At 44.6% G+C, this 71,933-nt stretch overlaps 1 protein-coding gene across 6 annotated transcripts; it reads left to right on the top strand.

Annotated features, from left to right (window-relative positions):
- Positions 1 to 13,234: 13,234 nt before the first annotated feature.
- POMGNT2 (protein O-linked mannose N-acetylglucosaminyltransferase 2 (beta 1,4-)) lies at positions 13,235 to 62,644 on the top strand. Of its 6 annotated transcripts, XM_054019793.1 has the most exons (4): positions 13,235 to 13,522; positions 26,423 to 26,505; positions 56,484 to 56,593; positions 60,626 to 62,644. In XM_054019793.1, the coding sequence occupies exon 4, from the start codon at positions 60,718 to 60,720 to the stop codon at positions 62,452 to 62,454; it is 1,737 nt and encodes a 578-aa protein (XP_053875768.1). In that variant the 5' UTR covers positions 13,235 to 13,522; positions 26,423 to 26,505; positions 56,484 to 56,593; positions 60,626 to 60,717; the 3' UTR covers positions 62,455 to 62,644. The 6 variants fall into 6 exon arrangements, with proteins under 6 accessions (XP_053875768.1, XP_053875767.1, XP_053875770.1 ...); XM_054019792.1 differs by lacking the exon at positions 56,484 to 56,593; XM_054019794.1 differs by lacking the exons at positions 13,235 to 13,522; positions 56,484 to 56,593 and adding an exon at positions 13,769 to 13,786 and having other exon boundaries at positions 26,427 to 26,505.
- Positions 62,645 to 71,933: the final 9,289 nt, after the last annotated feature.

Genomic DNA, 71,933 nt, shown 5'->3' with positions numbered 1-71,933 from the left:
ATGGGTCACAACTGGTGCAAATGACTGAGGGATGGAGAGGCAGCTCCTGCCAGGGAGAACAGGAGATTGAGAGACCTTGATTCAGGTGTCGGGAGATCAGACAGGGCACAAAAGGACTGAAGAAACCCCCAGTGAGATAGATGGCGGGAGGCAGGAACACCACGGAACAGGAGATGGAGCTGGAACTTGGAAAGAAAGAACACCTGCACCCATGAATATCCCATTCACCCATGTCTCACTAAGGGCTGTTCACAGTGATGGGGGACTTGTTCAACCCTAGCGTGCTTTGGCATGACAAGGCAGGTGGAGAATGCAGCTCATATAATTTCCAACGAGGTGTGCAAAGCAGAGCATGTGCAAGACTACGAAAACTGACCTTGGGAGTTAAGGGTGCTCAGCAAATCATAGGACAGGCCTTGAGAGGCTATATTTCATGGAATCCACTGCATCCTCAGTCAACATATCCCTATTTTTGTGGTACCACAGATTCTACTGGGCTGTGTCCCTCCTCTGTTACTAAATCTATCATTGTGTCATCCTTTTAAATGAACACCAAAAATAGCAAAGAAACAACAGCTAAGTCACCGGATGAGGTGACGTGCTAAGAGTAGACGAGAAAGGATTGATGTGTGTGTTTGCCTGAGAATATTCACGACACTAAAACATAGTTATTGTCATGATCACCAGTGTCTGCTACTTAGAGCAAGTCTATAATTGACATGAATGTCTCAGATAATTTATCAAGTATCAGGGGGTAGCTGAGTTAGTCTGTATCTACAAAAACGGTTTTTACTCACGAAAGCTTATGCCCAAATAAATCTGTTAGTCTTTAAGGTGCCACCAGACTCCTTGTTGTTTTTTCAGATAATTTATGTAGCAACAAGACTTTCACACTTTCCTACTTCTGAATAATTGCTAATATATCATAAGACAGTCACTTCATCACACAGTGAAGCTTCTTCTAATGCTGTCTATCACAGGGTTACTGAACATCTGTTGATGCAGACTGTCACTGAGTCCCTCAGTTTTGCTGTCTTTTTAGCTTATTGTCATTACCATCCACCTACTCATTCTTTTAGGTTGTGGAAAGTTTTACTTAGTCATGGTATTAGATCTATATAAGCCTCTTTCTGTATCCAAAAGGAGCATCTGCTTAGGGTTCAGCATGTAAATCTCTGAACGGTTCTGTGGCAGGGGATTCTTTTTTCTTATGTCTCTTTATTGATTGCATATACAATACAGTTTAATGCACTTACAGCAGAACCTCAGAGTTATGAACACCTCAGGAAGGGAATGTTCCTAACTCTGAACAAAACGTTATGGTTGTTCTTTCAAAAGTTTACAACTGAACATTGACTTAATACAGCTTTGAAACTTTACTATGAAGAAGAAAAATGCTGCTTTTAACCATCTTAATTTAAATGAAACAAGCACAGAAACAAAAAGAACAGGAGTACTTGTGGCACCTTAGAGACTAACAAATTTATTTGAGCATAAGCTTTTGTGGGCTACAGCCCACTTCATCGGATGCATGCAGTGGAAAATACAGTAGGAAGATATATATATTTACACAGAGAACATGAAACAATGGGGGGGGGTTACCATACACACTATAAGGAGAATGATCAGTTAAAGTGAGCTATTATCAGCAGGAGAGAAAAAGAACTGTTTGTGGTGGTAATGAAAATGGCCCATTTCCAGCAATTGACAAGAAGATGTGAGGAACTGTAGGGGGCGGTGGGGAAGTATGGGGAAATAGTTTTACTTTGTGTAATGGCCCATCCACTCCCAGTCTTTATTCAAGCCTAATTTAATGGTGTCCAATTTGCAAATGAATTCCAATTCAGCAGTCTCTCGTTGGAGTCTGTTTTTGAAGTTTTTTTGTTGTAATATTGCGACTTTTAGGTCTGTAATCGAGTGGCCAGGGAGACTGAAGTGTTCTCCAACTGGTTTTTGAATGTTATAATTCTTGACGTCCGATTTGTTCTCAGAAACAGTTTCCTTACCTTGTCAAATCTTTATTTTATAATGACAAGTTTCAGAGTAACAGCCGTGTTAGTCTGTATCCGCAAAAAGAAGAACAGGAGTACTTGTGGCACCTTAGAGACTAACAAATTTATTTAACAAATTTAACAAATTTAGCTTATGCTCTAATAAATTTGTTAGTCTCTAAGGTGCCACAAGTACTCCTGTTCTTCTTTATTTTATAAACATTCCCTTTATTTTTTTAGTAGTTTACTTTTAACACAGTACTGTGCTGTACAGTATTTGCTTTTTTTTGTCTCTGCAGCCTGATTGTATATTTCCGGTTCCAAATGAGGTGTGTGGTTGACCAGTCAGTTCGTAACTCTGAGGTTCTACTGTATTTTGTTTTGTGCTTTGGGGGGGGGGGGGGGAGATGCCATTTTTAAGCACCATATGGAGATGACTGTTCTGCATTATAGGAATCTGAACCATAGGTTATCACTTACTCTTGATGGCAGTTGAAGAGGTATCTTTGATGTATCTCTTACATTTATTTCCATGTGAAATTGACTTCTATAGCCTGTTGAACCAGAACAGGTTGTCATACATAGGCAACACAGTTTAGTGGATTGAATATGGGGCTAAGAGGATTTCTTCTGTCACCTTCACCTTTATATCTTGCATGTGACCTTTTAATTCACTTACGCTCTCTATCTCAGTATTTCCATCTATAAAATGGGGATACAAATATTTATATACCCCTTCTCATAGAGGTGTTTGAAGGGTTGGCTTTCGAATACCATAGCAATGAGAGGGGTATAAACACCTTAGCCCATAGTTAACATAAGTGCTTTGGGCTCTGTATCAAGCCTTTAGAAGACCCAGCCTTGCAATGCAGGTGCAGAGGCAAAATCGACTACTGGCAGTCTCAGGAAGTATTCTACCTATAGATCACGTGGGAGGCAGAGTGCTGATGGTGGAGCTCAGAGGCAGCTCTTGCATTTCATTTTGGAAGTGTAGTGTGAACTCCCTCTCTATCAATTGGTTTTCACCAGCCAGCAGGGAGATGGACAGGGCTGTACTCATACTCCTTGACAGCACTAACACTTCCTCAGTCCTTGTGCTCAGGGAGTGGAAATACTGGGATCATGGTTGCCCCCTGCATTGGTGCATATAGCACCTTGTGTACACTCCCCTTCCTGGCACGTGTACACAAGGCCAGCTGCAATCTGACCCTTAGGGTAAGTCTACACTTGGAGCTGGGGGTGTGATTCCCAGCTTGAGGAGACATATTTGCATGAGCGCTCATCAGGCTAACATGCTAAAAATAGTAGTGTAGCCCTGGTGGCATGGGCAGCAGTGAGAAGTGGGAGGGGCTAGCTTCCATGAGTACAAACCTGCCTGGGCCTCATTGGTACTGTTACTTGAAATTGGGCCAGCTAGTAAGCTTAGGGAGAACTAATGACCCACCAGAGTTTGGCAGAAAGCAGCACATTTATTATACTGATAGCTAAGCTCAAAAGAAGTGTGGGGGGGTGTCACATTCACATTCGCATACTCACGCTCCCAGGACAGGAACGGCACTGGAGATGTTAGGATCCTTGAAGGTAAGTGTCCCACAGCGCAGTGATGGACAGGATGATGAAGGTAAGTCTTCCCGAGGCACGATGAAATGCAACGCAGCGAACCACTGGCCAGGCGGTCTGGGCAGGGCCGGCTCCAGGGTTTTTGCCGCCTCAATCAGCAAAAAGCAAAAAAAAAAAAAGCCGTGCTCACAATCTGCGGCACTTCGGCGGCAGTTCTACCGCCACCGCTTCAGTCTTTGATGGCAATTTGGCGGCTGGTCCTTCACTCTGAGAGGGAGTGCGGGACCCGCCGCCGAATTGCCGCTGAAGAGCTGGAAGTGCCGCCCCCCTCCGTTGGCCGCCCCAAGCACCTGCTTGCTGGGCTGATGCCTGGAGCCGGCCCTGGGTCTGGGTGAAGGGCCTTCACGGGAGGTACAAGCTTCTGAGTGCACTCCTGAGCACATGGTCCCTTCCCCTTTTAAGGACCTGCTCCTCATGGCCTGCGACTACAGATGATTTGGCCGCGCCTGGTTGGTCACACTCCACCTCGGACAGTGTCCATGCATTGGGTATGTGAGCGCTGCCTAATTAGAGTCCCAGACACCTTGTCTACCTGGAAGCTCTTCTGATCTTCCAGCTGTTTAAGCAGCCCATTCATCCCACAAGCATTCCAGGAGGGAGGGGGAGGGGGAAAGCCACTTCACAGGTATTCAAAGAGGAAGAGGAGACATGACGCGGGTGGGGGGGGCGGGGCGGGAGGAAGTGTAACAGATCTTTTGAGTATACAGGTTATACATAGCATACAGATCACTGGTGCTCCTACAACAGGTACATAGTTAGGCAATTAGCCCAAGCTGCTGCCCACGCTACACTATTTTTAGCACACTGGCTCAATGAGTGTTAGCACGGTTTGTCTCAAGTTGGGAATCCCTTAAAGTCTGTCTACACAGCTAGCCGGATTCAAGCTAGCTCAGATTGGCTAACTCATGCACAGCTCTTGCTGTGTTGACATACCCTGAGTGGTGGTGTTGCTGAGCAGCAAATGTAGATTTAATCTCACATGCATCTGGCCTCACCTTTTGCAGAAACTAGAACAGGTCAGTATTCTATAATCCATAAACTCTGGTGCAGGTTTTCTGGATGACACAACTATGATTGGATGTCGCATAATCCAGCAGTGGGTATGGTTGATGCTGGCCTTCTATTGCAGGGAACTGTACCCGTTACGTTGGCAACCAAAAGTTTGGAGAATTCTGCTGTTTCTAAGAATGCATGTATCCAATGTATGCTCATTGGGACCAATTCATCCACATCTGGCAGAGTGAATCTGAATCTATGCACAGCACATTTATAAAGACCTTCATTCTAAGGCTTTGCCTTTATTTACAAATGAGTACATTACGTATTTGTCTGAATTAGTGTGGGACTTTTGTTTATTGCCTTTCACAAGACTTGACTTACTCTGGTGCTTGTCCAGAATGTTTACAGTTTATACACATTGATTGGTTGGCTTCAAACCTCTAATAGTATGGGTGTGGTGTAGTACAGTTTATCACATACCTTGATTTTTTTCCCATCCAACAAAATGTAGAAGACTGATACTTTAAATAGCCATTGGTTCAATCTCTGAGACATATTTGTAGCTATTACCTGCTTCAAATGATAGATTTTCTCCTTGTATACAGAGGTTAACAGAATACTTAACATAAATGCCCATAGAACTGTTAGTCATGCAATAGACACAAAAATTATGAAAACCGAGAGCACTATGGGTCGCTCACTGCATAGCTAAACCTAACTGCGATGGTATAAAATCTCATACAAGACTACAGTATAGGAAACCAATTGGAATGGCTGGATAGGTATGTACAGTGAGAGAGACTTGTGAATGGATACTGATTTTTTTTCTGACTAGAGCACTAACATCAAACTGGAATGTTTCCTGTACTTGCTGCTGTAGGTTACTGCAGTACTTGGTAGTGTAACCTTTCTGCCAGGTGGTCAATGGTAGCAAAAAGAGCCAGGTTCAATATAGCTAGGATCCTTCTTGACAAATAACTAAACTGGCTCAAGCCACTTTCCAGAAACCTGGGGAAACTAAATGCCCCCCTCCCTGGGTGCCCTTAGGAGGCAGATCTTTCACACTTACAAGCATCCTGAGACTGTGTACAAACAAGAAAATCTTTATTAAGGGGCAAGTTTTTTGTTGAGGTTGATGGATTTCCACTCCATGCGGCTAAATTTAGTGCCTTGCACGGTGTCAAGTATCAGGGGGTAGCCGTGTTAGTCTGTATCTACAAAAACAACAAGGAGTCTGGTGGCACCTTAAAGACTAACAGATTTATTTGGGCATAAGCTTTCGTGGGTAAAAACCTCACTTCTTCAGATGCATCATGAACTTGAGGAAACGCGGCAACTGTACATGCAAATAAAGAGTAGAATACCCTCCCTCCCAGTAACTTTGGTCATTAGTCGTTCATCTAACTCCCTTGTCACCCACTGGAGGTAATAAATAGTCCCTTGGCTGCATCACCTCACTCCTCCAACAAAACCCACTGACTGCTGGGTCAGTAGGTAGCAGTAGTCTCTTTGCGGATCTGTGTCCAGCCCCAGGGGACCTGTTTGCCTGGAAGCACTACCCCGTAACCCAACTTAGTGCTTCGGTTTTACTAAGGTGCTGCAGAAGCAGGGCCCCATCAGAGTCCACTCAGCTCTGCTGTTGCCCTCTGCATTTCTCTTGACACGGAATCCCCACGAAAAGGGATCCAAGGCCTGGTCTACGGTGGGGGGGATCAATCTAAGTTATGCAACTTCAGCTACGTGAATAATGTAGCTGAAGTCGACGTACTTAGATCTACTTACCGCTGTGTCTTCACTGCGGTGGGTCGACTGCTCACGCTCCCCCATCGACTCCACCCGTGCCTCTTGCTCCGGTGGAGTACAGGAGTTGACGGGAGAGCACTCGGGGATCAATTTATCGCGTCTAGACTAGACATGATAAATTGACTCCCTGCTGGATTGGTCGCTGCCCGCCAATCCGGCAGGTAGTATAAACATACCCCAAGAACACTTAGGACCCTTGATTAGACTCCTGGCTGTCTGGAACCCAGTCCTTTGCCACAAAATAGAGCCTCTTCCCCCTCTTTGAGCCTTTCTGGGAGCCCACTATTCCCCCACATCCAAGTTCTTGTATAGGTATGGCGGCTCCCCAAGTGTCACTGCAGGAATTGTGGGTAGGTAGTCTAAGCAAATGAAGCTTTCTATGGCAGCATTTTTCCCTTTTCACCAACAGAGGGAGTAGAGAGCTGTTTTGCCTCTCGAGCTTCTACTCATACATAGTTCCTTTGCTGGTACAGATCTTCAAAATATTGTTCAGTGATATCCTTTTGGAAGAGATCCATATCTAAATAATGCCTGGGTTTTTTTTTCCAGAATGGTTTGACTTTAAGTATGGTGTTTTGATATATGGTTCTGCTTTTCTTCTGATGCCACACTTCCAAATTGACTAACTCACAGCTGGAGACAAATGAAAATTGTTTCCCAGTCACAAAAAGCTACGGAATTCAGGGATACCTCCCAGGATTTTTGACTCAGGCCAAAGAGACAGCTTTAAGGCATCTTTAAGGTGGGCAGCAATGTGGAATCAAAACTGCGCTTTGTGCCTCACAAACATGGTTTGCAGAGTCAACAAGAACCACTTCTGAATGATGGGCTCAATTCTGTAAGGTGCTGAGCACTCTAGCCCCTATCCAGCAGAGCAATTAAGCACATTTTAACTATAAGCACATGAATAACCCCATTGATTTACTGGATTGGGGGCCACCTTGCAGGACCAAGCTCTATTTTCCTGCTCTCTTCAGGACAGGATGCATGCAACTAGCAAGGGTGCAATAATGCACATGTAAGGGATAGGGACATGTGAACTAGAAACTATTTTTGTATTCATTTAAGATTGGAAACAAATCCCATGGCTTGCCAGTTCTCTTTCTGCATCGGTGCTGTGGACCCATCCAGCCAGTGTCTTAAGAAGCTGGAGCTCATACTCTGAAGCTTAGGGAAGGGGGTGGGCTTCAGACCCTGAGCTTCAGCCTGAACCTAAATATCGACACAGCTATTTTTAGCACCAGAGTCCAAGCCCTTGGAGCCTGAGTCTGTAGAATCAGTCTCTGAGATCTGTTGCTGTAAGAACCTACTGGTTATGTAGACATACCCACAGTGGTCACCTACCGGCAAACTCCTACCATCTCATCTAGGTAACCACAATGTTATCAAGTATTAAGGAAAACGCTTCCCTGCCCCATAATGGAAATATACCTTTACTGTCAATGCCCTAAAACTTTGTTACAATCATGAAATTCCTTTTTTGGGTGGTGACTGGAGATGGATGTGAACAATTTTTGCAGTGAAAAATTTGATGTCCTTTTATTTTCTATTTGCAAGTTACCCTCACAGACATTGACTGTTAATCATAATGGATCTATGAACACTTCACACAAACACATTTCAACCTTCAAAAGCTATTATTTCTATGTCTTTGGCTATTCACTATTTGTGGTGTGCAATTGGCCACCGAATTCACATATATATTTTCTGCTTCTTGGTTGGATCACTGAAACTTTTTTGAAAAGGAGGAATGGCTTTGAGAACATTGCTGTTGTGAATATTCAAACAAGTATTCATAAAACTTCAGTTTTCAGCAAACATTCTTGGAGACAAAAATTCCACTTGTGAATATTTGTGGAAAATTAACAAAGTGCTGACAGGATCAGCAAAATAAATGTGTGTTTTATTCATTAGAATGCTGATTAATATTTTATTTTATTGTATTGTTCCAGTTATAGGGATGACAGACCTAGCACTTTTTAAAGATCTTTTTAAGACGGAACTATAGCTCACAATGCTGATTAGAAATTTGGTAGCTGAGACCTCTTTCAGTTGGTCAATTCACAAGCTAATATTTTATTAAGTTTATAGTTATTTTAGTCATTCTTATAGCTTTTGTGCTAATCTAGGGTGAGATTTTTCAAAAGTGCTCAGCATTGGCCTAACTGTTCCCAGGGAAGTCAATGGTAAAATTCACGTGGATTCAAGAGAAGTAGATTTAGACTCACCACAGTGAGTACTCTTGAAAAATCCCACCCTTAGTGTATATTTCTTTTTACAGAAGATAGCTCTTTGGATCATTAGTTACATAATCTGCAACAAAACATAGATTGGGGGAGGGAGTGTTAACCTATTAAATTGATAGTCATTTGGGGAAAATCAAGTTTAGCAGGGGCAAATGTTTCAACAGTTAAAGCCTTACATTAATTTATGGAAAGCATGTTTAACAATTTTGTCGCTCTGGGAGTATTTAATTATACATACAAACATGAGCAAACATGAGAATTACTACCATATTATTAACTGCTGAGTCCTACATGGGTGTGGAAATAGGAAGTTCCCATGACAGAGGGCCTGAATGAAGTCAATGGCAAACCATCTATTAACTGCAGTAGAAGCAGGATCAGGCACAGACTTTGTAATATTGCATGCTCACTGAGGGCTGGTTCAATCCTAAAACATACAGAGGTGCCATCTCTCTCTGTTATCCTCATGATTTTAGTGTGTTGTTTTAAAAGCTGATGATAATCTCAGGATAAGCTTGGGCTATCTTGTGAGTTCTGTCTGTTTAAAATCACCACATGTCCCCATGGGTACCCTCACCCCCAATGGCCATCACTTCCTTAGATCCTTTGGTGCTGGAAATGAGCCTGCCTCTAGAAAAAAAGGTGGCTACTATCTTCCATTGTCTCCAGTGGGTCTGAAGCCAGGCTTTCTTTAATGGATGTTCCTGCCCACATTTACCGTGTATAGTCCAGGCAGGAGAAAAGTGAGGGGACAGTGGAATGTGGACTACAGATAGGGACTGTGGGGGCAGACAGACTGAGGAGCAAGGGAATGTCAGGATGGAGAGACTGGGGAGGGGGGGACAAGAAACTGAAGAGGAAAGGGAGGGAGAATGGGGGAAAGAAATGGAGACCATCGGAAGTTGAAGAATGTAGGTGAGCAGAAAACTGGAAGGAACAGAGAGGATGTTAGGGGCATATGAATGCCTGGGAGGGGGATGAGAATGAGATGGCAGGGAGACGGAGTTATGGGGAAAAAGCTATGAAGGGAAGTGACTATAAGGTTGGGGAAAAGATGGGGCGGGGCAGGGCAGGGAGGTGGTGGTAGAAAGGATAGAATGGAAAATCCACCCACCTAGTGTTGCAGAAAAAGTAATTGGAGTGCCCCTGAAAACACTTGGGGTGAGGCTTTCATTTTTCAACCTTAAATGATCTCACACCCACCTACAATAGAGTATTGGAGATTCCCCTTAAAGGTTCAAAAATAAGGAGAGTAGCCAAAAACTCTATAAAAAAAAAAAAACCAAAACAGGAAAACAAACAAACAAACCTCATGAGAAATGACCATAGTTCAAAAATTCAAATGTTCAAAAATCAGGAGACTGGCCAAAAACTCTATTTAAAAAAAAAAAAAAGAAAGAAAAGAAACAGGAAAACAGACAAACAAACCTCATGAGAAATGACCAAAGTTCAAAAATTTAGCCAGACTCCAAAAATCAGAATTTTTTTTAAAAAATTGTTAACTCCCCCTGCCCATCCCCAGTGTGTGAGAGACAATTAGTGCTGCCTGTAATTGATCGATTTAATTATGTGTCCTCCCGCCCACACAATTAATTATGTAACCCCCACATAGGCCTGTCCCTCCATCTTCACCTATGCTCCTGTGGTTCTTCACAAACATACAACCCAGCCATGGGGGGAGACTATTGCAGCTGGGTGGCAGACAAGGTTCTTCACCCTTTCCCTAGGCTGGTGTTGCTGGGATTGACAGGAGAAGCCGAGAGTTGACTGACCCACTAATCACATGAGAGGATGGGGAAGTAGCAGGACTCTTTCTGCTCCCCTCCTGTGAGAAAGCTGTTGGCTATTCCCTCTCCCGCTACCCCAACGTCCTGAGGGGAGGGGGAATCTGCCTGCTTCCTGTAGTAGCCCTGATTGGTGGCTTTTCTGAGGAGGTGGGAAGATGGGGAATACAGCAAAGCAAAGGGAATTTCCCCAGGCAGGGATGAAATTCAGGAGAGGTCAGGAGCTTCTGGCTTCACAGGGAGACTAGCTTTAGCCTCCAGTACCAACCAAACTCATGTAACTCCCCAAGAAATCCTGAGAGTTGGCAACATTGGCATGAGAAGCATCCTCAGCTTCCAGTGACTTCTTTTTAAAATAGCAAGGAGTACTGGTGCCTAGGGAAAGTGAAAGATGTGATGGGGCTTTTGTTTGTTTATGTTTAAAATGCAGCCTCTGATCTTCTTTATGTTATACTGTGGGTTCTTGAAATTGGTGAATCTCCTGAGCCTTGTGTTTGGCTTCAGGAAATCTACAGAAGCCAGGGCCCATCTGCACAGCTCTCAGCTGAGTGGCTTTTGCAGGGTTAGTGGAAAATGAAAGCTGGCACTTCCCACTTTTATGCCCTTTCACTCCAGATCCTCTCTTTTTACTTCCATCTACTTTAAAAATGTAATTGGCCCTTAAGCAGTGCCAGTTACAACTAGTAGTGGTTTCATATTTAAGGAAACAGAACTGAATGCTAATTTTTGTTTGGTAGGAAGGCAGTGAACCCAAAGAACATTCATCCCTGCTGCATGTTGCTTCCATCTAATCTATCTGTGTAAGATTTTATAAGGTCACCCCTCACCCTGGCATCTGAGTGCTTCTATCCTTGTTTTCAATGTCCTGAAGGGTAGCCCTGCATTTTGAAGCACTTGGAGGAGAGGAAGGTGATCAGAACAGTGAATATGGATTCACCAAGGGCAAGTCATGCCTGACCAACCTGATTGCCTTTTATGATGAAATAACTGGCTTTGTGGATATGAGGAAAGTGGTGGATGTGATATACCTAGACTTTAGCAAAGCTTTTGATACAGTCTCCCACACTATTCTTGCCAGCAGGTTAAAGAAGTATGGATTGGATGAATGGACTATAAGGTGGATGGAAACCTGGCTAGATCGCCGGGCTCAATGGGTAGTGATCAATGGCTCGATGTCTAGTTGGCAGCCAGTATCAAGCGGAGTGCCCCAGGGGTCAGTCCTAGAGCCTGTTTTGTTCAACATCTTCATTAATAATCTGGATGATGGGATGCATCTCACCCTCAGCAAGTTCACAGATTACACTAATCTGGGGGGAGAGGTAGATATGCTGGAGGGTAGTGAGAGGGTCCAGAGTGACCTAGACAAATTGGAGGATTGGGCCAAAAGAAATCTGATGAGATTCAACAAGGACAAGTTCAGAGTCCTGCACTAAGGATGGAAGAATCCCATGCACTGCTACAGACTGGGGACCAACTGTCTAAGCAGAAGTTCTGCAGAAAAGGACCTGGGGATTACAGTGGACAAGAAGCTGGACAGTGTGCCCTTGTTGCCAAGAGGGCTAACGGCACATTGGGCTGCATTACTAGAAGCATTGCCAGCAGATTGATGGAAGTGATTATTCACCTCTATTTGGCACTGGTGAGGCCACATCTGGAGTACTGTGTCCAGTTTTGGGCTCCCCACTACAGAAAGGATGTGGACAAATTGGAGAGAGTCCAGCAGAGGGCAACGAAAATGATTAGAGGGCTGGGGCACATGACTTATGAGGAAAGGCTGAGGGAACTGGGCTTATTTAGTCTGCAGAAGAGTGAGGCGGGATTTGATAGCAGCCTCAACTACCTGAAGGGGGGTTCCAAAGAGGATGGAGCTAGGCTGTTCTCAGTGGTGGTAGATGACAGAACAAGGTCTCAAATTGCAGTGGGGGATGTCTAGGTTGGATATTAGGAAAAACTATTTCACTAGGAGGGTGGTGAAGCCCTGGAATGGGTTACCTAGGGAGGGGTCTGGCTTGACAAAGTCCTAGCTGGGATGATTTAGTTGGTGTTGGTCCTACTTTGAGCAGGGGGTTGGACTAGATGACCTACTGAGGTCTCTTCCAACCCTAATCTTCTATGATTCTATGATTTTACATCCAGACAATAAGCAGGTAAGTCCAAAGTAAGTTTACAGGACCAATCTCACTTCTGTTGTTTGCGTATGCACACACTTATATCTGTTGTGTGAGTCATAAGAAATTATGGTTCACCCACTTAAAAAGAAGACTATTCCCTAGTGGAATGACTATGTGGAAGCCCATATGACATGACTAACAAAATAATTATTAGAAAGACAAGGTGAGTTAAGGTAATATCTTTTACTGGACTAACTTCTGTGGGTGAAAGAGACAAGCTTTTGAGCTCATAGAGAACTCTTCCTCAGGGTCTGGAGAAGATCTGGCCCAGACCCTGAGGAAGAGTTCTGCGTAAGTGCCAAAGCTTCTCTCTGTCACCCACAGAAGTTGGTCCAATAAAAGATATTACCTCACCCACCGTGTCTCCCTAACAACCTGGGCCCAACACTGAATAAAATAACCACACCGCATGTAATGTTCAAAATAACAAGAAACAGAAGATGATTCCTCCTCCTCTTTTCCCTACTCCCTTACACACAGAGACACTTCCAGGAAAACCTAAAGTAAAGTAGGACTATATTACAAAACTACAATCCCCACAATGCATTTTGGCAGTTCAGGGGCTGGTAGAAAGAAAGTGACCATGCAGGCACTGAGCATGAGCAAGTGCCTGTCTGAGAGCAGCGCTGGGCGCTCAGGGACTGGACATAAACAAGAGTACAAGTGCAGGGGTGGACGCGCTTGCCGCTGCCCTTTTGAAAACACTTTGCGAGAGCCGCTGGCCGGGCCCGAGGAGCTGGTGCTCGCTGCTGCGCGCGCCAGGGGGGGTGAAGTTGTGAGGTTCCGCGGGTGGGCGGAGACAGAACGCGGAGCCTCTGCTGAAGCGACGGCACGAGGAGGAGGAGCCCGGGCAGGGAGCTGCGGCTGCTGCAGTGTCCTAGGACCAGCAGCAGCGTCGGCGGCGGCAGGTGAGGAGTTTGGCGTGAGACCCGGCCAGCGCGGTGTGCGGCGGAGCGGTGCAGGGCATAGATCAACGGGCGGCGCTTGTTTCAGACCTGAGCTTGTTTTCGCGGGAGTGCAGAGGCCCCGCCGTTCTCTCGTGTGTGGACACTGAGGCATGCTCTGGGTGCTGAGCAGGGACTGTGAAACCGGGATCTCAAATATCGGCCAGGTTTGGGGGGTCGGGCTCTGGATGCTGGTTCTTGCAACTGCAAGGAGCTTCCGAAGTGTAGGTTGCGTATATAATTTGAGAGGAAAAATGGAAAGAAATTCGAAAGGGGGGAGGGATTGGAAACTTCGTGGGATATGGAGATTAGGCATGGGTGATTTGGCCCCATCTGAAAATTGGGAATAATGATCCTAGTCATCTTTTAGATCTCAAAGTGCTTTACAAAGAAGCTAAGTGCTATCGAAGAGCTAGGTATTGTTATTCCTTTCTTATCACTGTCACATATGTCTGTCACTGTCACAACTTAGCACTTTCCCTCTTGAAAGCACTTTAAGACGGGCAATTGTCAGAATTGGAGCACTGCTCCTGAACTGGTCACGAGGCAGGAGAAGTTGATTACATTATGATACTATACCATTGCTTAGCTCCCTATTGCAATTTTTATGTCCTAAAAATTTAAGTCCCTTGCCCCTCTAGGGTGCCACGCCTGTAAGCTGATCCACATGGACAGCCCTCTGTGTCTGTTCACAGACCTATTAACTTTGAGACTTTTTTTGAAATTTGGGGGGCAGGGGAAGAAAGTCAGCACTAAACAGAGCAAGCCCCAGACCTTGAACCACTAGTGCCTCCATAAACCTTTCTCCTTTAATACCAACCTTTCATCCGGGGAGTCAAATAAAAATGACATTGAGGGTTGTTTGTAAAGCTGGTTGGGAATATTTCAGTGAAACATCCCCCATTGAAATGGGTCACTTTCAATGAAGTGTTTATTGGGAAAGTTTTCAGATCTTGGATGGAATTCCTAGGGTGTGGGTAAGAAACCTGATTAGCCAACAGCATTAGGGTTACAGCACTCACAGGGGATGTGGAAGGCTCCAAGTTCAAGTCCCTGTTCTGCCTGATTCCCACATCCCCAGCAAGCGCCCTAACCACTAGGCTGGGGAGTCACTCTTTCTTTATATAAGTAACTATATAGGCACTGAGGCAGAAAGAGACTGACTCTGTAGACTGTTGATTAGGGACGTTGCCTGGGATTTCAGAGACCTAGGTTGAAGTCCCTGCTCTATCTGAATTGGAGTTAAGCACCTACGTGCTTTTGAAAATCCCATTAGGTGCCTATCTGTGTCTTTAGGTGTCTAAATATCTTTGTAAATCAGGCCCTTCGTGGATATGGAGGCTGAATTATCCCATCACTTTAGTGGAGTGGCTTTCCGTATCACAGGTGATGTATAAGGACTAAACATTATGGTGAAGTTCGTATTGCTGCTGCCACTTCTGTACCTGTTTGATTGATAATCCTGGAGAATGAAATCCAGGATTTATCTGTCTGGTACCTTACATGAACACTAAATTCACTACCTTCTCCCCCGCACTTCAGTTAACGCATGCTACTCCACTCGTATTTACATTGTTCTATTAATATATAATGGCTGCCATTTAAAAGGCAGCATTTGCCAAAAGACAACATTTGTTATCTAGTTTTATACACTGGTGCCCATAACTGCAGTATCTGAGCATCTGATAATTGCCAGGGATAATGGTGGTATATTAAATACCACAGTGGGAATACTATTGACAATATAATGTACAGTAGTCGGCATTTATCTATTAGTAAAGTGCTGGGAGAGAACATTTAGATATGTGCTCTAACTTTAAGATTTCAGGATGCTATTTTACATTTCTACCCGATTTTGGTATGTTTGAAAATTAGGGTTTCAACCTGTGCCCATTGAAGTCACTGGTAAAGCTCCCATTGAATTCCTTGGTGCAAGTGCAATACCCCACAACCAACAAATTGGCAATTAACTTCGGGGACTGGAGAGCTAAAAGCATGAGCTGCTACAGTTGCACTGTAGAGTCAAGGCTCTCTTGTGGGGGCTGAAATAGCTCCATTTCTCTGTGGATCAAGCACTGTGGGGGACCTATAACATGCACTCACCAGTGGGTTACACAAAGTGTAAATACTTAAGTACATGCTTAGGCTGGCGTGAGTAGTGCCATTGACTTCAATGGGGCTACTCTTATGCTTCAAGTTAAACACATTGTTTGTAGGATTTTGCAGTATCCTCCCCATCATTTTCATTGTGGCATACAAAAAATATTGCTACTGGATCTCGGAAACCAACCTTATCATTTATTGCTGCAAAAGCAAATCTGATGGCTTTACGTCTTCAGGTTGGCAGTTCTACTTGGATCCCCCAGTGCTTACTTTAATTAGCCATCATTGGGGCCAGAGTTCAACCTTCAACACTTGTAAAGTATGCCATGGATGTACAATCTAGTTTCCTGTTTAATGTTTCGGGACTAATTATCTACAGTTAAATAACAGTACTAAATGAGTTGGGTAACTAAAGTGAAGTGTTTTTTTCCAATTAAATTGAGCTGTCAGCTCACTTTGACCTTGAGTTTCTTGTGATTGTATTGGCCCAGCTCTTCCGCCCCCCCTCCCCTCTGCAACTCCCACCAATATGAAACTATTGTTGTTTTTAAGCTTTCTGAAATACAGTTATGCCAGTTGGTGTAGCCAGGACATACATTTGTTCTCAGTGGCAGCAAACTAGACTCGGAGTTTTCACAAATATTAATAACAAAGTTATGCCCTAGCCACACCAGCCAACCTAAGTGTTTACAGAAACTGCTTTTAAAACCTATGGGGCAGATCCTCAGCTGCTGTAAAATGTTGTAGCTCCATTGACTTCAATGGCCATATCTAAAATGGTTTCTTAACATGAGGCATGTGAGTGTTTTTTAGAGCCTAAATCTATTTCAAAATCAGATGCTACAGGTGAGCTGAACTTTCCTAGAAAACGTAAAAATGGCTCATCGGAAAGAGTGGATACCACTGAGAGTGGATAAACACCAGAATCTTGAAATCAGTGTGGGTGAGCTTACGCCTGGAGTTTCAAAGTCAGTTACTGGACAGTGCACCAATCCTGTGTCAGACTGGCTTCACTTCTGTAATTACTCTCTGAGTAGAACTCAATAGCACAGTTCACTGCCTCAGACATCAGGGTCTGTTCTGTGATGTTTTTGGAGAATTTCTTTAATAGTTTCTCTATCAACCCTGTTTAAATGAAGCATTCTACTGTCATAGTGATACCTGCTGGTGCTTCTCTAGCTCAGGATCTTTTTGACTATACTACAGATACATTGGGCAGAAATTATGTGTAACAATAACCATCAGAATCTTGTCTAAGCCCTGATCCCACAAAGACATGTGCACATGCTTAACTTTTAGCATGAGTAATTCTGTTGAGTTCAGTGGCACTACTCACATGCATTAAGCACGTGGGTGTTTTACAGGATCAGGGCCTTAATGGGAATATTGTGAAATGAAAAGTGGAAGGTATAACTCCGTTCTTGCATCTTTGTATTGTAGGAATCTCATTCTATGCATCCAAAGAAGTGGGCTGTAGCCCACGAAAGCTTATGCTCAAATAAATTTGTTAGTCTCTAAGGTGCCACAAGTACTCCTGTTCTTTTTGTGGATACAGACTAACACGGCTGCTACTCTGAAATTTGCAGCTTCTGTTACATAACAAAAAGTGCGATATCCCTTACAGACAACAGATACGCTAATAATACATTTTTTGTCCTAATTATTAGTTCAATAGATTTTAACAGTTTAGGTTGAACTCTTAATTATTTGAAGAATTTCTTGTATTTATATGCTCTTCCTACAGGGAAAAAGAGCAGTGCAAAGTTTCCCATTCTGCCTCATTAATGAGACTTAGTTTTAAATTTGACCCAGGATTTAATTTTTGGGCCAAACCAAGACTTTCTAACCTGAAAGCGCTAGATGAATATTGCCACATTTTTTATTTTTAAAATTCCAGTGAAAACAGTTGCTCTTAAACATGTTAACATTTATCTGCATTGTTTGAAACCCTATAAATGCAACACAAAGCATCCCAAAGTAAAATGGACTCCATTGATTTGTTTTGTAAAAGAAATTGAGGCAATGAAGAGAGAAAAAACTAATAAGCAAATTGGATTTGAAAATTCTTTCACTTTTAATCATCAAAGGTACGGAATTCTATTTGTTTACAATACATCGTTTTTAAGTTGACAGTATCCCTTTAATATGCATCTTCCATGATCTGGAGGGACCGCTGGGTATTTTAGCCTCTGGCCAAATTCTCCCTGATCTACACTAGATGCAGGAAGAGAGTTTGGGGGCAAAAGCATCTTCAAGCCACCTTTGATCTTTTTACATTCTCATTTCCCTGGTGTAAATTAGAGCAATCTCGGAGCTGCTCTAATCTATGCTCTGCTGCAGCATCCCCAGACAGTCCATTCCACATCTGAGAATAGCCAGAGATCGTTCTAGCCACACCCCACTATCTACACCAGAGAGAGTAAGGTGGGAGAGCAGAGGGAGGGCACAGTGCTATCCGAGGACGCTCTTTAAAATTAAGGCTAGTTCCCATAAACCATTTCTGCTGGGTTTACAACCCCTTTGTTGCCAGAGTGGCATAAATGGGCCACATGGAAGACAGAACTTAGTCCCATTCAGTTCTCTCGGCCTCTGAGCCTGCCGCTAAGGGTGCTAATTGTGATAGGGCACTCTGGGGATTGGACCTTGACAATCAGCTCATTTTACATACTAAAAGGCTCTTTCCATTACTAATCTCAGGAGTCATCCCATCCATTCTCTCTCTCCTCTTAAAGAAGCCTGTTCTCTCACATGAATGCAATGCAGTACTTCACATGAGAGACCTTTTTATCTCCCTCTTTACTTGTGAAATGGGTGCACTTTACTTAACAGCAGTAGCAGCCTTTACAATGGAAGGAACACTTTAGAAAAAGAAAAAAATTGCTATCTATTTATAATGCATAGAAGTGCTCAAGCCAGATGGTGAGAATTCCATGGTAGATTTGCTGTTGACTTGCATGGTTCAGCTTCTAAGTTTTGGAGTGAAACTTGTACATTTGGATGTAGGTGATAAACCTCCCCCCATCTCAGAACAATGCATTTATTTCATAGTCAGTATTGCTTTCAAAAGCCTTCTTAGAACTGAAAAGTGATTGCTAAAATGGCACCACCTTATTCATCAGTTCTGCTCACTGTGTGTAGCCAGTGGTATCTGTTTGCAATACTTTTTACTCCTGTTAGCCTTGCAGAGCCAACACAACTGAGAGTGGTAGCTGGATTCTGTTCCTTCCTTCACACCATCAACAAAATTGTTTGCGAAGGTCAGTTTCACCTGTGTGCAGCCATGGAAGGCAATAGGGTTACATTAATCTTACTGTTGATGCGAGATTTTGGCACAGCATTTAAAAAAAATTTTTTTTAGTAAATTTCACAGCAGAGGTGCAGGGGGAAAAAACAATAAGTCACGGACAGTTTTTGGGTGGAGAGGTTCACAGTGAAATCACGACGCAGCAGCAGCTCCGGTTTGTGCAGGGCTGGGCCTAGCTCCCCACTCTGGGCATTACACCTGGTGTCACTGAGGTTTGGTGAGTCTGCCCCCCAGCTCCATCTATAGGCCTTGGCTACACTGGCGCTGTACAGCGCTGCAACTTGCTGCGCTCAGGGGTGTGAAAATGCGCCTCCCCCCCCCCCCCGAGCGCAGCAAGTGCAGCGCTTTAAAGTGCCAGTGTAATCCGAGCCTGCAGCGCTGCACGCTCGCTCGCTGCACTGCAAGCTATTCCCCTCGGAGAGGTGGAGTACATACCGCGCTGCGAAGTCCCAAGTGTAGCCAAGGCCTTATGAGCCAAACCTAAGTGGCACTGCAACCATATATGCCAGGTCGCAATGCCTGGAGCAGGGTGCCAGGACCAACCTCACGGGAGAAGAGCTGCTACTGTGAGTTGAGTGCATGGCGGATTCATCATGGACTTTTTTCAGATACGAGTACATGATTACCACGAACACCATGACGTTGGTGCCAAAATTGTAGCCTTAGGCCTTGGCTACACTTGCAGATGTACAGCGCTGTGCAGCTGAGTAGGGAAAGCGTTGCAGTCCGTCCACACTGACAGCTGCCCAGCGCACTGTCGTGGCCACGTTTGCGGCAATTGCAGTGCTATTGGGAGGGGTGCATTATGGGCAGCTATCCCACAGAGCACCTCTTCCCATTCTGGCGCCGTAGGTTGTGGGAAGGGGGCGTGGGTGCGGGGGATTCTGGGTCCTGTCCCAACGCCCCGTGATGCATCGCTTCGCATCCCAGAAATCCCTTTGTTTCCGTCCACCTTTGGCGCCATATTTCAACGGTTTCTGTGCAGCGCGATCTGTCTGCGGGAAATGGAGCTCGAACTGCTGAGGCATATGCTGACTTATCTCGCCAGCACGTCACGTTTGGCTGTTGAACTATTCCTTAATATCCAAAGTGACAGTGAGAGTGAGGAGTCCGACGATGCTATCGAGCCGCGTCCCACGTATGACACGAAATTGCTTGTGGCATTCACGGACATGCTCAGCACCGTGGAACGCCGCTTTTGGGCTCGGGAAACAAGCACCGAGTGGTGGGATCACATTGTCATGGAAGTCTGGGATGACGAGCAGTGGCTGCAGAACTTTCGGATGAGAAAAGCCACTTCCATGGGACTGTGTGAGGAGCTCGCCCCCACCCTGCGGCGCAAGGACACGAGATTGAGAGCTGCCCTGCCAGTGGAGAAGCGGGTGGCTATTGCAATCTGGAAGCTGGCAACTCCAGACAGCTACCGGTCGGTCCCAAACCAGTTTGGAGTGGGAAAGTTGACCGTTGGAATCGTGTTGATGCAAGTTTGCAAGGCCATTAATCGCATCCTACTCAGAAGAACCGTGACTCTGGGTAACGTGCAGGAAATAGTGGATGGCTTTGCACAAATGGGGTTCCCTAACAGTGGAGCGGAGATAGATGGGATGCACATTCCTATTCTGGCACCACCCCATCTAGGATCCGAGTACTTTAATTGGAAGGGGTGTTTCTCTATGGTTCTCCAGGCGCTTGTGGATCACCGTGGGCATTTCATTGACATTAACACAAGCTGGCCCGGAAAGGTGCATGACGCATGCATCTTTTGGAACACTTGGCTGTTCAGGAAGATGCAGGCCGGGACTTTTTTCCCAGAGCGAAAGATCACGGTAGGGGAAGTTGAAATGCTCATTGTGATCCTTGGAGATCCTGCTTACCCGTTAATGCGGTGGCTCATGAAACCCTACACAGGGAGCCTTGACAGCAGCAAGGAACGGGTTCAACTACAGGCTGAGCCGGTGCCGAGTGACTGTGGAGTGTGCCTTAGGGCCGTTTAAAGGGCCGCTGGCGATCTCTGTATGGGAAGCTGGACTTGGCCGAAAACAGCATCCCTGTGGTGTTATCCGCGTGCTGTGCGCTCCATAATATTTGTGAAGGGAAGGGTGAAGGCTTCACTCAGGCATGGACCTCCGAGGTTCAACACCTGGAGGCTGAATTTGCACAGCCAGAGAGCAGGGCTATTACAGGGGCCCAGTGTGGGGCTGCAAGGATTAGGGATGCCTTGAGGGAGCAATTTGAGGCTGAAAACCAGCAGTGATATCTGGTGCCCTGCACGGGAGTGAAGTGCAGTAGTTCCAATCTTTAGGAATCAGTATTTGCTAAGCAGACAAGCAGACTTGCAGTGCCTGTTTATTTCCTGGGCTAAGGAGTCTTTTACTTTATGCAATAATAAAGAATGTTTTCAAAGCCAAAAAATCCATTTATTGAAAAGAAAAAAAAATTATTTATTCAAAAGAAATGAGGGGGTGGAGTGGGGAATGGTACAATCAGTGTCGTGTATGTCCTGTCTGGTGTGCTGTGCAGTGAGTGCTGCACTTCAGGACAGCTATACTGCATGGTGGTGGGGGTTGAGTGCAGAGGGTAAGGGTCATGGTTTTCAGGGCTGGGTGGTGAAGATACTGGTGTTGGAGGCAGCGGGTGGCGTGAAGAACACGGAAGTTGGGGAAAGTGGGTTGGAGGTGACAGTGGGGCACAATGGAAAGAGTTTTGGGACAAGGGCTATGGGGGGGATGGCGTTTGCGGTACTGCTCCTCTTTCTGCATGGCTACGAGCTCCCGGATAGCGTCTGCTTGATGCTCCAGGATGCTTATGAGCCGATCTGTGCTTTGCTGCCGGTGGTCCATGCTTTGCCGCCAGTGCGCTGCGTTTTCCTGGTGGATCCTGCTTTCTCTCTCCCTCCAGTTCTGTGCTTTCTCATTCTCTTTAATAGATTGCCACATCACTTCTTGCAGCTTGTCTTCTTTGCTTTTTCGCAGTCTCTTCCTGAGTCTTTGCAGTCTCTGAGCAGGCGATAAGAGGGACAGCTGAGGTCTCAAGGTTGATGCTGCTGTATAGGCAAAATGCAACGTTTAACAGAGGCAGCACAGTTTATACCAGACAGAATAATGATTTCCCCTGCACTTAAGGAGTAGAAAACACACAGGGTCTACACAATTGCATAATTTTCCCGTCCGAAACAGAGCACACACATCCCACGGGAGCCTCAAAATGGTGAGTAAGGGGGACTGATTGTTTCAGGGCTGCACTGTCCTCTGGGTTTCTGTGCCTTGGGGAGAGCCAACAGCTTCAGGGGGCAGCTGCACTGAACACTGTCCCAACATTTTCCACAGGAGTTCGTCCTGGACGATATCTCGCTGCTGCGGGTGACCTGGGAAGCAAGGGAGGGTCTTCTACTGTAGTGTGGCTTCCGCCCTGGCCCATGTGCAGCTTGCCTGTGTGCAGCAATGGTCCCCCCGCCCCTTGCGGCACAGTGGCGCGGACACGTTAGCCTGGTTGGGACAAGGACCACGGTGGCTCTCCTGATAAACCTGCGCAAGTGCATTGCACACGTTCTGGATGAGACATTCGAGGAGATTACCGAGGCCGATTACCGCGATGTGATAAACCACATCAATGCACTATTCCGCATATAGGCATGCATGCCTAACCCTCCTCTCCCAAAGAGCCCGCACCGAAAAAATTACTTCCCGAAAAAAACCCCGCTTACCGGGAACCTGCTCTTCTGTTTGTCCTCCATCAAGTACTGGCCGCTGCGACTGGCTACCTTCCTCCTGGCTCGAGAAGAGCTCCTGGTTGCATGACTCCAGGGATTCCAGGGTGTCTCCATTTGGCCCACCACCATCACTCCTCCTCCTCTTCCTCCTCCCCCTCATCCCCCACCGGCTCTGAAGTGTCCATGGTGGTGCTCGGAGTGGAGGTGGGGTTAACCCCAAGTATCGCATCCAGCTGTTTGTAAAATCGGCAGGTCGCGGGGGGAGCACCCGAGTGGCCATTTGCGTCGCGGGCTGTGCGGTAGGCACTCCACAGCTCCTTCACTCTAATCCTGCACTGCAGGGTGTCCCGGTCGTGGCCCCTTTCCATCATGTCCTTTGATACCTTGCTGAAGGTATCGTAATTCCTACGGCTGGAGCACAGCTGGGACTGTACAGCTTCCTTCCCCCAAACACTGATGAGGTCCAGCAACTCGCCATTGCTCCATGCTGGGGCTTGCTTGGTGTGTGGAGGCATGGTCACCTGAAAGGATTCAGTGATAGCACTCCACGCCACGCCGGGCTGAGCAAACAGGAAGGGGATTTTTAAAATTCCCGGGGAATGTAAAGGGTGGGTCACATGGTTGGTTACCTGAGGCCAGGGCAGTAGAGTTTGAACTGATGACCCGAGAGGCTAGAACAGGCATTGTGGGATACTGCCGAATAATTCTGGAGGCCATTCACAGCGCATTGGGCGGCCACACTGGCGCCGCAGCGCTGCAGCGGCAGCGCAATACTCGCTATTCCTCTCGGGGACGTGGAGTACAAGCAGTGCTGCAACCATGGAGATACAGCGCTGCAAATGCCTTGCCAGTGTGGACGGGAGTGAGTTACAGCGCTGGGGGCGGCTTTACAGCGCTGTAACTTGCAAGTGTAGCCAAGGCCTTAGTCATAGCCAGTGTAGCTTTGACATGTTATAGAAGCCTGCGTTGCTGTTGACACAGCAGTGTGTTACAGTCCTGCTGTGGGAGCCTGCTGGTGACATTCATATGGAAAATAGTGGCAGCTTTAATACATGCATGTATATGAACATATCCAGAACTGCAGACCTACCTCTGTTGAACCTGACATCACAGGCCTGAACACTGCAACGAGTTCTGTGTGGGTGGCCCCAGCGCATGCATGGATCCCTATTGATAGGCCCTGATGGGGCTCCATGTGGGTGCAGGAGTCTGACTTCAGAGAGCTTGCTGTAGAGCTGTGGTCAGGAGTAGTAAGAAACCTGTGGCTGGGTTGGATAAAGCTAACATTCCACTGTGGCTAGCATCTGTTAAATAGTGTGAAGATTTTCTTTATGTAATTTCCTTTTCTTGGGATAGCAGGAGGAAATACACATAGTCACTAATAAGTACCGAATGTGTTGGTGGGGAGGAGCAGGGGTTAGCATGAGTCTCTTAGTCTATCATGGATCAGGTAAAGAGGAAAACAAAGTGATTCTGATTTATTTTTTTTTCCTCTGCAAAAAATTTTGAAAATGGATGGACACCACCCAGTACCCTCTGGCAGAATTTGCGGATGTCACTTTCACTTTTTGATTTATTGTCTGTCAGGCTACATTGTATGTTCAAATAATTTTTTTCATTTGTAACAGCTTCTGACAGCTCTGAACTGATCCTGATCTGACATTGGGCAGTCAGCCTTAAAAACATACTTTTATTTACTGGATTTTATTGGTGGTGCCTGAAATTGGGTGCTCAAAGTAGCGTTTTTCTTGTTTAAGTTGGTGAGCAGGTATGTTGTTTTTGTATGCAGCAGGTAGAATTGCTAAAATTTAAGAATAAGGATGCTCTTGTGGTTAAGGAACTGGAGTGGTGCTTAGAAGATCTGGGTTCAATTCCTGGCTCTGTCACAAACTTACTTTTTGATCTTGGGCAAGTCACTTAATATTTCTGTGCCTTAGTTCTCCATTTCAAAAATGGTTATGATAATATTCTCTTTGTCTATTTAGATTGTAAAGCTGGCAAAAACAGAGAGAGAGAAAAGACCTCACAGAAAGGGGGCCTCAAGGTGCTACTGTAATACAGATTCTAAAGAATAGTAGTAATACTAATTCATAAAACAGGAGTATATGTACCACCTTAGATATTCTTCTTGCTAGCTTAATAACCAAATAATTAAAGCAAGTTTTGTAGCTATGCAGAAATGTATAGTACAATTCTTAATGCATTCACAAAGCTAAGGCTCTGCTTTGTAAACCTGAAGAAGCCAAACACGCTGCAGACAAGTTAATTTTTTTAGTTGGACATTTACTGTGCCATAAATTGAAGTTTTATGTAGCAATTATGCCACAATAACTAGATAAATTCCAAAACCTATTACTGTTCTTTGTCTTTTATTGATGAGGTCAACAAGGATGTAATTGTGTTTAAACTTTAATGCTTTTTGCTTTATATAATTCTTGGTAGAGAGTATAATAAGCTTATGTGTTGAGGTGGCGGGTGGGGGGGCATAAATAGAGATGGGTCTGAGTTGCAAATTCAGATCCAGGCTCAAGTCCAGATTTTAAACTCTTTCATGCCTGAACCTCTAACCTTTGGTTGTGCAGATCAAGATTGGGCCTATCGCTTGTTAGATCTTAAACCGTTTTTATGATGTTGGAGGCAGGAGGGCCAAAATCTGACTTGTAATGATTTACAAGCTGGTAACAGCCTTAATTCTACTATCACTCTAGAATGTATCATGCAAAAGAAAAAAATCGAGTTATAGGTGCTCTTTATTCGTATTAAAGAAGCTATTGTTTATATTCTGGTGATTTCAGATAATACAAATTTACTTTGTGAATGACTGTGAGCTGCCTGCATATTTTGGAAGCAAACTGTTCCTTTCTTAGGTGAATGAGGAGACCTTCTCTGTGGTTCCTTGGGTATTGGATATTGTCAGAGTCAAGATATTAGACTTGATGGATCATTGTTCTAAGGAAAATACACAGTCACATACTTCCCTCTGCCCCCAAACTCATGTCAGCAGTGATGGCAGAGATGCAATGACTTCACAGCAAGCTCCTTGCTGGTCCCAAATACTGGGGAAACTGTTCTGTATGGGACATGTGCTGTTGAGGCTCTGTGGATGCAAAAGGGGGTATCCAGAGGCAGCCACTGTTTTGGGGACTGCCCCTATAGAAATCTGTAGGGATTATGGGTGTAAAATAATGGTGCGGGAGAGCTGGGGTCCATTCAGGTATAGGAATGGGCTCCAGGACCATACTACTGTGGGGCTGGGGAAGACAAGAACCATCATAAAGGCACAAGGTCTCTTGGTGGATGGTGTTGGCTTGTGCTGGACTGAGAACATGACCCCTTTTCCTGTTTTGGTTGGGTGCAAAAACTAGCACCTTCAACAAATGATTTGAAGGCAGTTCTATGAATGCGACCTTGCCATGTTTCCTGTGTGTTTTCCCTGGAGGGAGGTCAAGTTAGCTTTCAGTTCATAAATAGATCAATAAATTAAACCTTGCCAGAATTAGCAACCTGGGGCAAGATCACATATTGCCTGTCCAGGAACTGGAGGAGATGCTATTTGGGAGCCAGCATAGGAATGAGGATAAAGATGCAGTCCACTGTAATGCCATCTGGGAAGGGCAGGTTCTGGCATGAGCTCTCCACATGCTGCTGCCTGTTAGGTGGAGTCTGCATCTGTTGCAGCTGAGATTATTTTAAACCTCTAATGGTAGAGGGTGATCACTACCATGACACGTTCCTTTCTTTATTATAGGTAGTGGCATGTGCTGGAGGGATCTGCAGTGTGATTGACATTCCGTGGTGCTTCCTCTTTATTTTCTTCACACAGGAGAGGAGGTGAGTGGGTGGAGGTTACCTGAGATGTCTGGTTGGAGGCAGAACATGATTTATTAATGTTCATTTGGCTGAATGGATACACAGCATATATATTATTTAGAAATTTGCAAAATAGGGTTCTGTTGTATTTTAAAGGCCACTAGCAATCAACTCTGTTGGCATAAAATCTTGGCACATTGATACCTACATTAAGTTTATAATGTGTGTCCTATTTATAGTGCATTTACTATATAGCCAACTTGTCTTGTCTAGTACAGATTTAGTAAGACAATGTGTATAAATAGCATTGACATCTAACGGACAGGTATAAAGTTAATGCAGGATTTAACTCTGGCTACCACGTGTTCTGTAGATCTACTGGACCAAATTTATGGAATCACACGGATTTAATCTGGTCTTTTCTTTCTATGTCACACTTAATAATGACCACTCATTTCACAGAGTATTTATAACTTGAATGTTTCTTTTGCATTAGTACAGTATTTCTAAGTTGCGCGGTGTGTTTGTTTTATTACGTGCATCTTCCATTTCTGTTCCCCAGAATTGATAATGGTATTCTGCAACTAGACAGTCCAAAAAAAAAAAAAAAAAAAAGTGGATGCTGATTCCTTCAGTCTTGATGCTGTGAAATCTGCTTCTTGATTTCTCCACAGCAAAGGGGGCTAGCATGGCAGTGCTATACTTCATCACATTAAGGATGAAAAATGATATGTCCTAGACAGTTTACAGACATAAAAACACAAGTTCATGTCCTGAAGAATTTACAGTCTAAAGCACTGATCCAGCCAAGCATTTAAACTTGTACTTAATTTTAAACACAAGTGTAGCCCCATTGACATTGAATGGGACAACTCACATCTGTAAAATTAAGCACATGTGTAAGTGCTTTGCTGGATCAGGGCCTGAGTGGTCAAAGGGAGGAGGAGAGGCATACAAACTGCAACAGGCTAGAATAGCATCTGCAGAGTGAGGGGGAGCAAGGACCAGCAGCTAGTCTGCTTACCTGCTAGCTTAACCCGCAGGCAGTCTAACAAGCGCAGCTGGGCCCCAGTTGAGCTACCTGATTGGCTGAGGGGATTAGCAGATCTGCTCTTAAGATCAGCAGCAGGGTACTGGCTGCTCAAAGCATTTGCCCACATCTACGATAGTTCCTGCACCTGCTTGTTCCCACCTGTGCTCGTCTTGGTCCTGGTCCCAGTCCCACTCCTGCCGTGCCTCACTCCAGGTGACCCTGTTCCGAACCTCTACTCTGATTCCTGACTTTGGATCCAGGATCTGGTGTCTGACTCTGGTTCTGCCCTTGGCTCTGACTCCAGCTGTGACTCTTGGTTTTGGCACCTGGCTACTGACTCCTGCTCTGCCCGGTAGGCCTGACCATCCTCGTCCCAGTCCCTAACAGTTTAAGCAGCCTACCAAAAGGAACCCATCAGGAGAGAAGGGGCCCCATTCTCTGCGGGCATGGGTCTCACCAAAGCAAACATCTCCCTGTCGGAAATGGTGTGCACTGTACAAAACTTGCAGGGTCACGTTGCTGCCCGACAGCTCCAACCCCGAACCAAAGATTCCACTGCCACATAAATTCATCAGTGACTGTGGCAAATTTTGTGGAGTCCTACATCAGGGTTGACTTCCGTTTCTTTTGTAACCACAAGCATTCCCCACCAGCCAAGCCCAACTAGGACTGACCATCATCTTGCTGACTGGGAAGGCCCTGGTCAGGGCTCCCTGCTGGAGAAATCTAGCCCGCTCCTGGTCCTGGAAACTTTGTGCAACTCTGGCGGTAATCTTTGATGACCTGAACTGCACATGCACAGCAAAGGCTGTGCTTGAAGCATCATGGCAGGGGCACGCTTATCTGTTGCCAAATTCGCTGCAGAATTTCGACACCTGGTAGTGGACACTGAGTGGAAGGAGGCTGCGCAGCATTACGACTTCTGGTTTGGCCTCCATGAAGCAATCAAAGACTAGCTGGTGCAGGTGTTGTCCCCATCTGGCCTAGATGATCTAATTGAGCTGTGTATTAAGATTGATAACTGTCTGACAGAGTGCTGCTGAGAGCGAAACTTAGCCTCCTGTGCGTTGCTGGTTTCCCAGACCCCAGCTCACCAACTGGCTTTGCCCCCCAGACTGAGCCCAGGTAAATCAGCCCTGGCTTTCTGATGCTGAGAAAAATTGATGCCTGTTCTGTGGAGAACCTGGACACTTTTTATCGGGCCGTCTCGCAAAGGCTTGACCTGCGTCCCGGCTGGGAAAACATCAAGTCCCAGGCCCATTAGAGGGGACTGGGCTGGGTTGGTATTCTTCTCCTTCTCCTAACTGCAGTATCCAATTTTGAGATTTGGCTGCTGCTACTCTAGCATTGGTTAACCAGAACCCAACACATCTCTGACTTTCCCTCCAACTTCTATACCCAACCATGTCTCAGGTCCACCTGGAAGCACTGGTGGTTTTGGGTGCCTCCAGTAATTTAATGGACTTGGAGTTTGTGCAAGCGCACATGATTGCCATCCAGCAAAAAAGCTCTCCTGATTTGGTGGACTCTGTTGATGGGTCACTCCTCTTGTTGGGCCCCACCAGACTGCCCCCTTGGAGGTGACCATCCTCCAGGGTCAACAAAAAACCCTTCAGTTTGGGCTCATCCAAGCCCCACTCTCTCTGGTTATTCTCTGTGTGGCCTAGCTGGCTTGTTATTCACAATTTGCATGTCTGTTAGCAGGCACGCACAGTACATTTCTACTCCCTGTGTCACAAGCCCAAGGATTCCCTCCATTAGGGGGTCCCATGGGGAGGCAGATCAGCATTGTATGTAGCTAATGCGGTTGCAAGCATTGCAAGGCATTTCGGGGAAGGGTCAAAGGTGTAAATGAGGGTGGAATAAAAAATTGCTTTGCAGGTTGCGAGATGCCAGAGGGGGGAAGAAGGAAGAAAGCAAAAAACAGGTTAACTCCACGCTCCTGCTAGGCCCAAAAATAAGATGCTGACTCCAGCCCGCTCAAGGCCACAACACACATCTGATTCTCGGCTGTCTGCCAAGAAAGAGAGGGGCCAGAATTCACCACCTGGCCGTAAGAAAGGGAGATGAAATTCAGCTGAACAGACCTAAAGAGGCAGCCCATAACGAGCAAAACAAGTAAAGGCAAGCACAGAGGAAAACAAAGAGGACAACAAAGTCTAGCCGGTGTGTTTTGGAAAAGTTAAGGAGACCACAGAGAGCCGGTTTTGACAGGTACAAAGAACACCAGAAACAGAGGTCGCGGAATGAAACACCCCCAAAGAAACCCTGGACTTAATAACTCTTCTGAGAGCTGGAGCAATTCGGAGATTACAGCGAACCCCGGACAACCTGGGCCCAGGACAGAACTCCCGTCCACCCTTCGCCCTCTTCTTCTTACGTTACACCCAGGCTTGGCCAGCCTCAGGTAGAGCGTGTGTGAGTATAAAAGTGGGTTAGGGCTTGGGGCACTAATGCTTTCTTCCTTCCTCTGAGTGACATGGGAAGCATCCATCACTCTCTGCTGTTGTTTTATCATTTTATTAATAAAGCTTTAAAATTTAGACCTTGGTGTGCTCCTCCATCTCCTCCCCAAAAAATCCTGTGGCCTCAGCCTGGTCACCTGATGCCCTGGGCAAATTGATAACAGAAATCTGTCACACCTGCATTGTCGGCAATCTTGTCTCCCAAAGCCCAGCTATGGGCCAAAAGCCCACTGTGGTTTAGTCTGCTTCCTCAGAGAATGTAAGTCTGAGGCTGTTAGGTCACAGGGAATCTCAGAACCCCCTGTGTCACCACCTACTACTTCTGTGATACCTGCTAAATACCAAGAATTTGTGGATACACTCAGTAAGAAGAATGTAGACACTTTGCCCCATTAACCTTTAGCTGGGAGCCGAGATCCATTTTGGTGGCATCTACTCCCTCTCTGAGCCTGAGCTATAGGCGCTCTGGAACTACACCTCTACCCCGATATAACACGAATTCGGATATAATGCGGTAAAGCAGTGCTCGGGGGGGCGGGGCTGCGCACTCCGGCAGATCAAAGCAAGTTCGATATAACGTGGTTTCACCTATAATGAGGTAAAGATTTTTTGGCTCCCAAGGACAGCGTTTTATCGGGTAGAGGTGTACCTTCAAGAGAACCTTCAGAAGCATTTCATCCATCCATTTATATCTCTGGCTGGGGCACTGATCTTCTTTGTAAAGGTGGACAGATCTCTGTGGCCCTGTGTGGATTGCAAGGTGTTAAACAAGGTTACCATCCAGAACCAGTATCGCCTACCCCTTATCAGCAAACTGTTTGAACTACTTCACTCTACCAACGTCTTCATGAAGTTAGACCTCCCTGGAGTTTATAATCTGGTGTGGATTAGGAAAGTGGAAGACTGCCTTCTATACCCAGTATGGACATTTCTAATATCTAGTTATGCCGATTGGTCTGAGCGATGCTCTGGTGACCTTCCAGCACTTTATCAATTATATCTTCAGGGACATGCTAGACTATTTTGTAGTTATCTACCTTGATGGTATCCTCATCTTTTTGGAAGACTAGGCTCTTCATGATCATCATGTACACAGCATCCTAGAGAGACTCTATCAGAACCATCTGTATAATAAGTCTGAGAAGTGCGAGTTTGACTAGGGTGTAATTGAATTCCTTGGGTATATATCTTTCCCAAAGGGCTAACCATGGACCTGTGCAAAGTGGCAGCCGTATCTAACGAGGATACACCGAAAGGCATCCATCGGGTACAGCAATTCATGGGCTTTACCAATTTTTATAAACAATTTATCAAGGGGTTTTCTAGTTTAGTTCTCCCTATAACTGCTCTTCTGCACCTGGTCCCCCAAAAGCCCAGTCCACCTTCAGGCAACTAAGAGAGATTCACCATGGCACCCATCCAGACCCCACAAAACCATTTATGGTAGAGACCGATGCATCAAACTTTCCTGGGCATAGTGTTGTCCCAGTCACCAGGGCCCCATAGCTAACTGCACCCCTGTGCTTGTTACTTATGGAAGCTAGTCCAGGCAGAGAGGAACTATGATATATGAGCTAAGGGCCTGTTAGCCATAGAGGCAGCCTTTGAGGAATTGCACCATCTCTTAGATGGGGCCAGGCATTCCAGTCCAGGTCCTTATATGCAGCCAGGCATATTAACCAACGTCAGATCTGTTGGTTCCTCTTCTTTGCCAAGTTCAATTTTTGGGATGAGAAACAGGCTGACACACTGTCCCGTAAGGTTAAGTACCATGGCTCTGGCAGGGGAACTCCTTCCACAGTTTTTAGACCTCAAAATATTAGGAGGGTTATCTGACCTGAACACGCACAAAAATGTAAATAAAAATGTTCATATCAAACCTGTGCTTCATCATAATATGAATATACTTAATGTATGAAGTCAATCTTTCCTCATTGGTTTTCTCATCCTACCAGTTGTGGTTTTTGTGTTGCAAAAAAAAGTCTCTGAAAAGGTAATGTGGTCAGTTAGACCCCCTCAATGTTAGTCAATGGGGAAAAATGAATACTCCACTTTCAAAGTCCTTGAGGGGTCTCTTGGACCCAAACACGTATAAAAATGTAACTAAAACATGATAGGCAAATCACTGCCTCTTCTTTAAGTATTCTCAACTGATAAGGAGGACAACCTGCTAGCATTGGTTTTCTCTGCATAACTCTTGTGGTTTTAGGGTAGCAAAAAAAGTCACTCAAAAGATATTGAGGCCAGTTAGATCCCAAATTAATTATGCAGGTATTTCAGTAGCAGATATATTTTTATTTTGAGGCAGCAATTATGATATGATTGTATGACTCTCTCAGTATTGTTTTTATCCTCATAGTTTCAGTGGCTTTTGGTTTTTTAAAATATGTGAGACCCCAGATAATGTTTGCCTCATTTATCATCACAATTGTCCTGCAAATTGGGTTTCTTTGAAGATAACACTGTCAGATGGATTTTCTGGGAAGCCTACACTTGCTAGGAAGAATTTCTGGGGAAACCACAATTGTCAGATACATTTTCTGGCAAGGCCCATGCTTGACAGATGTTGCTGGGGCAAAGACTCGCTGTTACATTGCACGTGCAGATTGCCTGTTTGAATGCATAGATTATTTGGATTTTGTTGAATCACACCTGGCATAACAGAGTAAGGAACGGATGTTTCTCAGGGAGCTGGATACAGAAATGGTGAAACTACTCGTTCAGGAAAGGAACATTGCAGTCTTGCTTTGGCTTCTAGGGAAGCAGCGTCTTGTATGGTCGGTATTAACAAACAGGGCAGATATTTCATCTGTACCAGAGAACAAGACAGAAAAACACACCAAAAAGGTACAAAGCGTGAACACTTTGTATGTTCTGAACATATCATCTGTTTGCTCCATTTGTTCAAAGTAGTAGGCCATTTTACTGCCACTTTACTGTGTTTGCGCCTTCTTATATTGTTCATAGTTCTATAGTTCACTGGTTACAATAAAATCAGTTTTAAATGCATCCCATGTGGGGTATTTTCCAATTTTGAAATATGGAGGGCGGTGTCTCCCAAGACCCCAATACGTAAATAGTTGGGTGCTTTATGGTCCAATATTAGGGTTAACACAGCCAATTTTGTTAACAGGGCAATAGATGGCAACCATGCCTTCCTTGTTGCCTGATGACCCGGTTGCTTCTCAGATCCTCCAGGCTTTGGATGGTGCCAGTATCCAACCTGTCACCGAGTTCAGATTACAGGATGACGTCCTCTACCATAAAGGCCGTATTTATATCCTGGAGGGACAGCTTAGGCTTCCAGTCCTAAAGCTGTGCTCTGATATATACCAGTTACTAGTTACTTCGGCCACATCAAGACTTGGAATTTGGTGTCAAGAACTTTCTGGTGGCTGGGCCTGTGCACCTCTGTCAAAAAATATATAAAATCGTGCAAACTCTGTGCCCAAACCAGAAGCCCATGTTCAACACCATTCTGTCTTCTCCAGCCACTGCTTGTCTCATCTCAGCAATGGGTCACATGTCCATGGACTTCATTGTGGAACTGCCTCGCTGTCAGGTGCACACAACGATTTTAGTGGTGGCTGATCTTTTCATTAAGATGGCACACTTTGTCCTGTGCTGCACCATCACTACTGCCCCAGAAATGGCTTGCCTTTTCCTAGAGAACATTTTTCGTTGTCATAGATTGCTAACACGCATCATGTCAGACCGGGGCTTTCAGGTCATCTCCCATTTCTGGCGGGAGTTTCCAAGGCTTTTAGGCATAGAATCCCTCATCTCGTCTGCACATCATCTGCACACCAGTGGGCAAATGGAACAGGTCAACCAGATCCTTGAGCAGTTCCTTAGTTCAAAAAGCAGTGATGACCAAGAAAACTGAGTTTCCCCGCTTCCCTCTGCGGAATTTGTGTATAATAATACCGCACATGTCTCCACCCTACAAAGCCCCTTCTTTGCCAACTACGGGTTTCATCCTCAGTTTCACTCTAACATCCCTGAGAATCTCTGGTACAGCTGACATCTGCTAAGGAGGCTTACAAGCACCTTGGTGACCAGTGCCACCAGGCCACTCCCAACCTTATAAGGGATGAAGTTTGGCTGTCCACTCAGAATCTTAGGTCAGCATGCCTGTCAGCTAAGTTAGACCACCAATATCTCTGTCCATTTCAGATTCTGGAATGGGTCAGTCCAATGGCATTCAGATTCCAGTTCCCTGCGTCCCTCAGGATTTAACCAGTGTTCTATATCTCTCTCCAGAAGCCTTACACCAAGAATTCTTTTCCAACCCGATCCACCAGGTCATCCTTTCCTGTCACTGCCCAGGATCAGGAGGAATATTTATTTTGGCAAATGGTTGATTCCCAGCGTGTTAGAGGAAAACCCCAGCACTTAGTGGCCTGGGAGGGTAATGGTCTGGACAAACTATCCTGGGAATCAGTGGAAAATGTTCATGCCCCGGACCTGCTGCACAAGTTTCACTAAACCTATCCTGATAAGTCCAGTCCTGGGGCCTCTGGGAGGTGCCCTCAGAGGAGGTGCCTCTGCTTGTGAGTAATCCATGTTGACAAAACAGAGCAGCCCTGGGCATCTTCTTTCTCTGGGTCTTGATTCTTGATAGTTTTTCAGCTGCTGGACTGTGGACTCCTTATTTATCTTGTGTTTTTTGTTATCTTGCCTCTGTCTTGTTCATTTCCCTGCTGTGTTTTTTTTGCTTTTTGGGATTACATGGCATATTTGCATTTTTTGTCTGAGACAGTGTATTCTTTGCTTTCTGATGTTGATACTCAGTGACTAGTTACCTTTCACTGTAATCGGGCTGGTGTGAAGTTGTACTTGTTTCTGTTTGATGTAGACTTGCATCCTAATTTAGAGGAAAATGTCAGTGCATGAAGAGAGAGACTCTTTCAGATTGTGGAAGGGAGATTGTGATCTTGTGGTGTAAATCAGAAGAAATTCAACTGAAATGAATGTGGTTAAATTTTTGTACAACTGGCGGGATAGGAGAATCTGGTCCACCATCAAGCCCTTTATTTCTATATTTTTCAGCTACTGTATCAATCTCCTATCTCAAATTTAAGCAATTTGCTTCTTTTCTCTGGCTCTTTCGTTCTGTTTTTGGATATTGCACGTTCACCTTTCCTCCACACACTCGGTGTTTGGGTGTGGGTTGTACTTCTCTCTTGCTTTCTCCTCTTTTCCTGTGCTTCCCTTTCTCAACCACTTTATTTCAGTCTCGTCTCATCCCTTTTTTATGCCTGAAATCCCCACTGGCCCTCATAGTAGAAAATAAAGTTGACAATCTGTCTCAACCACAAGGTCTCTTTTTTTCTTTAAAAAAAACAAAACAAAACAAAAACTGTTTACAAGAGGAAAAGTGAAGTGTTCTGCAATTTTTACTCTTCCTTTTAAAAGAGTCTTCCTGATCATCAGCTAGTAGCCGAAATGTTTTTGCCAACTTTATTTTTGCCCTGTTTGTGGCTTTGATTACTCTTTGACTCTCTCAAACACATTCAGAACCTTATTTGCTTGTACTGCCATGAAGCTGTGTAATCTTGATTTCATAACCAGTTGATGTTCTTGGTTCTGTCGTACAATATTTTGGCTCATCCTTTCAAAACACACTTGGAAGTGTCTTCCTCTCCCCCAGCCCCTGACTGTGTCATGTGAAATTTTAAAAAGAGATATAGATAGTCAGTGACAGCTGAACTCCTCCTCACAGTCAACACTGAGTGCTTCTTCTTTAGTTGTTAGATGTCTTTTAAGAGTGAAAGGGGCTGGGGGGCATTTTGATGTTAAACAAGGGTTGCTTGGTTCTTTGCATGAAATCAGCATCCATGGAAATAGAGATTAAAGACTGGAGGGAGAAAAGTTCCTTTGAAGAAAAAATAATTTTTTATTATTTTTAGAGGAGAAAATTTTGCTGGCTCAAATTTTTTTCTCAGCAAATCTCGTGGTCCAAGCGTGCCCCCCCCCCCCCCCCCCCCGCCAAGCCTGGGTTCACTGGAACTTCCCCCCTCCCCCTCCCATGAGACTCAGGTTGCGGGAACCCTGCCCCGCCCCGCAAGAGGCTATTGCTGTTTGCTGCAACCCTGCTTGCCAGCAGTCCCCTCCTATGTGAGCTCTTCCCTCCCGCCCACAAGGGGCTGGCATCTCCACTTGCCCCTCCCCACAAATTCCTCCATACCACACCCCCTTTCTTTTTACAAAAGTGGGCATTTGTTCTGTTTGCTCTTGCCAACTGATCAAATGGGCAAGGACAAATGGGACCAATGCCCACTTTTGCCAAAAAAGTTGGGACAGGGCTTAAAAACGGGACTGTCCCAGCCAAAACGGGATATATGGTCACCGTATTCATAGGGGATGTTTTTGAGGGTTACTCCTGCGCACCATATTTTAAAATTCTGCAAATGTTATTTGTCAACTAAATGTGGAGGCTCCATCATGGCGTTGGGGAGCTCCGGCCACTGGCCGCACATAGGTGGGAGATCATTGTGCAGCTCCCCTCCCCCCACCTCCCTGGGACATGGACTCAACAGTGAGGCTGCACCCGAGCCTGAAACAGCGCAAGGATTGGGCCTGCCCCAGAAACACCCCAGGGCACTGCCCCTCCATGCCAGGTACACCAGGTGTCGGGAGGCAGGCTCAGCAAGGCAGGATCCAAGTGTGGAGGGGCTTGGTGTGGGTTGAGAGGGTTCTGTGTGGGGCAATCTGGGTGTAGGTGGCTCAGTGGTGAATCCAGATGTAGGGAGGATCTGGATGCACAGGGACATGTTGGGAGGTTCTGGGTGCAACAGTAATGGGACTCTGCAGGGGGGTGTCCAAGTGAAGGTGGTTGGAGCTCGGGGGGGGGGGGAGGGAGTGTTGGGTGTGGGGGAGGTCCAGATGCCAGGGGAGTGGGGGCTCAGTAGGGTGGAGATCTGGTTGGGGCTCGGTAGGGTGGGGATCTGGGTGTGGGTGGCTCGTCAGGGTGGTCCAGCTGCAGGAGGAGTGGGACTCGCCAGAGGGGTTTCTGGGTGCGGGGGGACCTGAGGCTTGATGTGAAGATCTGGTATGAGGGGGTCTGGATGCACATGGGTTGGGTGGATGGGGGAGCAGCTCCCTGTACAGTTGAGGAGTGATGGGTGCAGGAAGCGTAGGGAGGGGGGAGTTTGTAGAGCTTCCTACCACCGGGGAAGAAATCTGTGGGTGGGTCTGACCCAGCCCCGGATGCCGTGCAAGGGAAGAGGAAGTCCCGTCCTTCCCAGCCCAGCTGGAACTAGCAGCTGAGCCCAGCGCAGGGTAGGAGCCGCCAGCCGGATCTTCCCCAATCCTGCCCCACAGTGATTTACCTCTCTGCTGGCTGCCTTAGGCACCTGAAACATACTGCTGGGGAGGGGTGCATGATTGCTGTTGTGGCTTCCCTTTGCTTCCCCGTCAGAAAGTCATTTTTTATTCTGCGCATGCACAGTGGTGCAGAATTTCCCCGGAAGTAAAGGGTGGAGCTCCACTACACTGATCCACCACTTATATAACCTAAAGCAGCTCCTAGGGTGCTGTAACTGAGGTCAGGGCCATGCTGGCACAGGATCAGGGAACTGTAACTGGCTCCCTGATTGCATCCTCCTCACCCGCTGTATTGAGAGGAGCTTGGGCACAGGAGCGTGGAGCCAATGATCGTTTTTTATAAGGATATATCTAGTTTTGCGTATTCTTCACCTAGTCATATCCTCTGACGACATAATCCTTTACTGATATTTTTTAAAAAGGCCCCTTTGTGAAGTGGCCTACTCCTAGAGATGAGTTTCCCAGACAGTACTGGAGAGCTCTAGGGCCTGCTTGTCCTCCATTGTAATAACTTTCCACATTGCAAAATCTTTATATTTGGGGTGTTTTTGTGGTAGGTCTTATAAATACCATTCTCAAACGTGGATTCCATAGGTGTTATCACTTAAAAACATCAATTTAAATATTTTAGAGCTGATTCTGCAACCTGTACACTGACTAACACTTACTTATGTGAAAAAACCCTTAACTTCGATGGGACGGTAGATAGGAGTACGTTCTACTTAGCATAAGGGCTGCAGAATTGGGCACTTAGGCCCTGATTGATTTAAGCTCTTAAACCCACGTTTTGTTTTAAGCTATCAATCTTCCTCTGGGTTTTGTGCTGCTGCCCATCACTTGTAACATTGGATCACCTTCTGTGTAGAACGGCATTTGCAGAGTCTCTCGTGGACTTTTTGGAGTCTCTGGCTCTTCTCTGTTTTGGGGCTCTAGAAATAGGGTTACCATTCGTCCGGATTCTGCTGGACATGTCCGGCTTTTTTGAGTTAAAAATAGCGTCCGGGGGGAATTTGTAAATGTCCGGATTTCTCCCCCATGCAGAGCGCGCGCAGCTGACAGGGCAGCCGGCCGGATCGTGCCACTTGCACGGGGTTCTAGAGCGCCTCCTCCGCTTCCCCCTCCTCTCCCCTGCAACTTGAGATCACTCCCCTCCTCTCTCTCCCTGCCCCGCCTTACATTCACAGATCGCCGGCCGGCCGTTCGCAGCAGGCCTCCGGCAGTCTGGAGCTCCTTCCCTTGCTCCCCAGCGCGCTGCTCTGTAGCACTCTGTTTTGAGCAGCACGGTAAGGGGGCCAGGGGGTCGGAGAAGGGGCAGGGAGGTTCTGGAGGGGGCAGTCAAGAGACAGGGAGCAGGGTTGGATGGGTTGGGAGTTTGCAGGGGGGTGTCTGGGGGTTGGGGGTATAAGGTTTTGGGCAGTCAGGGTACAGGTAGGGGGTAGAGTCTAGGGGGGCAGTTAGGAGCAGGGGTCCCAGGAGGGGGCAGTCAGGGGATAGGGAGCAGGGGACGAGAGTTCTGGGGGGGGCTGTCAGGGGGTGGGGAGTGGTTGAATGGGGCGTGGGAATCCCTGGTGTCTGTCTGGGGGTGTGAGTGTGGATAAGGGTTGGGGCAGTCAGGGGACAGGTAGGGGGTAGGGTCCTAGGGGGCTAGTTAGGATGGGGGGGAAGGTCTCAGGAGGGGGCAGTCAGGGGACAAGGAGCAGGGAGGCTTAGGTAGGGGGGTGGAGTCCTGGGGGGTAGTTAGGGGCAGGGGTCCCAGGAGGGGGTGGTCAGGGGACAAGGAGTGGGGGGGGAGGGTTGGGGGTTCTGAGGGGGCGGGAAGTGGGAGGGAGTGGAAATGGCAGGGGTGGGGCTAGGGCAGGATGGGGGCAGGGCTAGGGCGGGGCTCCTTCCGTCCTCTTTTTTGATTGATGAAATATGGTAACCCTATCTAGAAAGGTCTGCTTGGTTTTGGAGGAAGGGGATTCTTTGTCTTTGAAAGGGAGAGGTTGATGCTATGGATGACTTTCTGGTTATGGTGAAAAAGCTTTATCCAAAAGGAAGGCTTGCAGCATTTCCTTTCCTAAAGGTCTCAGCCTCGGGATGCCAATCTCAGTTCCATTTTAACTGCAAACCATTCTACAGAACAGTCACAGATGAGGCTTTCCATGCGTGGGAAAATGTTGGCTGTGGATTGCTTGCCACTCTCTCTGTGTGTTTGCTAGTTGCTCCTGCCAGATCTTTGCTTTGACACTCATCCTTAAGCCCACCTCTGCAACATCTGTGTGATATGCACCAGTGTGATGTCCCAGATGATAGTAAGAAGGCTGCCTAAAGGCACGTGGTGGAATAGCCCTCTTGCCTGATACACCCTGTCTCTGGGTAAGTATATTGATACTTGCCATCATTGCCAATTAAAAACTGACTGCAAACTGGTTGTCAATTGTAGTGGCAACAAGTAAGAGTTCAAAGTCTGTGCAGAGTGAAAAATGAGCAGGAATGTCATGGCTTAAAAAACTGGGCACTAAACTGCAATGGCTATTTTAGAGTTCTCCAGCACTCACCCAAGGGTGAGTCCCAGGTCTCTTCTGAAGCTGGGTCTTCCACAGAACAGTCTGTGTCCCAGATTGCATTCTGCAGCATTTCCAATACAGGGAGATGTCCACTTTGAAAAATATATTAATTTGTTTACTTGAGGTAAATCAGATTCGGCCCAGAAATCTTGCTAATGTGACTGGCAGTGTTTCCTCCTGCATCTTTCACAGTGGGAGGGAGGGAGACGAGGGAGATCCAAAACCTAAATAAAATAAAAGCTGCATTAGGATCAATTTTCTTCATAATTTCCTTTTGTGCTCTGCTGAGACGTTGGAAAGGAACACCTGGGGAAAAGATCTGAACCTACAGCACATGCCTTCAACACACCTCCACATAACTGCCCTTCGTTATAGAGAGACACCGGCTGTCGTTCCTGAGTGGTTAGGCAGTCATTTATTCAGCACTAATACTGTTGCGTGAAAGCCTTCGTATTGCAGAAGAATGAGAATTTTTTGTTTTTTAATTCTTTCAGTCCTGATGATGCTGGTCCCTTTTCGATGGTTTGTTCTTGTCCCTGCTCCTTGCATCTGACTTTTTTGTTCTTTGCTTCTGAGGCTATTACTCATGTTCATGCAGAGAGCTGAGAGTTAATAGGAAATGAAGGCTGCAACTGTTCTCCCCGTCCTCTATCCGATACAGTGCATAAATGAGGCTACATCATACCTTGGGTCCCGGGATAGTAACAGTCCTCCATATACAAATATAGTTCTGTGCCATAATGTCTACAAGTAAATCTGGAGAGCAAGTTGCAGTGAAGACCCGTGCCTGCCAATAATGGGGGGGCAGAGTGAGGGCAGCCAGTTTCAGCAGTGTTACTGAGCATGCTAAGTTCAAACCCAGCAGCAAATCTGGGGAGGAGGGGAATATGTGACCCCGCATCTTTCTCCTCCCACCCCCATGTCACCTCTGGCAAGTTGTTTTATATATTTTATTTCTTTAGACTTTTATAAAAGGCACCAATTAATCATCTTGCGGTGCACAAAACTTAAGAGCCATCTTTTCCTTTCTTAATTACAAAATTTGGCACGAGGGCTCACAAAGTTGAGCCCCTATTTAGGAAAGCACTTGAACACCTACTTAATTTTGGACATGTACCTAAGTGCCAGTGACATCAGTGGAACTTAAGCACATATTTAATACTTAAAGTTAAGCACATGCTTAAGTGCTTTCCTGAATCAGGGCCGTAGTGATGGGGTTTTTATTTTAGTATATTTCTCATATGGGCACCCAGATACAATGATAATGGGCCTAGTATATCCTGTGTCACTTTGTAAAATACATTTGCTTTATTCTGTGCCCGACCTCTAACTTGTGGGATTTATTCTTTGTAGACATGTTCCCTGTTAATATAGGGCCAGATTGTGCCCACTGAAAGAGGTGCATGGAGAAGTCCTCCACTTGTGGCTGCCAAACCCCCTGCGTGGAAAGAGGGTTGACTACCACCACAATCCCACCCTCCAGAACCCTTCAGAGGGCACACCGTGATGCTCAGGGCCTGCCAAGGAAAGGGTAAAGTTTGGGTGGGCCAGGGCAGGATGGAGCTGGTATGGGAAGACACATATTGTTCCCTCTTTGACCCCATGGAAATTGTCCAGCTGGTGTCTGTGCCCCAGGGGCACCCAGGGTAAAGTAAGGTAATAGGGGTCCCTGCTAGCGTGCCTCCACTGGAGAAGAGGAGTCGGGGGTGCTAGAGCCACTGTGGAGGTACAGGATCTGAGCACAGATGGGCTTGGCCTCCTGTGAATCCCTGGGCTCTGCCAAGTTTGGGTATGGATTTTCCACAGGGAACAACCCCATCCCGCTCCTGCAAGGATGATGCAGGGGAATTTCCTCACGGAGTTTCCCTTGTAAAAGGTCCCCTCCCACAGCTCTTACTCCATGCTGGGACAGTCTGGGCTGTTTATTTATTTATTTATTTTAAACGCTGTCTTTTCTCTAAGATCACAAGCAATCTGTTTCTGTCCTTAAAGAGTTTCCTTTTTTAATTTGGTGCATTTATTTTAACTTCGCCCAGGCTAGAAATTCTGTACGTGTGCCGGGACCTGACTCTGCTGCATCCCACTCCAGGCGGAACGCTCTGACCGTTCTGCAAGGCTTTAATAATGGGTCAGCCATCTGACACATGGAGCCGTTGTATTTAAATGAAATACATTGTAGGGCTGACTTGCCTCTGCATTTAGTAACATGGTTATTCTCGTAGGACCATGTCCTGTGCATTAGCAAATCAACTCTGGAGAGGTTGGGAGGTACGCTACAACACCTACAATAATACTATTGATGTTCTGACATCAGTTTAATCTGCTTAAGGTAATATTTGCCCATGGCTTTGTGAGTTTCTTTTGTGCTCTGATCCACAGCCTCTAATTACAAATTGAATAAATAAAACAAGAAACCTTTAAAAATGGTTTCCCTTGTTGCTCTGCCTCAATGAATAAGCATAGGTCTGATCACCATTCCTTGCAAGTTTCTGGCTGTCTAGGGTGTGAAAGGGTTCTTGCTGACTATTGAAATGTAATTCTTGCTTATGACACCTAGTGCATTCAGAACGGCATTGTACAAGTAATTCAATGTATTCATCACGCTTCTCACCATTGTGTGGAGCAGTTCACATTGAAGTTGAGAAATAGGATTCATATTGCTTTCTTCTTTCCCCCTGTCAATGGCAGCAGGACCCCTCAGAGCAACGTTTGAAACCGAAAATGCCTGGCCTGCAGCCATGTGGTGGTGTTGCTCTGCTGGGCTCTCTGATGCCTATGTAATCAGATAAGAGCCAAGGCAGGAATTGTTCTTTTCCACATGGTACATCGAACCCCACAGCAGTTATGTGCTGAGCAGAGTATTTTAAGGAAATGTCTGAAACGGTTCCTATAGCCTATTTGGTCCTTCGACCCAAACCCTGAGTTAATTCTTTTTAACGGTACAGATATTTTGTGGCCAAACATAAGGGCTCAAATTCTCTGCTGCTTTCCACCTTGCATAATGGACCTGTGCAAAAGGAGCATAATGCCACCAAACCAGGAGAGTAGCGTATTACACTCATGCTGCACAAGTGTCAATGGTCACACAAGGGGCAAGGCTGTCAGACCCAGATTTTTTTAAATGTTGTACTAATACCATATGGATGGCAGTTTATGGTGACTTCATCTCTATAAGAGATTGGCTAGCAGAGAGAGCAGTTAGTAATATACGGCCAGGAGCCCCTTTCCAGTTCATAAAGGAATTAAAACACATCTCTGATACAGTACAGTCAGTCTTTGTTTTTACATGGCCTGAAATGACAGACTGTCATTGACAGTGTCTGTTGTGATGCTGTGCTAGTCACCTGCAAGTATTTTTCATGGAGCGACTTAACAGAAGCATACTCCTGGTTTGCTTGGAAATACTATTTTTGATTGGGCTTTCCAGACATTGCTGCTGCCACCACTGCCTCCTCCTGAAAGCTATTTCCACACTTTTCAAAATGTCTGAAGTACTAGGACTTGGTTTTGTGGGTTTGGTTTGGTTTTGTTTAGGGGGAGTGGGAAAGCATGTAGTCTCTGAACATAATGGAGAACAGAAGCTTAGTGAGAAGCCAGATGCTAAAAACAATCCAGTTATAATCTTGCTGGGAAACAGAGACATGTTATAATTTGTACTAAGACTATTCTGGTCCACTTATAAGAGAATGCATAAGCCAGTGAAGACAGTAGAATGCTCCCCATTCCGCCTCAGATATTCACATTTATAGGAGAGTCGTCTTTTTTTTTTGCTTGAACTGCCTCATTTTCATGATCCTATGCTAGATTTCATCTTTGCACTTGCTGTGATCTCCTTTCCATATAGTGTCATTAGGGATATATATGTATTTTAATATCCTGAGACTGACTCTTAATGAGGCTTTACCTTTTCCAGAACCTCTTCCAGCTAGTGCAGTCTTCTTCTGTACTACTTCCTTGGTGATGCTGTAGGGATCTCATTCCCCCGCCCCCCTCCAGTTGCAGAGTGTTTTGGGGCATGTGCTGGAGGAGAGATTGTGTTTCTCACCATCTTCCAGGTTGTAACAAGCGATTAAGCCTCCCTGTCACTTCAGTCTTCGGCACATTTAAGATGTACTCTGTCTGCTGGCTCCAGCATCTCGGTTGGTCCATGGGGCCAAATTCAGCCTTGATGTATGCAGTGACTTTGTGAGAGTTACCTGGGAGAATTCCTTTGTGAGTGTCGCTTGGCGGATAAGGCACCGGACTTCGATTCAGGAGATGTGGGTTCTGGTCCTGGCTTGGTGTGGCCCGGGCAGGTTTATTTCACTTCTCTGTGCTTCAGATTCCTCATTTGCAAAATGGGAGCATGTTCTTTTTGTGATGTCATACAAATGGAGGCCTAACGTTGGAACTGATGTCTCAGAATTGACCAAGTGAACTTTTTTCTATCCCCGTGTGTCTGTTATGTCTACTTCCTTTACTGCCATGCCAGTTTTTATTACTGTTAGCAGTGCATGGCCTCTGCAGCTATGGAAGAGTGAGCTGGATCCTGTCCTGCCTTGTGTGTTAGCCAAATAGTCTGTTAAATATTTGCCGCAAAATTGTTACTACCGGTGATGAAATGTGGACCAGAATGAACACAGCCTGACTTTCTGATCCCAGGTTCAGTGAGAAGCACAGATGTGAAAACCATCTCTCAACTTGTAAAATGAGCAAACATGATTTGGAAACTACTGAGAGAATAAATGTGAAACCTCTCTGTGTCACTTTTCTCACCATGGCCCCAATCTTGCAATATATTGTAGGTAAGTGGACTGCTGCTTCTGTATGGAGCCCCACTGAAATCTGTGGGACTCTTTGTCGGTGTAGCAGTCCTTCTGCATGCAACTAATGGTAGGACCAGAGCCAGTGTCACACTTCAGTAAAGTCAATGCAACTCCGAGCAGGGTGAGGAGAGAAATTTAAAATGTGAAAAATGCAGATAGCTAGTATACTGGTCCTCAGCAGGTGTGTTATGTAATATAGATAGAGATCACAAAGCGTGTGCATATTTACATGGGTGTGTGTGTGTGTGTGTTTGTGTAAATAAACATATCAGTCTAAAATAAATATGTGTAATGTAAGTATTTATATTTTAGCTGTTTTAGCCAGTGTACTCCCTTACCATGCACTCGTTTGAGGGTCATTTGGAGAAGGTGATCAAAGTGGAATTTTTCATTTGAAGTCTCTTGGGAGAAAATACTATTCCCCCATCAAAATACTTTCCCCTTTGGAATCTTTAGTTTGTGGTTGAAAGCTCGGCCCTGTTGAAGTCAATGGGAGTTTTGCAGTTAACTTCTATGAAACTAGGTTTTCATCCTAGATGTCTGGAGCCCTGGTTTCAGTACACCAAGTACCATTGTCGCCCTGTCTGAAACCTGACATTTTGTCAACAAGACAAGGAAGCTTCTAGAGAGAGATGGTGGGTAAGGTAATGTCTTCTGTTGGACCAACTTCTGTTGGTGAGAGACACCAGCTTTGGAGCTTACACAGAGCTCTTCTTGGTCCAATAAAATATATTACCTCACCCACCTTGTCTCTCTAATATCCAGGGACCAACGTGGCTTCAACAAAACTGCATACAATGAAGCTTCTAGTAGTTTGACATGGTTTTTTGTGTGTGCTCCCTTTTTAAACGGAGAATTGCTTTTCATTTTAAAACACTGCAGGAAGAACAGTTTCTTCTGGAGTGTGCTTCTAGGTCTATAAATAATAAATGTTGTAATTGGGAGTGACGCAGGTTCTCCTGCAATATCTATGTACAAGGCAAAGATTCCATAAACAACACTGTTTCCTTGCTGGTTGTCCTCCCTTGGCCTAAAGAAGGCTATTCAAACCTCTCTGCCAGTCTATTTATGTGGTAGCACTTTTGGGGGATTCCAAAACGTTAATTGTTTTCTTTACGTGGTGCTGTGTTTAAAGGTTGAAACTTTACAATGTGAATTAAATATTTATTGATCTCTTAATGAGGTTTGGCTAGCATTCTCCTGGCTCAGGGCTGGTGTGCAGCGGGCAGCTTAGTTGACTGCAGTCTGCGGCTGCAACGGTTTGTGTTTTGTATCACACTAATAACAGATAAATAGTTACTATTACAGGGGCTTTAAAATCAAATTTTATGTTTAATTAAGTTACCAAGGCCCCGATGCTGGGTGGACCCCTTGTGTCCATGCGGAGCCCCATTCACTTCAGTGGGACTCTACCGATATATTTACATAGCTGCTGGGAGGTGTGATTCCTAGTGCAGACTGACTTGTGCTAGCTCAGCTCAAGCTAGTGCACTAAAAAGAGCAGAGTGGACACTGCAGCACAAGGAGCGGCTTGGGGTAGCTGCCCGAGCCCAAGCTAGGGTTGCCAGTTCTGATTGGCTGTATTCCTGGAGGTTTTTCTCCATGACATAACCTTTCATTAGAGGTTCATCTTTAATTCCTGGAGACTCCAGGACAATCCTGGAAGGTTGGCAACCCTAGTCCAAGCCCGCCTAACCCTCTTGGTCCAAGCTCTGGTGGCTAGCCCAAGCTGCTGCCAGTGCTGTAGTATCCACACTGCTGTTTTTAGCGCACTAGCTTGAGCTGAGCTAGCATGAATCTGTTTCCCCCTGCCGGGAATTATACCTCCCCGCTGCAGTGTAGATGTACCCTACAGCACAAGGATCTGTCTACACGCAGCCCATGGCAGGGTGAGGGTCACACTGTCATACTGTTTCTGGCTCCAATCCAGTGATGTCCTTTAGCTTGTGCTCCATTTTAAGCATATGAGTTGACTTCATTGGGACTGTGTGCTTAAAATTAAGCTTGTGCTGAAGTGCTTTACTGGATCAAGGTTCTCGTTGTAGGCCTTTAACCTTGGGGTTACATCTTAAAGGGACATTGAGTTTGACAAATGCCAAAATTCCATTAAATTATGGGTTATTTTCCCCTATGTTGGGAGGACATTGAAAATCTAGATACCGTAATAATATTTATGTATTTTTTGGAGGCACAACAATCTTGATGGTTCTCCTATGAGTATTCTTGCTGTGCATGCATCTTAAGTAGATGCATTACTTTACAACGTGCCATGTGAACCAACCTCCTCTTGACACAATAAGCCACACCTCTTTAAATCCCTAGAAACACCTCCATTGTTGTAAAGGGATGTTTTTATTGGTAAATAAAGACCAGTTTGTTTTTCCAAACAAAGTCAATTATCATAAAAAGCAAACATTAGCTAAGCTGAAGGGCCTAGTGGTGCAGTCTTTGGAAACCAAAGTTCCCATTGAAATAATTAAGGGGCTGATATGAAGACCTCTAAAGTCAGTGAAAAGACTCCCATTGACTTCAGTGTGGTTTAGATTGGGCCTTGAAAGTCTTGCGTGTGCAAGGACTGTAGAATTGTGGATCATGTTGACTCCAGTAGCAGCAGGCCTGAGATAGATACAGCTGTTTCCATGTGTAGTTAAAACTTTGAAGCTCAGAATGGGCAGACCAAAAGCTCCTATCCTGACCCACAACACACTGCCCTACTACCCCTGGCCCCTGCTTTGCCAACATACAGTGAGGTGAGTTAAGGACAGAAGGATGACTCTGGGCAGTCTTTCTGTTGTTTGCAAGATCCTTTTTGCTTGTTCTGTATGGGAATGCTAAGGCAGAAAAGCAGTGTTCTAAGCAGCGCATCAGAAACCATACGTTTTAATCCTGTGCTTCTAATGGAAATAACCTATCTTTCTGGTCCTCTTGTCATCAGACTTACTTTGAAGGTCTTGATTTGTTAAGATCCTTTGTCAGTTTTATAGAATATTTAGGTTGGTTGGTGTGGTGTTTTTTCCCCTCTTGCATATTTGGTTTTTATTTGTCTTTTAATATTACAAAAATTCACTCTCAACTCCCCCATATTAGAAACAAACTCAGGTCTTAATCCTGCGAATACTTCCGCATGTAACTTTACAAATACGAGTAGTCTCTTTAAGTTCGATTGGATGCGTAGTAGTAGTATGTACATACATATGGGTTTACGGGATCAAGATCCAAATCAGTACATGATGCTAGAATTGGCCAAATAGCTAATGGGTCCAACTGGTATAAATCCAAAGTCTGAAATTACAGTATGAGCCAGTGTATATGTAGCATAAATCCATTTAGCCTTCTCTCTAATGATTTATAGTATGAGTCGAAAAAGAACTGTAGAGATGCTAGCTTGACTGCTCTGGGCTGCTCTTTCTACACATTTCAAAAAGGGCTCTAGGTAGCATACAGCTACCATTCATAGCTGAGAGTTTTTCAAACGAATGCCCCTTACACAAAATGTGAATAATTAAGGTATGTGGATGGGGCTTTGTACTTTCTCCTTTGCCAGGAGCAAGAGAAACCCTGCTTCTTGTCTGAGGGCAACCATTTTTATTTGTGTGTGTGTGTGTGTGTGTGTGTGTGTGATTTACTATTGGGGCTTTACTATTGGGAGTAATCTCAGTCATTCCATTGGTTGCTGTGAGACTACTCTAAGTCATAAGCATTTTGTTCAGTGGTGTTTTCAGAATTGGGCTCTTGGGCCTGGATCTGAATTCAGGATCAGGGACTTGACAAATCAAAACTGAGCACAAATCTTCTAAACTAGTCAGCTGGACTCAGCAAGTGGGGGATTGAGTTCTGCAGACGGATGCTAGGAAAATCACTCTGAGCTTGCACCCACCCAGTGGACTGAGAAGCAATTGCGCCTATCTAACTTGGACCCAGTTTAGTATTTTCATTTTAAATACAGTTTAATTTTGTGACTTTCGTATCCACAAAAACTCTTTTCACAGTAAGAAATAACTTATTTAAAAACATGATCCCCTATATTCTGAAGGTGTATGCTTGCAGCATGTTCTATACTGAGCCCATTCGCTGACCGTCATAGCTAGCAAAGCTCTTACAAGTTGCTGAGGGAATTGCCAAAAGGCATTTACAGCAGCTTTCTCCTTTTCTGGTGATTGGCATTCTTTCTGCCCTCCTTCCTCACCCCTCATCGCTTTTGTTTCTTTGTGTGGAGCCTTTATTTATTTATTTACCTAAAAGCAAGCTCTGTTTTAAAAAAAACAACAACAACAGAAAAACAGCTTTCTGTCTGTCTCCTAGACATGCTCAGCTGTGTAAAACAGCACCATTGTATTTGTTTCAGTGTGGCTGCCCTTTGGGGAATTTGCAGGAATACTGCAGCAAATCATCCTGCATGCAAGGCTGACCTCTGGGAGGCTAACAAATTGAGGTGAGCCAGCTGGAGCGATAGGACACTGCTGATAGACAGAGCATGCTCAGAGTCAGAGCTGGGCGAGAAAGGTAGCTCAGTCTGCAGATGGTGCACTGGTTACTGCTCTGATAGATTTTTGTTTTTTGGGAGGGGGGAGAGATTGGAGAGAGGGTTTCCCTGCAAGAAATAGATTTAAGATTTTTCTTTTTCTTGTGAAAGAGAGAGGCAGTGGATAATGTTTCCTTTTATATAGCAGGTCAGGTATGTATGCATGTGCTGAAATCCTAATCTGTTAGGGGTAGTTTTTTGCAAGGATTAAGGAGGTTGCAGATGCTCTGAATTAATGTACTGCTTTGGTGAGTGTTACTTGTAATCATTCTCTGTTAGCTGTCGAGCTCACATACGGCTCTGACTTCAATTTTGGAGGTTGCTCTGTTTGTCCACCTTTTTATAGTGCACTTCTTTGGTGTTTTAATGTGTGTATCAGACCACTGTTCCAATTAATTTGTCTGAATTTTTCCTCCGTGGTTGTGTGGGTGATCAGTATTTAATTTATAATCCCAGCCTTCATGCATTTTGTTGTTGTTTTTTTTGTTTGAGTATTTTAGAACAAATGATTTGTGGGGAGGAAATCCTGTTTCTGATATAGACTGAATTCTAAGGCTTCTTAAAAAAAATTCTCCACTGGACAGTTTTACTGTCTCTACAGCACATGTCACTGTATAGCCTGTCAACCTAGAAGGCTTTTTCATGTTCTTATTGGCTGTGCTGGGCTGCTAATATTTTAGGCTCCTGCTTAGAATTTCTAGCACATAGAAACTGTTCCAGACACCAGGCTAAATGGGAAACCTGAATTGCTCATACTAATGGTTATAAAGACAGTTTTGTACTATCCCTTTAAATTTCTATCCAGACAGTACCCAAGCTGTTTCTTTTATGAGGAGGAGGAAGAATATAGAAACAAATGGCTACTAAAACCCAGAGTCACTGAGATTCATATTGCTTGAGTGCATTTTGGGATCAATACTTTCTGGATATTCATATTAGTTTTGCAGGATTAGTAAATTCTTTTTTTCCCTTGGAGTTATTTTTTAACTTCTTTATAATTGTCTATCAGATCTCTTATTAGTGGTTTTCCTAACATGTATTTTTATTGTTAATGAAGACTTTTTGCTTACCAAAAAAAAAAAAAAAAAAAAAAAATGGGAAAGATCCTGCAGCTTTTTCCTGATTGATTAGCATCATTGGCTCCAATATAGCCTGATGCATGTGAGAGGAGCCATTGATTTCAGTGGGATTACTCATGTGAGTAAAGGTTAACAGGTGTGAACTTTCGTTTATTAACAGTTTCCTTCAGCTCTCCTCCATCAACTAAAGTTTTTTGGGTTGGTGAGTCTTCAAGTGCTATAGCTCCCAGCCATGTACCCAGAGAGGCATTGTCAACTCTCCTGACAGTAGTTTTACTTAAAGCCCCAGCCGCTGAAGTCATGTGGTTACATGACAATCTCAGCTTTTTGTTGTTAGTGAAAATTTCCAGACTTCCTGATTGTGGAGAAAAGCTTTGAAACGGGACCCCTAAAAGCTTGTAAACCAGAACGCAAATAAAAAGACTCAATTTATTATTTATTTAAAATTTCTTAATTTTATAACTCCATTTCCTGATTATTTTTTTTCCCCAGACCCTGACTTTTTCAATACTTGGGGTTGGCAATACTGCATTTTTGACCCTTTTAGAGGTCCGCCATTTTGATAGAAGAGAACAGTATGAATAAATGTTATTTCAGTGGAATACAGTACCTTGAAAGTTGCTATCCAGCTCTGAATTACTATGTAAGAAATTGATTACATGAGGGAATTTTTTTTCCAAAGGCACAACTGGTAGTTAGGTGCATGGGTCAATGGGCATTAGTCACCTAACTGCTATATGTGTCTTTGAGAAAAATTTTTCCCCCTTGTAGCATACTTTATTTTCCTTTTCATAGTGAAGGTGTATTTGAAATGGAGAGCATTTAACAAAAGGAAATGTTATATGGAGAACTTACCTTCTTGTTTGCCATCTCATATAGGCAGGGGTCGGCAACCTTTCAGAAGTGGTGTGCCAAGTCTTCATTTATTCACTCTATTTTAAGGTTTCGCGTGCCAGTAATACATTAACGGGTTTAGAAGGTCTCTTTCTATAAGTCTATAATATATAACTAAACTATTGTTGTATGTAAAGTAAATAAGGGTTTTAAAATGTTTAAGAAGCTTCATTTAAAATTAAATTAAAATGCAGAGTCCCCCTGACCGGTGGCCAGGACCCGGGCAGTGTGAGTGCCACTGAAAATCAGCTCGTGTGCCGCCTTTGGTATGTGCGCCATAGGTTGCCTACCCCTGTCCTATAGAGCGAGGTTTTTGATTTAGATTAAGCCTTAGAATAAAAATAAACCTGTTTTGTTTATGAATGTCAGTAGATACTGAGGTTTCAAAAAAAATATTTTAAACATTTTTGATCTTATAGTTTTCTGTTATAGCCCTATTTTTAAAATCCCATTTGAGAATTGAAACTTCAGGTGTTCTGCTTTATATATTTCTCTTCTAAGGCAGACTTGATTAATGGTATTTGCTACTTCAACTACATGGCTTAGTCCCTTCATGATTTTGTAGTATGTTTTCTTTTTAAAAAATCAGCACATCTGTAGTTTCCTGTTTTTTAGTAAGAAATTTACTTACAAAATATATCAGTTACTTAATATACAGCACTTTCATTGGATGACTCAATGGTTTATGAACATTACTTATTTAAATCCCATTATGATCAATTATTTTCCGTTCATAAGATGATGAAACTGAGGCACAGAGGATTTGTGACTTGTGCATGGTCACACAGGAAGTCAGTGGCAGGGCTAGGAATGAAACAACTCTTCACTTTGTCCTGTTTTCTCACCAGCCCTTCCAGATAGTTCCCTTGTGACCATAAAGGAAGCAGGAATTTACAACGTTGTCTGTGTGTATAGAATCTCTTCTACTGGAGAAGGGAGAGGGACAAGAAGGCTTGTGAAGTCTACCAGGGACTTTGCTATGCAGTTTGAATGTACCTGGGAAGTACTTAGGCTGTGTCTACACTATGCACCTTTTAGCAACACAGCTGTGCCGCTATAGCCATGCTGTTAAAAGGCGCACAGTGTAGTTGCTGTTGGAGTGGTGGTAACTTTGTCCGCTGGAGAGCACACCTGCCCACAAAGCGCTGTTCACAACGGCGCTTTTCGTCAGCAAAACTCTTGTGGTTCGGGCGGGTGGGGGTTGTTGTGGTGTTTTTTTTGTTTTTTTTTTTTTTTTAATACCCCGAACGACAGAAGTTTTGCTGACGAAAGTCCAGTGTAGACAAAACTTGAGATACCACAGTGATGAGAGCTATCAAAGATCCTTAGATGCAAACGGTAAATTGCCATTACTTGTATCCTGGAGAAAATCACTCTTAGAAACGTTATTCCCTCTTGATAAATATCATTTTCCCCTAATCAGTCCCTCATAGAGATTATCTTGTTTTTCTGTAGATCCTGTAAGAGTGGTTTGGAGGAGGGCTTTTGCATTTTTTTTTTTTTTTTTTTTTTTTTGTTAATTCTGAGATTTTTCCCCTCTAACTTCCTTCCTAGATTATAATGAAAATGGAAAATATTTAAAAATACACAGTCAGTTACATTAGTAATTTTGAACTAATGTGGCTGAGAACCTGTGAGAGGGGAATTTAATTTTCTGTTAAGCTTTAGGTGTTGAGGACGGTAATAACACTTATGTCGTGTTTCACTAAATATCACTATTCCCACTGTTAACAGTTGCATGACTGAACCTCTTGATTCCCAGTCATGTGCCTTGTCACTGGACCATATTGCCCTCCTGCCATACATTTCTGGCAGGCCAGAGGGCAAAAGTCTTCCCCTCTTGTCTGGTGGTAGGGATGGGGTGGTATATATGTATACATACAGGCCCTGGTCTTACGGACTCTTGTGCTTTTGCTTCATTCCATGCTTGTGAACAGCCCCACTGAAATCAAACGGTTCTTGGGACCCTCTTCTGGCTTTGAAGTCTCAGTGCTGCCTTTTCCTTCTGTTGAACTTAAAGAGCTGGACACAGAGCTCCCCCTCCATTGCAGGCTAGTGGTTACTGACCATTTTACATACTGTAAAACATTATCTTAAAATTCGCAGTTTCCAAATTAAGACCCATCTGCAAACAGGTATGCACATAACTAACTTCACTGATGGGAGTAGGCCCTGATCCTGCAAAGGGACCCGCTCAAGTGAAACCTTATTTCATCTAATTTATCTCATTCACAGTAATGGAACTGTGTGCAGGTGGGTCCCTCTACAGAAGTATGTCTAAGAGTCCTGATCCTGCTAGCCCTCTATGTGTGGAGTTCCTACTCAGTGTCTGCATTGGGAATGTTCATGTGGAGGGCTTGTAACAGAATCGGATCCTGAGTCTGATTCCTAATTCCCTCCTCCTCCACCAAATAAACCCTCAAAGAAAAGGGAGAGTCAGATACTGCAGAAACAATCCAACATCAGGTTTTACAAAGTTGAATAGCAGTGCAGATGTTTGTTTCCCAAACTTTCAAGTGAAAACAAATTTTTTTTTTTAATCGCCATCAGCCACTGCAAACCTAGAATCTATTCCCACTACATACTGCCCATCCCTCTGGGGCGTGGGTGGGAGTTGATCACAATTTTAAAATATCAACTTTTAAATAACCCCAGATCATCTTCTTTGGCCTGACTATACAGGATCCCTCATTTCTTTCCTACCATCCTGATCTCCATCAGACATTTTTTCTCTTTCCTCTATCCCACCTGTACATGAGGTCCTGAGAAAAATCTTCTGTCTTCTTCTTTTGCCTCTGTCTGTGCCATACTCCTCAGTCAAGCCTCCTGTCTCTTCCCTTGACTTTTCCAATATTGATCCAGTCTGAGGATGGTTGGAGGGCAAGGCTGCTGCCTCCACCACTTGGCACTACAGTCTCCTGGCCACTTGGGACTCTGTTCCTCCTCATTTCCTCTTCACCTTGCTCTGCAGAGAGATGTGGAAAACGGGGTTGTGTCAGGAGGAGAAATCAGGAGTTTGTGGAAAGGCGTCTCAGATGCCATGGTCAGAGCCTGACTAGCTATTGGCAGTGCCTCCTGCTACCATTCCATCCCTGCTGGTAGGCAAGGTGAAGAACTTTCTTCTCTCCTGGTGGCCTGCTAGGGTCATAGAAAGGGAGGCTGGGGAGCTGGGAAAAAAGGTCCAGATTGCAATGGGAGTTAAGCACCTAAATACCTTAGAAGATCTGGGCTAAAGAGGCAGACATGTTTATCTGCATTGTTTGCAATCCAAACATTGGCGCATTCTGCTAATGTCTGAGAACCAGAGTGACTGACTTGCAAACTGTGGTGATACTGTTGAATCTACTTTTTTTTTTTTTTTAATTGTCCAAGCTGAGTGAAATGCAAGAAAAAATAATAAAAACATGGCAGAAAAAAACTGCTCTTTAAAAGTCTTTCAATTGTAATAATCTGTGGATGTTATGAATAAGATCTTTTAAAAAATATATTAATTTTGACAAGTGTGTTCCCCTTTAATAACTAGTTTCGGCTAACTCTCTTATTGAAGCAGACATCAAAGTGTTCCTGAACAAGGCAGCACCTACTGTAAGCAGGCAGGCTTCATGCAGGAATATATGGTGTTCTGAAATAAGCACCAATTAACAGAGAAAACTTAGTTACTGTATCAAATCTTATATAATGGTAATGAAAATCCTGCAAGATACTCTAATTGCAGTGTAGACATACCCAAGCATCTGCTTTTGGCCTGTGTCAGGTAACCCAGGCTGGTGGGGCTTGGGCTATGGGGCTGGAGTGTAGATGTTCCCGCTCAGGCTGGAACCTGGGCCCTGGGACCCTGCGATGGGGGAGGGTCCCAGAGCCTAGATTCCAGCTTGAGCCCGAATGCCCACACCATAATTAAACAGCCCCGTAGCCTGAGCCCTGCATTCCCAAGTCATCTGATACTGGCCAGACGCAGGTGTTTAATTGCAGTGTAGACAGAGCCTCTAAGTCTATGAAACATGCTCTTTCTGAGCAGACGGGAGCTGCTGAAGGGTTTACCTGCTTATCAGTTATAAATATTAACTAAAAAGTGATAGTTGAACTGAGGTTTTTTGAGGATAGGGAGCCATGAACACTAGTTAGCCCACTTGCTAAAGGATGGAAAGGGGAAGCTGCTGGCAGCCCGCCTTCCCTTAGGTGCCTCCTCGTTGGCCATTTTAATTAAAATTAAAGCAACCAAAGACAAGCTGGCGCTTCCTCAAGACTGTGCTCTTCTTCTTCCAGTCTCTGTCCACCCATCTTTCCTATTGGAAACTAGAGAGGCCCCTCCAATTTCCTAATCCTCCTGGTGCTGAGAGTGCTGTGTGTCTCAGCTCCATGCCTCGGAGCTTTTTTCCTGCTTTCTCCCACTTCCTTTGCACCCAGACCTCCCCATCTCTGCCAGCACACTGCCAGGTGTCAGCTGCCACCAGCCATCATCAAGCTTCCTGCCAGGGCAGTCTGGTGGTCGTGATTCTCTCTCTTTCACTCCTCTCCACTAACCTGTCTGTGTCAGGAATCCTCAAGGGAGCCTCCTTTGTGGCAGCATAGCCCTTTTACAAGTGTTCCTTCTGGCGAGGCTCCAATCTGTGTGCTGTCGTTCCTTCCAGTGCTGCCGAATGAGAGTTCTCGAACACTTCAAAGCACTGTACAAATGTTGGTCAATCCTCGCAGCATCCTTGTGACTGAGATGCACATTTCTGTAGAGCAGGGATTCTCAAACTGCGGGTCACGACCCCTCAGGAGGTCATGAGGTGGTTACATAGGGGTTGTGAGCCCAGCCGTGCGTGGGGCTGTCAGCACCGAGCCCCTGTTAAATTTAAATTACCCCCTCCCCATTTTTAATTTATAAGGGGTGTGTGTGGCACACTTAGAAGCTTGGTGTGAAAGGGGTCGCCAATACAAAAAGTTTAAGAACCACTGTTATAGATTGAGGGCATGGCACTGAAAGTTGCCATGGTGGGTGGGTGGATGGGGTTGTGGGGGAAGCAGTTCTGAACCACTATGCTCCCATTTCCCCTCCCCCCCCCCCCCGAGGTTGAAGAGCCGTTTGAAGAACTGAGGGGATGAGTGGCATTGAACAATATGTCTGGCCTGCCTATATAGCGCTTTTCACATGCAAAGTGCTTGCAGATATTAAACTTTCCTCCCAACACACCTGTGATGGAGAAATGCAGAATAATTCTCATGTCGCAGGAAGGGACATGGAGGCCTAGAGGCTAAGTAACTAAAGTTATTTCCATGATGAAGGCTGTCTGTCTTACATGGAAGCTTTTAACAATTTCAAAATTCCTCATGGCAGGTATCCACATCAGAAAACCCCCATGGCAACTGAGAGAGGCTGAGAAGCCAGTGAATTTGGAGACTGGCTGGCTGGTCCTCTTTCCCCTGGATGTGGTTCATCCTGACTGGGTAAAGGCACCTAAATGAAACAGCATGGGGCAGCTTGCACTACCATGGTTTGTGTTGCATCTTTCTGTGAATGAGCAAAAGACTTCAGTCTTTAGGGCTGTCCATCCAGCATCTCCCCTAGCGCTGTGTTCACTGACTGTGTAAGAGAAAAGAAATGAAAGGTACAGTCCTGCAGAAAATGAGTAAACGTTCCAGAAAAATCCTAAAATTGTAGAATCCACAATTCAGTTGTGCCAGTGACTTTTCTCTTTCCTCCCTAAATCCTGCGCCTGCCCAGTTTTTCTCTTTTCACCTCCAGCAAAAGCAGCCTTCAGCCAAACAGCATGAACCAGGATTTATGCATTTCTAGGCAGCTAGGAACAAGTATGATGATGGATTCCTTCAGCAATGCTGGCTTTTAACATCCATCCCTGAAACTTGGATGGCTAAAGAAAACACACTTGCCTCAGCTAAGTGCAAAGAAATGAAAGATCTGTTGTAGGAAGGGGAGGAAGGAAATCAGTTTACAGAGGATGTTAAAAAGCGGAGTTATTTACTACAGTAGTTGTACAGGCACTAATGCAACAATGTGTAAAATGACAGATGTTAACCTGTGTATTTGAGAGAGATCTATCAGGCCCACTTTTCAGAAATGAAGTTAGAAACCAATCTAAACTAGTTCTTATGCTGTCCCTTGAGGGTTGGTAGGATAAAGAAATATTAGAATAGACTTTTTCTCTAAGGAGGACTGCATGGCTCCCAGAGTTTTTTGGTGAGAGACACAACCTTCCACGTTGGGGTTTCCAGTTGAGATCTAGATGAGTTTAGGAGTGTTTGAAGATTGATACCTCAGATGACTCTTTGACGTTTTTTTCATATTAGAGTAAAATAAGTTAAAGGCCTGATTTATTTGTCAGAGGTGCTGAGTTCTAGCAGCTCCTGTTGACTTCAGGAGAAGTTTTGGACGCTTTTAGTGGTTCTGAAAAACAGATGTTAAGTTTTGTGCTGCCCTCAGATTGACCCTTATTTTAAGCATTTTAAATTCTTCAGAGCTAAAGGCTTTCTTCCAGATCTGCCTTTTATATACTGAGTAGCATGCTTTGAAGGAGGTCACTTGGACTCTATCTTCTTCTTTGTTGGATTGATATTGCTACTTAAAACAATTTCCATCGTGTACTGGAGTTATAGCTAAAAGGACGGGCTGTTTACACAGTCTAATACTATTGCTAGATTATTTACAAAAATAGGAAAGTAGAAAAAAGAAAAGTGAAACATGCTTTGGAAACAATATACTCAACACTGAAATAGAACTGTAGATCAACAAAATAAATTTAGATCGACCTGCAAGTGTAAGATCTTAGCCCTTGGATTATTCCCTCCCCCCAAAACTGAGTGGCCTTTTCTACATTTACAGGTCAGCACCAGTGCAGCTACACTAATTGATGGCTATTAATGGTGGAGCCTGGGCTGTTCTGGGCATAAACAAGGCCTTGGTCAAAGTTTCAACGGTGCCACCATTCGTGACTCGTGAAATCAAATGTATCTTTCTTTGCCTTTTGCTTTCTGGCACTTACTGAGCTAGATACTCGTTCAGCCTACTTGCCAGAGGAGATGGACTTCATCTCTGTTCCCAGCAAAGGCTGATACCAAACTGAAACTGCAGTTTGGATCCCCAAAGATCACCTCTACAATCTGCCTCCTTAATCATGAGCTTAGACTACCTATAACTTCCAAATTCCTCTGTGTGTGTGTGTACGCATGTGCCTGTGTGTACACACGTGTGTAAAAATATATATACAAAGTCTGCCTATTATATTATTCTGAGTATGCTGTCAACCTGCCATGCAATTCTTTCCACAGTATAGAAATAACAAAGCCAATGTACGTCTGGCTTAGAATGCAAAGGGATCAATACTAATTCATTGGATTTACCTAAGCATGTGTGAGTTTAAACTTACAGCAAAATCAGTTTAAACTACTCCCTACAAATAAAATTAGAAATGGTTTGGTCAGACATAGACCAATCAGAAATTGTCCTTCCAATAATTCCCCCTGAGTCTTGGCTACAATTTATTTGCAATCTGATTAACAATGAATTTGACACATACTGAAAATTGGAGCTCAGGAATGCTGCAGATGAATTGGTGCATAAATTAAAGTTCTAAAGAATATAATGTAATTGATGCGCAAACATAAACCAATAACAAACCTAAATGGGCTGGTGCCCTCTCAAATGGAAATTGCCAAGACCTCTGCCATTGGAAAAAGAGAACACTGAGTCCCTGCACCAGCACATAGAGATGAATCTAGGGTCAGATTTTCAAAAGTGTGCCGATTTCAATGGGGACAGAGCTAGGCTAATGCTGAATGCCTTTGAAAACGTCACACTTGTGGGGGAAATGCCTGGAATGTGGGTTTTTTTTTTTTTTTTAGACATATCAAAGGTTAGCTGTATTGGTGTGAGTCCACTGCACCCCTTTCTGGACAAGGGTGTGTTCATTTTAGTACAGCTGTGACCCTTCAAACAAAGAGCCAAACTCTCCCCTATGCAGATATTTAGGAGTAGGCAACTCAGACCCATCGATCCTGGGCTTCAGCCAAGAGACACAGTGTAATTTGGACGTGTGGAGCCCCATCCCTCCTCCTGGGCTGGCTGTGCTCTGGGTCAGTGTTATGCTGTCATGAGGTAGAGCAGTCTCAAGGAGGCACTAAATTACTCAGGCTGTCAGTAGCCCCAAGCCCCGGCACACTTCCTATGACAGAAGCTGGGAGGGGAATGGAGTAGGAGCCTCTCCTCTGTGTTGCTGGAGGATCCCCTGGCAATTGACTTGTGGTCGGGTATGTTACTATTTGACTGCTCTGTGTTGGTGGCCTGGCACAATGTGGGCACAGCATAGCTGAGATCCAGGCTATTGTTTCCATTCACTCTGTTTCCTGTTTATTTGTTTGGATGAAGTTGGCCCGCGCTGTTGTTTACTAACGGATCCAAGAGCTATGTGACTCTCCAGAGGTTCTTTGCATCTACACATCCACCCTACTAGCCCTTCTCTTCCAATATCAGCATGATTCTTGCACCAGTGGCTGTTGTTGCACCTTCCTTCCCACCCCGTTCATGCCATGAAGTAGCAATCATGTAGGGAGGGGTAACAGATAATGATGTGTGAGGCAACATTAAAGTCTGACCAGATAGCCTCATGGGACTATACTTTGGAGAGAGGGGCCAGCTTCATCCCCCCCCCCCCGGACCCCAGACCTGTGAGAGCTCAAGTGATGAGAAGCGCTGCTGGAGTGCTTCTCGTGGGGTTGTGGAGTCTGCTGTGAAATCAGCCCTCTCCGCCTAAAAACCTTTCAAAAAGGGCCCAAGTGACTTGCCCAAGATCACAGAGGAAGGCCCTGGCAAAGCAGAGAACTGAACCCAAGTCTCTCTTGCTCTAAACACTGGGCCATTTGTCCTCTCTGCTGAGCTACCCTATTGTAAATAGCAACAGAGAGTCCTGTGTCACCGTTAAGACTAACAGATGTATTGGAGTATAAGCTTTTGTGGGTGAATACCCACTTCGTCAGAGACATGCGTCTGAAGAAGTGGGTATTCACCCACGAAAGCTTATGCTCCAATACATCTGTTAGTCTTAAAGGTGCCACAGGACTCTCTGTTGCTTTTTACAGATCCAGACTAACACGGCTACCCCTCTGATCCTATTGTAAATAGTTTGAGAAAGTTAGGTTTCAAGCATATTCCTAGTGAAAAGAATTGCTTAGATTGCCTAATGCACATGCACAAAATTCATCTTGACATTTATTTTACTTAAATGGTAGAAACTAAAAGTAGAGGGGAAGCTGCTTTTCATAGCTTCTCCCAATATTTTTTCACCCCTTTGAGTTCAGTTTTGGACAGTATCTTACCTTCATCTTTCTCCCATTTCTGGGGCGGGGGGCAATGCTGAGAAATTAAAACTTTTTGTTTTTTGTTTTTTGGAATACTTGAAACATGATTTATAGCGGGGATGTAAAAATGAGATTCCAATGGCTTCTTTCTTGTTTTGTTTTCCGCAGGGCTCTGCTTTCACCATGTCAAAGAGGATTAATGATGTCGTCTCTTTCCGTTGTGTTCCCCACCTGTCGTCTTGGTAGGATCTAGCTACAGAATGAACATAGCAGCAGTGTTTAATGCCCTGCTAGTGTCTGCCCTTGCAGCTGTGCTGTGGAAATACATCAAGCTGCGAGAGCACGTCTTCGTGGTTGAAGAAGAGCTGGTCCTCACTCGCCAGTCCCAGGAACTCTCTCAGGTCCAGATTGACTACCATGCGGCTCTTCAGGCCCTGGTGGAGGACGGTACCAGGATGGTATGCACAGGCAGGATGCACACGGATCGCATCTGCCGCTTTGAGTCCCTCTGTTACTCCACTGAGGCAGAGGAGTTTGTCTTCTTTCACAGCAACGCGTCAGTTATGCTTCCCAACCTGGGCTCCAGGAGATTCCAGCCTGCCTTGCTTGATCTTTCCTCGGTGGAGGACCACAACACCCAATATTTCAACTTTGTGGAACTGCCAGTTGCTGCATTGAAATTCATGCCAAAGCCGGTCTTTGTGCCTGATGTGGCGCTCATCACCAACCGATTCAACCCGGACAACTTGATGCACGTCTTCCATGACGACCTCCTCCCGATCTTCTACACCATGCAGCAGTTCCCAGACTTGGATCTGGAGTCACGACTCTTCTTCATGGAGGGGTGGAGTGAAGGCCTGCACTTCGATCTCTACAAGTTACTGAGTAACAAACAGCCACTCCTCAGAGAGCAGCTTAAAACCCTGGGCAGGCTCCTTTGTTTTACCAAATCTTACGTAGGGCTGTCCAAAATCACCACATGGTACCAATATGGATTTGTTCAGCCACAAGGACCAAAGGCAAACATCTTGGTTTCTGGCAATGAGATCAGGCATTTCACCAAGTTCATGATGGAGAAGCTGAATGTCAGCTTGGAAGAAAGTGCCAGTGAGGAGTATATTGTAGTATTCAGTCGAACAATCAACAGACTAATCCTAAATGAGGCAGAACTAATCTTGGCGCTTGCCCAGGAGTTTCAGATGAAAACCATTACAGTCTCCATAGAGGACCATTCGTTTTCTCACATTGTACGTCTGATCAGCAATGCATCGATGTTGGTCAGCATGCACGGAGCCCAGTTAGTGATGTCTCTCTTCCTGCCAAGAGGGGCCTCTGTCGTGGAGCTGTTTCCTTATGCGATCAACCCCGAACACTACACCCCATACAAAACACTGTCAACGCTCCCTGGCATGGATCTCCAGTACATTGCCTGGCAGAACACTGATCAGGAAAACACTGTAACCTTTCCTGACAGGCCATGGGACCAGGGAGGAATTGCTCATTTAGACAAGGCAGAGCAGGAACGCATAATAAAGAGCAAGGAGGTTCCACGCCACCTCTGCTGTCGGAACCCGGAATGGCTTTTCCGAGTCTACCAAGATACAAAAGTCGACATCCCTTCCCTTATCCAAGTGATCAGGCAAACGGTGAAATTAAAGCCTGGACCCAAGAAGCAGAAGTGGACTGGTGGTCTGTACCCTGGCAAGGTCAGGGATGCTAAGTGTCAAGCCTCTGTCCAAGGTACTAGTGAAGCGAAGCTCTCTGTGTCTTGGCAGATCCCCTGGAACCTTAAGTATCTGAAGGTCAGGGAGGTGAAATATGAAGTGTGGATACAGGAGCAAGGTGAAAACACTTACATGCCTTATATTTTGTCACACCAGAATCACACCTTTTCAGAAAACATTAAGCCATTCACAATATATCTGGTGTGGATCCGCTGCATCTTCAACAAAAATCTCCTTGGACCTTTTGCAGATGTGCTCTTGTGTAGTACGTAACCCACTCTCTCTCATGTGTCGAGTCCTGCCATGCACCCCACCCCATCAGTGGTTTTAAAAACCTGTTGTCCTGTAGTTTTTTAGAGGGCTGAAGAGGACCAGACCATGCCAATTCCTAAGTGCCCATTTTATTGCATTTAATGTGTGTATTCTCTAGGTGGCATTTATTTCCATTTGGTGTAAGAGCTCTCTGTTCCTGAAAGTAACCTCCAGAAATGAAATTACAAGCTGAATACCTGTAATTGAAAAGCAGAATGGAAGTGAATCGCGTGTAATTTGGTAGTGATTTGAATCTTTCTGTCGTGCAGTGAGTATTTAAGTGCAGCATTAAACTACAATTAATTATATGGCTAGATGGACAATTGTCATCATCTTTCCCATTATAACTTATTTTTAAAAGCTGTATCTGTAACCCAAGACCGGGATTTGGTACAAGAGTATTCATTAAATTATTGTAAACCTCTTCAAGAGTTCTTTCCTCTTCGTATCTGTCAAAATGATTGTTTTGTAAGAATTATCCAAGATCGTGGTGAAATGTATGTGTGGGTAGCGCTCGCGCGCTCTCTCTCTCTCCCCCTTTCTTTTTCCTTCCCTCCATATTTTGGCTGAGAGGAATAAGACTGCAGCATCAATTCTGTTTTAAAAATCAGGTTTTACTCTTACCCCAGTAGCAACACAAAAAACTGTTAAAAGGGAGAAGCAACAGATGAAAGATGAAAAGGGATGCGATGGGTAAAACAGCTGAGGGTGGGTAGGTAGTGCAAGCAGTAATTACTATGTTTTAAGGTCTGTTTGCGTTTTGTAAGTTGTACACTAGTCTACGGTTCTGTAGGATGGGTGGGGAATGGTGGAGGGAGGATGGTGGGGACAGTTTACTCCAACTTAACGTTTTACATAAACCTTTTGTTTCCTGAAGTACAGTATAACCCTGTTCACAACAGCCACCAAGGGACTAATAATTCTATGGACACTTTAACAGGTGTTGGTTTAATTTTGATAAATAGGTGAGCTCTCTCTTATGAGATCAGAGATTTTACTAGCTGTTAGTAGACAATACTACAGTTAACAGGTAATCACTAGCACACATGTCACTCTATTATACTGAAGAGAAATTGTGTGCTATGGGCCAGATTCTGATCTCGGTTACACTGAAGTCCAGAAGAACTCCACTGAAGTCAGTGGCCAGGGCATGGAACCTTTTGTAGAAGTTGGGGGAGGGGGCAAGGGCAAAGTGGATTCCAGTGTCCCTTCTCCCCTCCTGCACTCCCTTTTCCCCTAGCCCCTGTGCTCTCTCGCGGTGCCCCCCGCCCCCTTGGCGCTTGGTGCAGTCAGTCTCCTACCCTCCAGCAGCTGCACTTAGCTCGCTGGGAACCAGCCACACAGCCCGTCCTCCTTCTGCCCTTCCCACCAGCCGTCGTCTGGCCCTTGCAGCACTGTGATCAACTCCCCCGCTGTGAAGCACAGTCCCTGCCAGTGCCGCTGTGCACCTTCCTGAGGCTTGCAGTGTGGGGAAGCCCTGGCCCCTTGCTCCCCCAACCCCACCCAGTTCTGGTGCTGGTGGTCAGTGGAGTTATTAAAGATTTACACTGTGGCTCAATGTGATCAACAGGATCTGGTGCTGTGGTTTTATCCTCTTAATTTGATGGATTTCTGGGGCTCTGGAAAGGGTCAGATGAGGCTCTATCCTGCAATCATCTAAATGAGTATTTCCAGGATTGGGCCCTTAATTATGTTGCTTTTGAGAGAGAGGTCTGTCTGACTGGGCTGTATTTATGAAGTAAAACCATGTAGGGTCAGACCTCTGGGTGCCTAAATTAGCCTGCTGCAGAGAAATCAAGGGGATTTGGCCTATGCTGTACTTAATGTCTTATTGGGTAAGGTACTTGAAGAATTTAATTTATAACTAAGGTTAAAGAAACTGGGAAGTGCTTCTTTCCAGTTCTGCAGAGGCAGCTGTGTAGTGGAATGGATTGAGATCCATTAATGGGATACCACCTGAGAAATGAGATTCTCCAGGCGAGATTGTGATATGGGTTTTGAAGTGCTAAAAATGTGTTGATGAATAAAAGGAGGGTTGGAAAATAAATAAAATGATGTACAAAAGTAGGCCTTGAGGCTGGTACGTGTTCTGTGAATGCATTTCCATTAAGTTCTGTTTTGTTTTCAAGCATGGTTTGGGGTTTATTTATGATGAAGTCACATTTGCTTCACAGTTCTATCATCCTGGACGAATGATGATATAGTTGAAAGGGGACTGTTGATATTTCTGTCATCCTCTATGTTCCTAGGACCAGATGAACTACTTGATGAGTAAGGTACTTCCCATTGTAATGGTGGCTGTTTCTGGCCCCTAGATCTGCAAGGTCTCCATCTGAAATGGGTCTTCAAAGGGCTGAACTTTGAATTTCTTCTTTCAAGTATTCAGAAAAAAAAATCTCTTTGGGTATTAAGCGCTACGTGTTCTGATAAACTCTGCTGATGTGACACACGTACGTGTGTGTGTGTCTGTGTGTGTGTGTGTGTGTGTCTGTGTGTGTTGCTTAGGTGCACTTTTTGTAACATTCATCTTTAGAATGCCATTTTGCCTTTACTCGTAATGTGGACTAACCCCTTTTATTTAATTAGTTTTCTATTGTAGCTAACTTCCTAATGTTTGCAAATTGGTTACAGCACATTAACTTATTGTCTTCACATAGCCACAGTGGCATCGTAATGTCTCCAAACATAATTGTCTGTAAAAAAACCAACAGCTTACAGTAGATACAGATTTACATTTTTTGAACCATTACATTCTATTGACTTAACACGTATACAAATGTGAGGTGATAAATTGTGCTAGCACCTTTTTCCAGAAGACGATCATACATGCTGGGTTTAGTTTGCGGGCCCAGGTGGCGGTAGCCTGTGATATACAGGAGGTCAGACTCGATGATGGTCCTTTCCGGCCTTGAACTTGATTCTGTGCTTTACAAAAACGTGTATGTTCAGGTGTTACTTCCCCCACCAGTGTGTTGCATATTTGTATAAAATAGTAACGAAAACAAAGGGTAAACATTTTTTTCCTCACTACTAAAGTGTAAAAGAAGGGAAGCTAAACTACAGACATCTTGATTGTAACTGTAGAGATCTTACTAACCCTCACCCCAATACAAGAGTGTCTGCAATAGGGCTTTACTACCCCATCCTGAGCTCACCTTGTGTCTACCAGGTTGCAGTGAAGCCATTCAATGTCAAGGCCCAGACCCTGATCCATAGCTGTTGCAATTCAGCAAAGCTCTATTGACTGCAGTGGTGCTATGCTGATTTATGCCAGCTGAAGATCTGGCCTGGAGTTTTAGCCTTGCCTCTGTAGTTGATTGATTTTTTTGTATCTCCACCAAAGCTCAGAGGTTCCATTCCATTTTCTCTTCTGTCGCCCACAATCCATCTGTTTTACTTCCCATGGTCCTTGACGGCTTATGACACAGCCTCCATCTTTCAGGTTGAAGAGAACTTGACGGGGCTTGATTCTGTCAATGCTGCTCCTTAATTAAGCCAAAAGGATTGCTTTGCATTTAATGTACTGCTTATGTATCTCTAACATTCACAGGTGCTCATTCCAAAATGTTGGTAGAAGCCTATTAAGCTAAAGGGGAGCTCCTTTCAAAAAGTAGTAGTAGCAACAGTAAGTCTCTAGTGGGATTGCAACATCGCTCCCTCATGCACACAAAACAAGTACAGTATAACCTCTGTGGCACTCTCAAGCCTTGTCTATACTACTGCGGTAAGTCAACCCTAAGTTACGCTACTTTAGTTATGTGGATAACATAACTAAAGTCGACGTAGCTTAGGTCAACTTACTGTGGTGTCTACGCCGCGCTATGTCGACAGGAGACACTCTCCTGCTGACTTGACTTACTCTTCTTGGAGAGCTGGAGTACCAGAGTCGACGGAAGAGCGCTCTGCCGGTAAGTGTAGACACTGCTGTCCTGGAGCATGAGAAATGGAAGGCGTTTAAATCCCGGATTCTCTCTTGACAGTACAAAACACTAATAGCAGGCTCTCAAGGCAGCTTAGAAAAGGCCCTTAGCTAGCCTGAAAATATTTACAATGCCTAATTGTCTAGGACAGGGGTTCTCAAACTTCATTGCACCACAACCTCCTTCTGACAATAAAAATTACCTCACGACCCCAGGAGGGGGGGGGAACCAAAGCCTTAGCCCACCCAAGCCCCACTGCCCAAGAACGTCAGCTCCAGGTGGGAGGCCTGTAACCTGAGCCCTGCCATCCAGGGCTGAAGCCTCCGGGCTTTGGTTTTGGCCCTGGGCATTGGGTCTTGGGCTTCGGCCCCAGACCCCAGCAAGTGTAATGCTAGCCCTGGTGACCCCTTTAAAATGGGATTGCGACCCACTTTGGGGTCCTGACCCACAGTTTGAGAACTGCTGGTCTAGGATATGAAGAAGAAATATTCTTATTTTAATTGGTATTAAAGCTAGGGCCACAGGACCCCCTTATCTTCCAGTCTCCCACGTAGAATTGGATGGAGGAAAAATGGAATGGAATAAATATTTATCAGATTGCATATGAAAAGGGATTGAACTGGCAATATTGTTATTCATGGGTGGGATTTTCAAAAACACATAAGTGATTTAGATGAGGTCCCAGTGTTGTTGTTTTTTTCCTTTTAATGGAGCTTGTGTTCCCAAGTTATTTGTACGCTTTTGAAAATTCCACCCTGTAATGAAATGTCCTGCTTTTTCTGTAATCTGACGTGAAGCATGTTTCCTGGGAAGCGTTTGTTACCCAAACTAGTTACAAGAATTTAGACATGGTTTGAGATGGAGACCTGTGAATTAAGTATATCCAGCGGGGTCCTGTCCATAAAGAAGAGCAGTAACGGTCATCTTTTGCTCAACATGCTTGGAAAAACAGTTGCTGTAGTGGTGAGTTCTCTGAAGAACCTGAGAGGAGTTGAAGCAGTTGTACAACGTAAGGAATAAAAAAGAAATCTGGTCAGACAAGCTGTCTCGAGACGAGCCAGAATTGTTTATGAAGGGAGGGACCAATCCCAGGGCAACTCGACTGAATGCTTTTGGAGCGATTGGCAGCTGGAACCTGTGTTTTTAGAGGAAATTGCTAGAGTTCTTATTAGTATGACACTGACTAACAGCAGCTTTCCAGGGACCTGGTATATTGGAAAGTATTAACATTTAAAGTTTAATATTTCTGTATTGTTTGATTATATTTATTGAATGAAATCATTTGAGCTGTTCTTAATCCTACTGTGTGGTTAGTTGTATTCATTGAATGGTTTTTGAAATCCTTGCTCTGTGTAAGAGACAAGTAGGCTACCATTTAGAGTTTAGGTGATTTAAAGTTACGTGACTTGGATTGCTCCCACAGTGGCATATGGGATGAAGGCAGACCATCAGGCTATAAATCAAGACCTGTGATATTGGTCTTGGGTGAATGATACTTTTATATTGATGAAATTCAGTTTCCACTGAGAGGCCGAAGCTCATATTCTCTGCTGAAGGTAAGCCTGCTGAACCATTTGGACGGATGCCGTGCTGGGGGAGTGAGTTGGTGGCAGCTACTACTGGTATTTAGTTGTGCCAGCAACTAGCTGTATTGCACTGCCAATAAAACTCTATTGTAGCTTACCCCAGCACCATTAGTTGTCAAGCTGAAAATACAGAAGGGTAAATCTAATCTGATCAGGCCTGCATCTTCCATCAAATATGAGTTGCTATATTTATTTTGTAGCAGATTTATTGTGCTCTTTTTTTATATTGGGCCTACAAACCTATTAATTCTTTTGGCTTCTCTATTTAGCTACCGCACACATATCTTTCAAAAAATAATGCTGGATAGTATTCCCTTAGTAAAACTAGACTTATGGACTAGCAATCGGTGGCAAATTTTATGTCTTCAAAATGACTAGAGCTTGTCAAAACACTGGAAAAATAATTGTGATGATATCCAGGTTTTCATTTTGCCGGGTTAAAATAGACCTATATTTTTCTTTCAAAGTTGATTTTTGATTTTTTTCCCCTTCATTTTTTACCAGTCACTTTTGGATTTTTGAAAATGACTGGGAGCAGAGGGGAAGAAGGTAAAAGAATCAAACACTCATAAAAAATGAAAACATTATATATATATAATATATTTGAAACATTCCCACAAATGTTGAAAATGAACACTTTTTTTTATTTTTAAGAAAAGCCATTTTTAAATGAAAATTTTCATTAAAAAAACATTGACCTGCTCTAGAAATGAGCTTTGATCACTTCATTCTCCACATTTCTGCAGGTAATATGAGACTAGGAAGAACACCCACACCCCCCCCCCACACACACCCTTTTGAAGTATGTACATTGCGGTGACCTGTACTCCAGTAGCCATTACTCCCTACAAAATACTATATATCTGCATGTAAACTGACACCTAAGCCAGAATTTCAGGCCTACTTTTTGGAAGTTGTCTTATTCATGGATTGGAGAGGGGCCTTGAATAGAGGCATGCATTAGCAAGAGCTTTTTGCGGGTGCCTTACAGTCAAATAGAAATAAATGCCACTGGCGCTATGGAGCAGCTAGTCTGGTCAGAGTTGCAAAACAAAGTGTTTGTTTATAAACTCCATCCTTTCAAGCCAAACCACACCAAAAGTATAAATATGGAGGCAGTGTCCCCAACCAATAGTCAGGGCCATCCTAAGAGGTACCTTTCCTCACCAAGCAATTTCAAGCAAAAGCCTGACTATCCGAATGGGATTTGCAGTGTTTACAAAAGTTAAACTGAGGCTTTGGCCGCACAGCTGGTAGCCAAATGGGGAGGGGTTAATTATTTTTTTTTTTTTTAATTTCATGTCAAAATTTTGACTAGCTCTATTTGTTGGACCAAAGGGGAAAGCAAATTTCAGACTGGGAATCTCTCCCCTGAAAAGGCCATGTTGCCCAGCCATTGAAAAGCTGGGGGCTGTAAATGTGATGTGTGGGGATTTGCATAAGCTGGCATGTGAGTTAACAACATGGTGACCATACTGGTTTTAGAAAGCAGAGCTTCCCTGGTGGATTTGGGGTAGAAGCACTCTTGGAAATACTTTCAGTGTAATGACTGATAATCCATCTGGGCTGTGGGTGGTATGAAAAGCATTTCCAGCTCTGTGTGTATCAGGCATCATTATGTCAGTGAGATAAGTCCCTTCCTCTAAAATGTCTTGTAATGGACTTTGGGCTAGATTCTCAGCAGTGGCAAATTAGTGTAGCTCCAGTCAAGTCAATTAATCTATGCAAATGTATACCCGCGGAGCATCTGGCCCTTTCTTTACCATCTCCAGTTGTCTCCACCAGAAGTGCTTACTACTAAATTAATTATTGCACATTCAATAGCCAGAAAAATTGAGTAGTCTGTTTTCTGTCATTTTTAAATTTGTTGCTTTTCACTATAATTGAATATCCCCTTGTCCTTGCATTCTCTGAATAGATAACTAGAAGTGTTGGATTTGCCTTCTCTTTAACACTCTTTATTGTATCCCCTCCTCTTTTTCTCCTTTCTGAAGGACAGTCCCAGTTGTTTCAGTCTCTTCATATGGAAGGCTTCCTCTGCCTCTGATCATTTGTCACCTATCTCTAAACCCCTTGTTTCTGCTGTATCATTTTTGAGCGAGGGTGACCAGAATGGTACTCCAGATGAGGGCATTCCATTGACTCGTACAATGGCAATGTGATATTGTCAGTGTTGTTTCCTATCCTATCCCATATGGTCCCAAACATTTGTTTGCTTTTTTCAATTGCTGCCTCAGATTGAGCCAGAGGCTTTCACTGTGCTTTCCACAATGGTCTTCATCCTGAGTTTATGGCTAATTTAGCAAAGTGTCTGAGTGGTTCAGATTATTCAAATATGTTGCTTGCCATGGGTGTTGCTTTGCACATGCCATCGAATTTCATCTGAAGTCCCACATAGCTTTCTGTAGTCTTGCCTAAACTGCACTGGTGTAAGTGTGTGTGTGTGTGTGTGTGTGTGTGTGTGTGTGTGTAATATATACACACAATTGGTTTTAATATAAATATTTTAAACAAAACTGGTCCTATCAGGAAACATTGAGGCAACCCTTATTAACCTTTAGCCATGCTGAAAATTTGACCATTTATTTTCTTTGTTTCCTTAATAGCTGCTAGTGCAGGACTTTGGCCAAGGCTTTTTGAAAATCCAAATAAATTTATATCCAATGTTTCTCTTTTGCCTACTATATAGGTATCCTGTTCAGAGAATATCAGTAGATTAGAAAGGCATGATTTTCCTTACAGAATCTGTGCTGGGTTGTCCCTATTGTAAAATGGTCATCTGGGATAAACTCTTGCCTGTGCCCCAAACAACCGTCTCCGACTGTAGCTTTCTCAAAATATAGCTTTTCATGGGTGGTCATATAGTTAGGCCTAGTGTGCACTGTGGTTTTGCTTTCTTTCAGCTGCTGGTCATTGGTGCGCACTATTTTTTCATCTGAGGTGTTACCACATACCCATGCAGAGTGGATATTGGATTAGTAGAATGTGTGAGCATTTTCAGGCTGAGAAGGTGCTGTAAAAGGAAGCCTTGCTCCTTGCTGAGTGACAGCATCACTTAGCTGGAAGTTTGTCAAGTGGAAAGAGTTCCCCATATCTTGCACTGCCTCACAAGAGCACTGTAACAAGATAGGATAGATCTATTACCTTAGAAAATGAATGCTTCTGTGAGAAGTCATTTGCAAAAGGTACCCAAGAGGGTTTCTCCATGTCTTGGGTTCAATAGTACATTTGCCTGTTCCCAAGCACGCTGTTTTCGGTAATATCCTGGCTCAGTCATCAATCTGCAATAGACATAAGGCAGGGGGTAGCAAGTCCGATGAAAGATGCAACAGATACTTGAAATTAGCAGAGAACATGTAAAGCAGCCAGTCTGCAGATGACTTGGATTAACTGAAGGCAATTACACCTCTACCCCGATATAACGATATAACAAACAAGCACTAATCAGAGTTGCCTCTTTCTGATTTTGTTACATTTTATTACCACACTATTTTCCATGTGCTGCAGTGGAACATCCTCTTGGCATTTTACTGTTGCTAATGTGCCCATCACCGCAGTAATATTAAGAACTCTGATCCCTGAAAGGGAGCATGTGCAGAGCAACCCCCAAAATGATGGTGCATTATATAAGCCCCGAGCAGTCATGCTGAGCGGATTGGCATTGGCAATGTATCTTTGACGCCTTCATATTCATCTTCTGGTTAGAGACCCAATATAACACGAATTCGGATATAACGTGGTAAAGCAGCACTCCGGGGGGAGGCGGGGGACTGCGAGCTCTGGCGGATCAAAGCAAGTTCGATATAATGCGGTTTCACCTATAACGCCGTAAGATTTTTTGGCTCCAGAGGACAGCGTTATATCGGGGTAGAGGTGTATGTGGCTGTTGTAATCACCACAGGATCCGGGGCTCAGCTGCAGGAGTTGGTGCAGT

This window comes from Malaclemys terrapin, chromosome 2 (assembly GCF_027887155.1).
Source record: "Malaclemys terrapin pileata isolate rMalTer1 chromosome 2, rMalTer1.hap1, whole genome shotgun sequence".
Taxonomy (NCBI): Eukaryota; Metazoa; Chordata; order Testudines; family Emydidae; genus Malaclemys; species Malaclemys terrapin.
This window is presented reverse-complemented; position numbering and strand designations above follow the sequence as displayed.

Coding starts and splice junctions, on each gene's coding strand:
- POMGNT2 (XM_054019795.1), top strand. CDS start 60,718: ATGAACATAGCAGCAGTGTTTAATGCCCTGCTAGTGTCTGCCCTTGCA.